Here is a 72,089-nt window from a genome sequence, read left to right as displayed (position 1 = left end):
AGGAAAAAACGCATACGCCCTTTTTGGCCAAGTGCATCATTGTGGACGTTCTGCCTCTTTTCCTATGCTTTTCATGCAATTCCAGTCTACCTCCTGAAATCGGTGTCCTGCAATTCTGCCCCGCTTTCAAGTGCTCTTGGCAGCCTTACTTCAATATATTTTTGGACGATAGCTGTCATTTATAACTCTGCAGGTTTGTGAATGACAGTGCCCCTGAGCTCCTTTCTTCAGCTCTCTTTATTGTGAGCTGGCCGCAACACTGCAGGATTGCTTCAGGCCCTAGTGTGGTTCCGGCACGGCAAGCTGAGCCTTTGGTTAATTCCTCTTCCTGGTGGGAAATGAGAGTTAAATTTGCCCGTCCAGACACCTCCAGCTAGTCTCTCATTGGTTCTCCCTATTCCTGTTCATTTCCCGCAGAAATTGCAATCTGGGCCAAACAGGAGGTTAAAGGCACTGACTCTCCAAGTGGGGAGAGTGTTAGTAAAGCGTCTGGAATGTTGCACCCGAGTACCAGGGGACGAAAACTGAGACACATTTGAACACGTTTCCCGATCACACGGTGGATCATACTCTGGGTTCCACATGCATGTTTTAGCTGAAGGAGGAATCCCTTAAACCTGCAGAGTTGTGACCCATGGAATGGGTACCATGCAATATGACTTCAAAGGGTCTGCATTTGCTCACCGAACCTCACCAATCCTATCACTGCTGCGTTTATGCTGCTGTACACATGCTTGATTCCCTTTCGGAGACATGTAAATCCATAGGTTTTAAGATTCTTACTAGTCAGGTATATTCTTAGGCGTTTAATATGGGGTGTTGAGTCCACTTCGTTGAGGAAGGAGTAGCTCTTGTCTATTACATATTTGGCTTATGGAACGGTATCTGTGCTAATTTCAATCTCTGGTTTTATGCAGCACCCCAACTCACCTTTCCCCTTAAGCAAGCATAAGTTGGTTTTCTACATTTGAGACCCTGTTCTGTTTTGTAATTCTGTTCCTGGGTAGCCAAGTTTACATTCCGTGTATTAGTGATACCTTATGATATTTCTTTTTCTGTGTGACTTATTTCTCTTAGAATCATCGTACCTGAGTCCACTCATTATGCTGCTATGGGCCTGATGACATAGATTTCATTGCTGAGTGATATTGCATTGTACGTAAGTACCACAAATTCTTTATTCATTTTTCGCTTTCTGTGATATTGAACTTGTACCATAAACGAGGTTCTTGTAAACAGAGCCGTCCCAAACTTTGGGGTGGCTGTGTCTTTTTGATTTTAATTTCCCTAAGCTATAGGAGCATAAGTGGAAGTGCCCTAGGCTCTGTTGCTTTGTTTTTTAGATGTTTCAGGAAACACCATACACTTCTCCAGAGTGGCTGTTGGCAATTTACATCCCGCCCATCAGCATAACAAGGCTCCCAGTTCTCCATGGCCTGTCCTGCCTTTCTGGATTTTACACTTTTTTCAGATGGCCCTTTTGCCCGGGGGGCAGTGAGACTTCATTGTAGTGCAGATTTCCTTTGCAAGCTTGCTTGGTTGGCCAAAAAGGGCGTATGCGTTTTTTCCTGAATATATTCAGGAAAAAACGCATACGCCCTTTTTGGCCAAGTGCATCATTGTGGACGTTCTGCCTCTTTTCCTATGCTTTTCATGCAATTCCAGTCTACCTCCTGAAATCGGTGTCCTGCAATTCTGCCCCGCTTTCAAGTGCTCTTGGCAGCCTTACTTCAATATATTTTTGGACGATAGCTGTCATTTATAACTCTGCAGGTTTGTGAATGACAGTGCCCCTGAGCTCCTTTCTTCAGCTCTCTTTATTGTGAGCTGGCCGCAACACTGCAGGATTGCTTCAGGCCCTAGTGTGGTTCCGGCACGGCAAGCTGAGCCTTTGGTTAATTCCTCTTCCTGGTGGGAAATGAGAGTTAAATTTGCCCGTCCAGACACCTCCAGCTAGTCTCTCATTGGTTCTCCCTATTCCTGTTCATTTCCCGCAGAAATTGCAATCTGGGCCAAACAGGAGGTTAAAGGCACTGACTCTCCAAGTGGGGAGAGTGTTAGTAAAGCGTCTGGAATGTTGCACCCGAGTACCAGGGGACGAAAACTGAGACACATTTGAACACGTTTCCCGATCACACGGTGGATCATACTCTGGGTTCCACATGCATGTTTTAGCTGAAGGAGGAATCCCTTAAACCTGCAGAGTTGTGACCCATGGAATGGGTACCATGCAATATGACTTCAAAGGGTCTGCATTTGCTCACCGAACCTCACCAATCCTATCACTGCTGCGTTTATGCTGCTGTACACATGCTTGATTCCCTTTCGGAGACATGTAAATCCATAGGTTTTAAGATTCTTACTAGTCAGGTATATTCTTAGGCGTTTAATATGGGGTGTTGAGTCCACTTCGTTGAGGAAGGAGTAGCTCTTGTCTATTACATATTTGGCTTATGGAACGGTATCTGTGCTAATTTCAATCTCTGGTTTTATGCAGCACCCCAACTCACCTTTCCCCTTAAGCAAGCATAAGTTGGTTTTCTACATTTGAGACCCTGTTCTGTTTTGTAATTCAGTTCCTGGGTAGCCAAGTTTACATTCCGTGTATTAGTGATACCTTATGATATTTCTTTTTCTGTGTGACTTATTTCTCTTAGAATCATCGTACCTGAGTCCACTCATTATGCTGCTATGGGCCTGATGACATAGATTTCATTGCTGAGTGATATTGCATTGTACGTAAGTACCACAAATTCTTTATTCATTTTTCGCTTTCTGTGATATTGAACTTGTACCATAAACGAGGTTCTTGTAAACAGAGCCGTCCCAAACTTTGGGGTGGCTGTGTCTTTTTGATTTGAATTTCCCTAAGCTATAGGAGCATAAGTGGAAGTGCCCTAGGCTCTGTTGCTTTGTTTTTTAGATGTTTCAGGAAACACCATACACTTCTCCAGAGTGGCTGTTGGCAATTTACATCCCGCCCATCAGCATAACAAGGCTCCCAGTTCTCCATGGCCTGTCCTGCCTTTCTGGATTTTACACTTTTTTCAGATGGCCCTTTTGCCCGGGGGGCAGTGAGACTTCATTGTAGTGCAGATTTCCTTTGCAAGCTTGCTTGGTTGGCCAAAAAGGGCGTATGCGTTTTTTCCTGAATATATTCAGGAAAAAACGCATACGCCCTTTTTGGCCAAGTGCATCATTGTGGACGTTCTGCCTCTTTTCCTATGCTTTTCATGCAATTCCAGTCTACCTCCTGAAATCGGTGTCCTGCAATTCTGCCCCGCTTTCAAGTGCTCTTGGCAGCCTTACTTCAATATATTTTTGGACGATAGCTGTCATTTATAACTCTGCAGGTTTGTGAATGACAGTTCCCCTGAGCTCCTTTGTTCAACTCGCTTTCTTGTGAGCTGGCCGCAACACCGCAGGATTGCTTCAGGCCCTAGTGTGGTTCCGGCACGGCAAGCTGAGCCTTTGGTTAATTCCTCTTCCTGGTGGGAAATGAGAGTTAAATTTGCCCGTCCAGACACCTCCAGCTAGTCTCTCATTGGTTCTCCCTATTCCTGTTCATTTCCCGCAGAAATTGCAAACTGGGCCAAACAGGAGGTTAAAGGCACTGACTCTCCAAGTGGGGAGAGTGTTAGTAAAGCGTCTGGAATGTTGCACCCGAGTACCAGGGGACGAAAACTGAGACACATTTGAACACGTTTCCCGATCACATGGTGGATCATACTCTGGGTTCCACATGCATGTTTTAGCTGAAGGAGGAATCCCTTAAACCTGCAGAGTTGTGACCCATGGAATGGGTACCATGCAATATGACTTCAAAGGGTCTGCATTTGCTCACCGAACCTCACCAATCCTATCACTGCTGCGTTTATGCTGCTGTACACATGCTTGATTCCCTTTCGGAGACATGTAAATCCATAGGTTTTAAGATTCTTACTAGTCAGGTATATTCTTAGGCGTTTAATATGGGGTGTTGAGTCCACTTCGTTGAGGAAGGAGTAGCTCTTGTCTATTACATATTTGGCTTATGGAACGGTATCTGTGCTAATTTCAATCTCTGGTTTTATGCAGCACCCCAACTCACCTTTCCCCTTAAGCAAGCATAAGTTGGTTTTCTACATTTGAGACCCTGTTCTGTTTTGTAATTCAGTTCCTGGGTAGCCAAGTTTACATTCCGTGTATTAGTGATACCTTATGATATTTCTTTTTCTGTGTGACTTATTTCTCTTAGAATCATCGTACCTGAGTCCACTCATTATGCTGCTATGGGCCTGATGACATAGATTTCATTGCTGAGTGATATTGCATTGTACGTAAGTACCACAAATTCTTTATTCATTTTTCGCTTTCTGTGATATTGAACTTGTACCATAAACGAGGTTCTTGTAAACAGAGCCGTCCCAAACTTTGGGGTGGCTGTGTCTTTTTGATTTTAATTTCCCTAAGCTATAGGAGCATAAGTGGAAGTGCCCTAGGCTCTGTTGCTTTGTTTTTTAGATGTTTCAGGAAACACCATACACTTCTCCAGAGTGGCTGTTGGCAATTTACATCCCGCCCATCAGCATAACAAGGCTCCCAGTTCTCCATGGCCTGTCCTGCCTTTCTGGATTTTACACTTTTTTCAGATGGCCCTTTTGCCCGGGGGGCAGTGAGACTTCATTGTAGTGCAGATTTCCTTTGCAAGCTTGCTTGGTTGGCCAAAAAGGGCGTATGCGTTTTTTCCTGAATATATTCAGGAAAAAACGCATACGCCCTTTTTGGCCAAGTGCATCATTGTGGACGTTCTGCCTCTTTTCCTATGCTTTTCATGCAATTCCAGTCTACCTCCTGAAATCGGTGTCCTGCAATTCTGCCCCGCTTTCAAGTGCTCTTGGCAGCCTTACTTCAATATATTTTTGGACGATAGCTGTCATTTATAACTCTGCAGGTTTGTGAATGACAGTGCCCCTGAGCTCCTTTCTTCAGCTCTCTTTATTGTGAGCTGGCCGCAACACTGCAGGATTGCTTCAGGCCCTAGTGTGGTTCCGGCACGGCAAGCTGAGCCTTTGGTTAATTCCTCTTCCTGGTGGGAAATGAGAGTTAAATTTGCCCGTCCAGACACCTCCAGCTAGTCTCTCATTGGTTCTCCCTATTCCTGTTCATTTCCCGCAGAAATTGCAAACTGGGCCAAACAGGAGGTTAAAGGCACTGACTCTCCAAGTGGGGAGAGTGTTAGTAAAGCGTCTGGAATGTTGCACCCGAGTACCAGGGGACGAAAACTGAGACACATTTGAACACGTTTCCCGATCACACGGTGGATCATACTCTGGGTTCCAAATGCATGTTTTAGCTGAAGGAAGAATCCCTTAAACCTGGAGATTTGTGACCCATGGAATGGGTACCATGCAATATGACTTCAAAGGGTCTGCATTTGCTCACCGAACCTCACCAATCCTATCACTGCTGCGTTTATGCTGCTGTACACATGCTTGATTCCCTTTCGGAGACATGTAAATCCATAGGTTTTAAGATTCTTACTAGTCAGGTATATTCTTAGGCGTTTAATATGGGGTGTTGAGTCCACTTCGTTGAGGAAGGAGTAGCTCTTGTCTATTACATATTTGGCTTATGGAACGGTATCTGTGCTAATTTCAATCTCTGGTTTTATGCAGCACCCCAACTCACCTTTCCCCTTAAGCAAGCATAAGTTGGTTTTCTACATTTGAGACCCTGTTCTGTTTTGTAATTCAGTTCCTGGGTAGCCAAGTTTACATTCCGTGTATTAGTGATACCTTATGATATTTCTTTTTCTGTGTGACTTATTTCTCTTAGAATCATCGTACCTGAGTCCACTCATTATGCTGCTATGGGCCTGATGACATAGATTTCATAGCTGAGTGATATTGCATTGTACGTAAGTACCACAAATTCTTTATTCATTTTTCGCTTTCTGTGATATTGAACTTGTACCATAAACGAGGTTCTTGTAAACAGAGCCGTCCCAAACTTTGGGGTGGCTGTGTCTTTTTGATTTGAATTTCCCTAAGCTATAGGAGCATAAGTGGAAGTGCCCTAGGCTCTGTTGCTTTGTTTTTTAGATGTTTCAGGAAACACCATACACTTCTCCAGAGTGGCTGTTGGCAATTTACATCCCGCCCATCAGCATAACAAGGCTCCCAGTTCTCCATGGCCTGTCCTGCCTTTCTGGATTTTACACTTTTTTCAGATGGCCCTTTTGCCCGGGGGGCAGTGAGACTTCATTGTAGTGCAGATTTCCTTTGCAAGCTTGCTTGGTTGGCCAAAAAGGGCGTATGCGTTTTTTCCTGAATATATTCAGGAAAAAACGCATACCCCCTTTTTGGCCAAGTGCATCATTGTGGACGTTCTGCCTCTTTTCCTATGCTTTTCATGCAATTCCAGTCTACCTCCTGAAATCGGTGTCCTGCAATTCTGCCCCGCTTTCAAGTGCTCTTGGCAGCCTTACTTCAATATATTTTTGGACGATAGCTGTCATTTATAACTCTGCAGGTTTGTGAATGACAGTGCCCCTGAGCTCCTTTCTTCAACTCTCTTTATTGTGAGCTGGCCGCAACACCGCAGGATTGCTTCAGGCCCTAGTGTGGTTCTGGCACGGCAAGCTGAGCCTTTGGTTAATTCCTCTTCCTGGTGGGAAATGAGAGTTAAATTTGCCGGTCCAGACACCTCCAGCTAGTCTCTCATTGGTTTTCCCTATTCCTGTTCATTTCCCGCAGAAATTGCAAACTGGGCCAAACAGGACGTTAAAGGCACTGACTCTCCAAGTGGGGAGAGTGTTAGTAAAGCGTCTGGAGTGTTGTACCCGAGTAGCAGGGGACGAAAACTGAGACACATTTGAATACTTTTCCCAATCACACGGTGGATCATACTCTGGGTTCCACATGCATGTTTTAGCTGAAGGAAGAATCCCTTCAACCTGGAGAGTTGTGACCCATGGAATGGGTACCATGCAATATGACTTCAAAGGGTCTGCATTTGCTCACCGAAACTCACCAATTCTATCACTGCTGCATTTATGCTGCTGTACATACGCTTGACTCTCTTTCAGAGACATGTAAATCCATAGGTTTTAAGATTCTTACTAGTCAGGTATATTCTTAGGCGTTTAATATGGGGTGTTGAGTCCACTTCGTTGAGCAAGGAGTAGCTCTTGTCTATTACATATTTGGCTTATGGAACGGTATCTGTGCTAATTTCAATCTCTGGTTTTATGCAGCACCCCAACTCACCTTTCCCTTAAGCAAGCATAAGTTGGTTTTCTACATTTGAGACCCTGTTCTGTTTTGTAATTCAGTTCCTGTGTAGCCAAGTTTACATTCCGTGTATTAGTGATACCTTATGATATTTCTTTTTCTGTGTGACATATTTCACTTAGAATCATCGTACCTGAATCCACTCATTATGCTGCTACGGGCCTGATGACATAGATTTCATTGCTGAGTGATATTGCATTGTACGTAAGTACCACAAATTCTTTATTCATTTTTCGCTTTCTGTGATAATGAACTTGTACCATAAACGAGGTTCTTGTAAACAGAGCCGTCCCAAACTTTGGGGTGGCTGTGTCTTTTTGATTTGAATTTCCCTAAGCTATAGGAGCATAAGTGGAAGTGCCCTAGGCTCTGTTGCTTTGTTTTTTAGATGTTTCAGGAAACACCATACACTTCTCCAGAGTGGCTGTAGGCAATTTACATCCCGCCCATCAGCATAACAAGGCTCCCAGTTCTCCATGGCCTGTCCTGCCTTTCTGGATTTTACACCTTTTTCAGATGGCCCTTTTGCCCGTGGGGCAGTGAGACTTCATTGTAGTGCAGATTTCCTTTGCAAGCTTGCTTGGTTGGCCAAAAAGGGCGTATGCGTTTTTTCCTGAATATATTCAGGAAAAAACGCATACGCCCTTTTTGGCCAAGTGCATCATTGTGGACGTTCTGCCTCTTTTCCTATGCTTTTCATGCAATTCCAGTCTACCTCCTGAAATCGGTTTCCTGCAATTCTGCCCCGCTTTCAAGTGCTCTTGGCAGCCTTACTTCAATATATTTTTGGACGATAGCTGTCATTTATAACTCTGCAGGTTTGTGAATGACAGTGCCCCTGAGCTCCTTTCTTCAACTCGCTTTCTTGTGAGCTGGCCGCAACACCCGAAGATTGCTTCAGGCCCTAGTGTGGTTCCGGCACGGCAAGCTGAGCCTTTGGTTAATTCCTCTTCCTGGTGGGAAATGAGAGTTAAATTTGCCCGTCCAGACACCTCCAGCTAGTCTCTCATTGGTTCTCCCTATTCCTGTTCATTTCCCGCAGAAATTGCAAACTGGGCCAAACAGGAGGTTAAAGGCACTGACTCTCCAAGTGGGGAGAGTGTTAGTAAAGCGTCTGGAATGTTGCACCCGAGTACCAGGGGACTTAAACTGAGACATATTTGAACACGTTTCCCGATCACACGGTGGATCATACTCTGGGTTCCACATGCATGTTTTAGCTGAAGGAAGAATCCCTTAAACCTGGAGAGATGAGACCCATGGAATGGGTACCATGCAATATGACTTCAAAGTGTCTGCATTTGCTCACCGAACCTCACCAATCCTATCACTGCTGCGTTTATGCTGCTGTACACACGCTTGATTCTCTTTTGGAGACATGAAAATCCATAGATTTTTAGATTCTTACTAGTCAGGTATATTCTTAGGCGTTTAATATGGGGTGTTGAGTCCACTTCGTTGAGGAAGGAGTAGCTCTTGTCTATTATATATTTGGCTTATGGAATGGTATCTGTGCTAATTTCAATCTCTGGTTTTATGCAGCACCCCAACTCACCTTTCCCCTTAAGCAAGCATAAGTTGGTTTTCTACATTTGAGACCCTGTTCTGTTTTGTAATTCTGTTCCTGGGTAGCCAAGTTTACATTCCGTGTATTAGTGATACCTTATGATATTTCTTTTTCTGTGTGACTTATTTCTCTTAGAATCATCGTACCTGAGTCCACTCATTATGCTGCTATGGGCCTGATGACATAGATTTCATTGCTGAGTGATATTGCATTGTACGTAAGTACCACAAATTCTTTATTCATTTTTCGCTTTCTGTGATATTGAACTTGTACCATAAACGAGGTTCTTGTAAACAGAGCCGTCCCAAACTTTGGGGTGGCTGTGTCTTTTTGATTTGAATTTCCCTAAGCTATAGGAGCATAAGTGGAAGTGCCCTAGGCTCTGTTGCTTTGTTTTTTAGATGTTTCAGGAAACACCATACACTTCTCCAGAGTGGCTGTTGGCAATTTACATCCCGCCCATCAGCATAACAAGGCTCCCAGTTCTCCATGGCCTGTCCTGCCTTTCTGGATTTTACACTTTTTTCAGATGGCCCTTTTGCCCGTGGGGCAGTGAGACTTCATTGTAGTGCAGATTTCCTTTGCAAGCTTGCTTGGTTGGCCAAAAAGGGCGTATGCGTTTTTTCCTGAATATATTCAGGAAAAAACGCATACGCCCTTTTTGGCCAAGTGCATCATTGTGGACGTTCTGCCTCTTTTCCTATGCTTTTCATGCAATTCCAGTCTACCTCCTGAAATCGGTTTCCTGCAATTCTGCCCCGCTTTCAAGTGCTCTTGGCAGCCTTACTTCAATATATTTTTGGACGATAGCTGTCATTTATAACTCTGCAGGTTTGTGAATGACAGTGCCCCTGAGCTCCTTTCTTCAACTCGCTTTCTTGTGAGCTGGCCGCAACACCGCAAGATTGCTTCAGGCCCTAGTGTGGTTCTGGCACGGCAAGCTGAGCCTTTGGTTAATTCCTCTTCCTGGTGGGAAATGAGAGTTAAATTTGCCCGTCCAGACACCTCCAGCTAGTCTCTCATTGGTTCTCCCTATTCCTGTTCATTTCCCGCAGAAATTGCAAACTGGGCCAAACAGGAGGTTAAAGGCACTGACTCTCCAAGTGGGGAGAGTGTTAGTAAAGCGTCTGGAATGTTGCACCCGAGTACCAGGGGACGAAAACTGAGACACATTTGAACACGTTTCCCGATCACATGGTGGATCATACTCTGGGTTCCACATGCATGTTTTAGCTGAAGGAGGAATCCCTTAAACCTGCAGAGTTGTGACCCATGGAATGGGTACCATGCAATATGACTTCAAAGGGTCTGCATTTGCTCACCGAACCTCACCAATACTATCACTGCTGCGTTTATGCTGCTGTACACATGCTTGATTCCCTTTCGGAGACATGTAAATCCATAGGTTTTAAGATTCTTACTAGTCAGGTATATTCTTAGGCGTTTAATATGGGGTGTTGAGTCCACTTCGGTGAGGAAGGAGTAGCTCTTGTCTATTACATATTTGGCTTATGGAACGGTATCTGTGCTAATTTCAATCTCTGGTTTTATGCAGCACCCCAACTCACCTTTCCCCTTAAGCAAGCATAAGTTGGTTTTCTACATTTGAGACCCTGTTCTGTTTTGTAATTCAGTTCCTGGGTAGCCAAGTTTACATTCCGTGTATTAGTGATACCTTATGATATTTCTTTTTCTGTGTGACATATTTCACTTAGAATCATCGTACCTGAATCCACTCATTATGCTGCTACGGGCCTGATGACATAGATTTCATTGCTGAGTGATATTGCATTGTACGTAAGTACCACAAATTCTTTATTCATTTTTCGCTTTCTGTGATAATGAACTTGTACCATAAACGAGGTTCTTGTAAACAGAGCCGTCCCAAACTTTGGGGTGGCTGTGTCTTTTTGATTTTAATTTCGCTAAGCTATAGGAGCATAAGTGGAAGTGCCCTAGGCTCTGTTGCTTTGTTTTTTAGATGTTTCAGGAAACACCATACACTTCTTCAGAGTGGCTGTTGGCAATTTACATCCCGCCCATCAGCATAACAAGGCTCCCAGTTCTCCATGGCCTGTCCTGCCTTTCTGGATTTTACACTTTTTTCAGATGGCCCTTTTGCCCGTGGGGCAGTGAGACTTCATTGTAGTGCAGATTTCCTTTGCAAGCTTGCTTGGTTGGCCAAAAAGGGCGTATGCGTTTTTTCCTGAATATATTCAGGAAAAAACGCATACGCCCTTTTTGGCCAAGTGCATCATTGTGGACGTTCTGCCTCTTTTCCTATGCTTTTCATGCAATTCCAGTCTACCTCCTGAAATCGGTTTCCTGCAATTCTGCCCCGCTTTCAAGTGCTCTTGGCAGCCTTACTTCAATATATTTTTGGACGATAGCTGTCATTTATAACTCTGCAGGTTTGTGAATGACAGTGCCCCTGAGCTCCTTTCTTCAACTCGCTTTCTTGTGAGCTGGCCGCAACACCGCAAGATTGCTTCAGGCCCTAGTGTGGTTCTGGCACGGCAAGCTGAGCCTTTGGTTAATTCCTCTTCCTGGTGGGAAATGAGAGTTAAATTTGCCCGTCCAGACACCTCCAGCTAATCTCTCATTGGTTCTCCCTATTCCTGTTCATTTCCCGCAGAAATTGCAAACTCGGCAAAACACGACGTTAAAGGCACTGACTCTCCAAGTGGGGAGAGTGTTAGTAAAGCGTCTGGAATGTTGCACCCGAGTACCAGGGGACTTAAACTGAGACATATTTGAACACGTTTCCCGATCACACGGTGGATCATACTCTGGGTTCCACATGCATGTTTTAGCTGAAGGAAGAATCCCTTAAACCTGGAGAGTTGAGACCCATGGAATGGGTACCATGCAATATGATTTCAAAGGGTCTGCATTTGCTCACCGAACCTCACCAATCCTATCACTGCTGCGTTTATGCTGCTGTACACACGCTTGATTCTCTTTCAGAAACATATAAATCCATAGGTTTTAAGATTCTTACTAGTCAGGTATATTCTTAGGCGTTTAATATGGGGTGTTGAGTCCACTTCGTTGAGGAAGGAGTAGCTCTTGTCTATTACATATTTGGCTTATGGAACGGTATCTGTGCTAATTTCAATCTCTGGTTTTATGCAGCACCCCAACTCACCTTTCCCCTTAAGCAAGCATAAGTTGGTTTTCTACATTTGATACCCTGTTCTGTTTTGTAATTCAGTTCCTGGGTAGCCAAGTTTACATTCCGTGTATTAGTGATACCTTATGATATTTCTTTTTCTGTGTGACATATTTCACTTAGAATCATCGTACCTGAATCCACTCATTATGCTGCTACAGGCCTGATGACATAGATTTCATTGCTGAGTGATATTGCATTGTACGTAAGTACCACAAATTCTTTATTCATTTTTCGCTTTCTGTGATAATGAACTTGTACCATAAACGAGGTTCTTGTAAACAGAGCCGTCCCAAACTTTGGGGTGGCTGTGTCTTTTTGATTTTAATTTCGCTAAGCTATAGGAGCATAAATGGAAGTGCCCTAGGCTCTGTTGCTTTGTGTTTTAGATGTTTCAGGAAACACCATACACTTCTTCAGAGTGGCTGTTGGCAATTTACATCCCGCCCATCAGCATAACAAGGCTCCCAGTTCTCCATGGCCTGTCCTGTCTTTCTGGATTTTACACTTTTTTCAGATGGCCCTTTTGCCCGTGGGGCAGTGAGACTTCATTGTAGTGCAGATTTCCTTTGCAAGCTTGCTTGGTTGGCCAAAAAGGGCGTATGCGTTTTTTCCTGAATATATTCAGGAAAAAACGCATACGCCCTTTTTGGCCAAGTGCATCATTGTGGACGTTCTGCCTCTTTTCCTATGCTTTTCATGCAATTCCAGTCTACCTCCTGAAATCGGTTTCCTGCAATTCTGCCCCGCTTTCAAGTGCTCTTGGCAGCCTTACTTCAATATATTTTTGGACGATAGCTGTCATTTATAACTCTGCAGGTTTGTGAATGACAGTGCCCCTGAGCTCCTTTCTTCAACTCGCTTTCTTGTGAGCTGGCCGCAACACCGCAAGATTGCTTCAGGCCCTAGTGTGGTTCTGGCACGGCAAGCTGAGCCTTTGGTTAATTCCTCTTCCTGGTGGGAAATGAGAGTTAAATTTGCCCGTCCAGACACCTCCAGCTAGTCTCTCATTGGTTCTCCCTATTCCTGTTCATTTCCCGCAGAAATTGCAAACTCGGCAAAACACGACGTTAAAGGCACTGACTCTCCAAGTGGGGAGAGTGTTAGTAAAGCGTCTGGAATGTTGCACCCGAGTACCAGGGGACGAAAACTGAGACATATTTGAACACGTTTCCCGATCACACGGTGGATCATACTCTGGGTTCCACATGCATGTTTTAGCTGAAGGAAGAATCCCTTAAACCTGGAGAGTTGAGACCCATGGAATGGGTACCATGCAATATGACTTCAAAGGGTCTGCATTTGCTCACCGAACCTCAACAATCCTATCACTGCTGCATTTATGCTGCTGTACACATGCTTGATTCTCTTTCAGAGACATGTAAATCCATAGGTTTTAAGATTCTTACTAGTCAGGTATATTCTTAGGCGTTTAATATGGGGTGTTGAGTCCACTTCGTTGAGGAAGGAGTAGCTCTTGTCTATTACATATTTGGCTTATGGAACGGTATCTGTGCTAATTTCAATCTCTGGTTTTATGCAGCACCCCAACTCACCTTTCCCCTTAAGCAAGCATAAGTTAGTTTTCTACATTGGAGACCCTGTTCTGTTTTGTAATTCAGTTCCTGGGTAGCCAAGTTTACATTCCGTGTATTAGTGATACCTTATGATATTTCTTTTTCTGTGTTACTTATTTCTCTTAGAATCATCGTACCTGAGTCCACTCATTATGCTGCTACGGGCCTGATGACATAGATTTCATTGCTGAGTGATATTGCATTGTACGTAAGTACCACAAATTCTTTATTCATTTTTCGCTTTCTGTGATATTGAACTTGTACCATAAACGAGGTTCTTGTAAACAGAGCCGTCCCAAATTTTGGGGTGGCTGTGTCTTTTTGATTTGAATTTCCCTAAGCTATAGGAGCATAAGTGGAAGTGCCCTAGGCTCTGTTGCTTTGTTTTTTAGATGTTTCAGGAAACACCATACACTTCTCCAGAGTGGCTGTTGGCAATTTACATCCCGCCCATCAGCATAACAAGGCTCCCAGTTCTCCATGGCCTGTCCTGCCTTTCTGGATTTTACACCTTTCTCAGATGGCCCTTTTGCCCGGGGGGCAGTGAGACTTCATTGTAGTGCAGATTTCCTTTGCAAGCTTGCTTGGTTGGCCAAAAAGGGCGTATGCGTTTTTTCCTGAATATATTCAGGAAAAAACGCATACGCCCTTTTTGGCCAAGTGCATCATTGTGGACGTTCTGCCTCTTTTCCTATGCTTTTCATGCAATTCCAGTCTACCTCCTGAAATCGGTTTCCTGCAATTCTGCCCCGCTTTCAAGTGCTCTTGGCAGCCTTACTTCAATATATTTTTGGACGATAGCTGTCATTTATAACTCTGCAGGTTTGTGAATGACAGTGCCCCTGAGCTCCTTCGTTCAACTCGCTTTCTTGTGAGCTGGCCGCAACACCGCAAGATTGCTTCAGGCCCTAGTGTGGTTCCGGCACGGCAAGCTGAGCCTTTGGTTAATTCCTCTTCCTGGTGGGAAATGAGAGTTAAATTTGCCCGTCCAGACACCTCCAGCTAGTCTCTCATTGGTTTTCCCTATTCCTGTTCATTTCCCGAAGAAATTGCAAACTGGGCCAAACAGGACGTTAAAGGCACTGACTCTCCAAGTGGGGAGAGTGTTAGTAAAGCGTCTGGAGTGTTGTACCCGAGTAGCAGGGGACGAAAACTGAGACACATTTGAACACGTTTCCCAATCACACGGTGGATCATACTCTGGGTTCCACATGCATGTTTTAGCTGAAGGAAGAATCCCTTAAACCTGGAGAGTTGTGACCCATGGAATGGGTACCATGCAATATGACTTCAAAGGGTCTGCATTTGCTCACCGAAACTCACCAATTCTATCACTGCTGCATTTATGCTGCTGTACACACGCTTGACTCTCTTTCAGAGACATGTAAATCCATAGGTTTTAAGATTCTTACTAGTCAGGTATATTCTTAGGCGTTTAATATGGGGTGTTGAGTCCACTTCGTTGAGGAAGGTGTAGCTCTTGTCTATTACATATTTGGCTTATGGAACGGTATCTGTGCTAATTTCAATCTCTTGTTTTATGCAGCACCCCAACTCACCTTTCCCCTTAAGCAAGCATAAGTTGGTTTTCTACATCTGAGACCCTGTTCTGTTTTGTAATTCAGTTCCTGGGTAGCCAAGTTTACATTCCGTGTATTAGTGATACCTTATGATATTTCTTTTTCTGTGTGACATATTTCACTTAGAATCATCGTATCTGAATCCACTCATTATGCTGCTATGGGCCTGATGACATAGATTTCATTGCTGAGTGGTATTGCATTGTACGTAAGTACCACAAATTCTTTATTCATTTTTCGCTTTCTGTGATATTGAACTTGTACCATAAACGAGGTTCTTGTAAACAGAGCCGTCCCAAACTTTGGGGTGGCTGTGTCTTTTTGATTTTAACTTCCCTAAGCTATAGGAGCATAAGTGGAAGTGCCCTAGGCTCTGTTGCTTTGTTTTTTAGATGTTTCAGGAAACACCATACACTTCTCCAGAGTGGCTGTTGGCAATTTACATCCCGCCCATCAGCATAACAAGGCTCCCAGTTCTCCATGGCCTGTCCTGTCTTTCTGGATTTTACACTTTTTTCAGATGGCCCTTTTGCCCGTGGGGCAGTGAGACTTCATTGTAGTGCAGATTTCCTTTGCAAGCTTGCTTGGTTGGCCAAAAAGGGCGTATGCGTTTTTTCCTGAATATATTCAGGAAAAAACGCATACGCCCTTTTTGGCCAAGTGCATCATTGTGGACGTTCTGCCTCTTTTCCTATGCTTTTCATGCAATTCCAGTCTACCTCCTGAAATCGGTTTCCTGCAATTCTGCCCCGCTTTCAAGTGCTCTTGGCAGCCTTACTTCAATATATTTTTGGACGATAGCTGTCATTTATAACTCTGCAGGTTTGTGAATGACAGTGCCCCTGAGCTCCTTCGTTCAACTCGCTTTCTTGTGAGCTGGCCGCAACACCGCAAGATTGCTTCAGGCCCTAGTGTGGTTCCGGCACGGCAAGCTGAGCCTTTGGTTAATTCCTCTTCCTGGTGGGAAATGAGAGTTAAATTTGCCCGTCCAGACACCTCCAGCTAGTCTCTCATTGGTTTTCCCTATTCCTGTTCATTTCCCGAAGAAATTGCAAACTGGGCCAAACAGGACGTTAAAGGCACTGACTCTCCAAGTGGGGAGAGTGTTAGTAAAGCGTCTGGAGTGTTGTACCCGAGTAGCAGGGGACGAAAACTGAGACACATTTGAACACGTTTCCCAATCACACGGTGGATCATACTCTGGGTTCCACATGCATGTTTTAGCTGAAGGAAGAATCCCTTAAACCTGGAGAGTTGTGACCCATGGAATGGGTACCATGCAATATGACTTCAAAGGGTCTGCATTTGCTTACCGAAACTCACCAATTCTATCACTGCTGCATTTATGCTGCTGTACACACGCTTGACTCTCTTTCAGAGACATGTAAATCCATAGGTTTTAAGATTCTTACTAGTCAGGTATATTCTTAGGCGTTTAATATGGGGTGTTGAGTCCACTTCGTTGAGGAAGGAGTAGCTCTTGTCTATTACATATTTGGCTTATGGAACGGTATCTGTGCTAATTTCAATCTCTGGTTTTATGCAGCACCCCAACTCACCTTTCCCCTTAAGCAAGCATAAGTTAGTTTTCTACATTGGAGACCCTGTTCTGTTTTGTAATTCAGTTCCTGGGTAGCCAAGTTTACATTCCGTGTATTAGTGATACCTTATGATATTTCTTTTTCTGTGTTACTTATTTCTCTTAGAATCATCGTACCTGAGTCCACTCATTATGCTGCTACGGGCCTGATGACATAGATTTCATTGCTGAGTGATATTGCATTGTACGTAAGTACCACAAATTCTTTATTCATTTTTCGCTTTCTGTGATATTGAACTTGTACCATAAACGAGGTTCTTGTAAACAGAGCCGTCCCAAATTTTGGGGTGGCTGTGTCTTTTTGATTTGAATTTCCCTAAGCTATAGGAGCATAAGTGGAAGTGCCCTAGGCTCTGTTGCTTTGTTTTTTAGATGTTTCAGGAAACACCATACACTTCTCCAGAGTGGCTGTTGGCAATTTACATCCCGCCCATCAGCATAACAAGGCTCCCAGTTCTCCATGGCCTGTCCTGCCTTTCTGGATTTTACACCTTTCTCAGATGGCCCTTTTGCCCGGGGGGCAGTGAGACTTCATTGTAGTGCAGATTTCCTTTGCAAGCTTGCTTGGTTGGCCAAAAAGGGCGTATGCGTTTTTTCCTGAATATATTCAGGAAAAAACGCATACGCCCTTTTTGGCCAAGTGCATCATTGTGGACGTTCTGCCTCTTTTCCTATGCTTTTCATGCAATTCCAGTCTACCTCCTGAAATCGGTTTCCTGCAATTCTGCCCCGCTTTCAAGTGCTCTTGGCAGCCTTACTTCAATATATTTTTGGACGATAGCTGTCATTTATAACTCTGCAGGTTTGTGAATGACAGTGCCCCTGAGCTCCTTCGTTCAACTCGCTTTCTTGTGAGCTGGCCGCAACACCGCAAGATTGCTTCAGGCCCTAGTGTGGTTCCGGCACGGCAAGCTGAGCCTTTGGTTAATTCCTCTTCCTGGTGGGAAATGAGAGTTAAATTTGCCCGTCCAGACACCTCCAGCTAGTCTCTCATTGGTTTTCCCTATTCCTGTTCATTTCCCGAAGAAATTGCAAACTGGGCCAAACAGGACGTTAAAGGCACTGACTCTCCAAGTGGGGAGAGTGTTAGTAAAGCGTCTGGAGTGTTGTACCCGAGTAGCAGGGGACGAAAACTGAGACACATTTGAACACGTTTCCCAATCACACGGTGGATCATACTCTGGGTTCCACATGCATGTTTTAGCTGAAGGAAGAATCCCTTAAACCTGGAGAGTTGTGACCCATGGAATGGGTACCATGCAATATGACTTCAAAGGGTCTGCATTTGCTCACCGAAACTCACCAATTCTATCACTGCTGCATTTATGCTGCTGTACACACGCTTGACTCTCTTTCAGAGACATGTAAATCCATAGGTTTTAAGATTCTTACTAGTCAGGTATATTCCTAGGCGTTTAATATGGGGTGTTGAGTCCACTTCGTTGAGGAAGGTGTAGCTCTTGTCTATTACATATTTGGCTTATGGAACGGTATCTGTGCTAATTTCAATCTCTTGTTTTATGCAGCACCCCAACTCACCTTTCCCCTTAAGCAAGCATAAGTTGGTTTTCTACATCTGAGACCCTGTTCTGTTTTGTAATTCAGTTCCTGGGTAGCCAAGTTTACATTCCGTGTATTAGTGATACCTTATGATATTTCTTTTTCTGTGTGACATATTTCACTTAGAATCATCGTATCTGAATCCACTCATTATGTTGCTATGGGCCTGATGACATAGATTTCATTGCTGAGTGGTATTGCATTGTACGTAAGTACCACAAATTCTTTATTCATTTTTCGCTTTCTGTGATATTGAACTTGTACCATAAACGAGGTTCTTGTAAACAGAGCCGTCCCAAACTTTGGGGTGGCTGTGTCTTTTTGATTTTAACTTCCCTAAGCTATAGGAGCATAAGTGGAAGTGCCCTAGGCTCTGTTGCTTTGTTTTTTAGATGTTTCAGGAAACACCATACACTTCTCCAGAGTGGCTGTTGGCAATTTACATCCCGCCCATCAGCATAACAAGGCTCCCAGTTCTCCATGGCCTGTCCTGTCTTTCTGGATTTTACACTTTTTTCAGATGGCCCTTTTGCCCGTGGGGCAGTGAGACTTCATTGTAGTGCAGATTTCCTTTGCAAGCTTGCTTGGTTGGCCAAAAAGGGCGTATGCGTTTTTTCCTGAATATATTCAGGAAAAAACGCATACGCCCTTTTTGGCCAAGTGCATCATTGTGGACGTTCTGCCTCTTTTCCTATGCTTTTCATGCAATTCCAGTCTACCTCCTGAAATCGGTTTCCTGCAATTCTGCCCCGCTTTCAAGTGCTCTTGGCAGCCTTACTTCAATATATTTTTGGACGATAGCTGTCATTTATAACTCTGCAGGTTTGTGAATGACAGTGCCCCTGAGCTCCTTCGTTCAACTCGCTTTCTTGTGAGCTGGCCGCAACACCGCAAGATTGCTTCAGGCCCTAGTGTGGTTCCGGCACGGCAAGCTGAGCCTTTGGTTAATTCCTCTTCCTGGTGGGAAATGAGAGTTAAATTTGCCCGTCCAGACACCTCCAGCTAGTCTCTCATTGGTTTTCCCTATTCCTGTTCATTTCCCGAAGAAATTGCAAACTGGGCCAAACAGGACGTTAAAGGCACTGACTCTCCAAGTGGGGAGAGTGTTAGTAAAGCGTCTGGAGTGTTGTACCCGAGTAGCAGGGGACGAAAACTGAGACACATTTGAACACGTTTCCCAATCACACGGTGGATCATACTCTGGGTTCCACATGCATGTTTTAGCTGAAGGAAGAATCCCTTAAACCTGGAGAGTTGTGACCCATGGAATGGGTACCATGCAATATGACTTCAAAGGGTCTGCATTTGCTTACCGAAACTCACCAATTCTATCACTGCTGCATTTATGCTGCTGTACACACGCTTGACTCTCTTTCAGAGACATGTAAATCCATAGGTTTTAAGATTCTTACTAGTCAGGTATATTCTTAGGCGTTTAATATGGGGTGTTGAGTCCACTTCGTTGAGGAAGGAGTAGCTCTTGTCTATTACATATTTGGCTTATGGAACGGTATCTGTGCTAATTTCAATCTCTGGTTTTATGCAGCACCCCAACTCACCTTTCCCCTTAAGCAAGCATAAGTTGGTTTTCTACATTGGAGACCCTGTTCTGTTTTGTAATTCAGTTCCTGGGTAGCCAAGTTTACATTCCGTGTATTAGTGATACCTTATGATATTTCTTTTTCTGTGTGACTTATTTCTCTTAGAATCATCGTACCTGAGTCCACTCATTATGCTGCTACGTGTCTGATGACATAGATTTCATTGCTGAGTGATATTGCATTGTACGTAAGTACCACAAATTCTTTATTCATTTTTCGCTTTCTGTGATATTGAACTTGTACCATAAACGAGGTTCTTGTAAACAGAGCCGTCCCAAACTTTGGGGTGGCTGTGTCTTTTTGATTTTAATTTCCCTAAGCTATAGGAGCATAAGTCGAAGTGCCCTAGGCTCTGTTGCTTTGTTTTTTAGATGTTTCAGGAAACACCATACACTTCTCCAGAGTGGCTGTTGGCAATTTACATCCCGCCCATCAGCATAACAAGGCTCCCAGTTCTCCATGGCCTGTCCTGCCTTTCTGGATTTTACACTTTTTTCAGATGGCCCTTTTGACCTGGGGGCAGTGAGACTTCATTGTAGTGCAGATTTCCTTTGCAAGCTTGCTTGGTTGGCCAAAAAGGGCGTATGCGTTTTCTCCTGAATATATTCAGGAAAAAACGCATACGCCCTTTTTGGCCAAGTGCATCATTGTGGACGTTCTGTCTCTTTTCCTATGCTCTTCATGCAATTCCAGTCTACCTCCTGAAATTCGTTTCCTGCAATTCTGCCCCGCTTTCAAGTGCTCTTGGCAGCCTTACTTCAATATATTTTTGGACGATAGCTGTCATTTATAACTCTGCAGGTTTGTGAATTACAGTGCCCCTGAGCTCCTTTCTTCAACTCGCTTTCTTGTGAGCTGACTGCAACACCGCAAGATTGATTCAGGCCCTAGTGTGGTTCCGGCATGGCAAGCTGAGCCTTTGGTTAATTCCTCTTCCTGGTGGGAAATGAGAGTTAAATTTGCCCGTCCAGACACCTCCAGCTAGTCTCTCATTGGTTCTCCCTATTCCTGTTCATCTTCCACAGAAATTTTAGCTCTGTTTTTTAGATGATTTAGGAACCATCATACACTTCTCCAGAGTGGCTCTCAGCAGTTCACACACTGTCCATCAGCATATAAAGTCTCCCTGTTCTCCATGGCCTGTCCTGCATTTCTGGTTTTTATAAATTTTTCGTATGGCCCTTTTGACCGGTGGGAAATGAGACTTCTTTGTTGTGCACATTTGCATTGCTTGGTTGCCCATAAAGTGCGTATGCGTTTTTTTCCTGGATATATTCAGGAAAAAACGCATACTCCCTTTTGGGCTAAGTGCATCATTGTCGAAATTCTGCCGCTTTTCATGTGCTTTAAAGACGAGTCCTATCTATCTCTTGAAATCTGTTTCTTGCAATTCTGTCTTGCATTCAGATCCTCTTCTTTGCCTTACCTCAACATATTTTTGGACGTTAGTTTTCATTTATAACTCTGCAGGTTTGTGAATTGCAGTGACCCTGAGCTCCATTTTTTAAGTTGCTCTTTTGTGAGCTGGCCTCAAAGCCGCAGGATTGCTTCAGGCCCTATTTTGGTTCCGGCGAGGTGGGCTGAGCCTTTTATTAATTCTTATTCTTAATGGGAAATTAGAGTGACATGTGCCCGTCCAAACCCCTACAACTATTCTCTCATTGGTTCCCCCTCTTCCCGTTCATCCTCCTCACAATTTGCAAAATGTGTGAAACAGAAGTTTAAATGTGCTGATTCTCTAAGTGGGGGAGATTCTAAGTAACGTAGCTAGAATGATGAACAGGAGCACCAGGAGAGGATAAATGAGGTGCATTTTAGACACATCTCCCGATCACATGGTGTACAGTCCTCTGGGTTTTCCATGCATGTTTTAGCTGTAGGAAGATTCCTTGAATCTGCAGATTTGGGACCCATTCAATGGGTACCAGGTAGTATTACTTTAAAGGGTGTGCATTTCCTCACCCAACCTCACATTTCTCTTAGCGCGAACAGTTTCCAGCCTTATGTCTCATCCTGCTGTGGGTCTAGATGTGTTCAATCCATGTTGCATCACCGTCCCTGAGGAAAAGTTGTAAGAGGTTTTCTCTGTCTCTCTGTCGTTTACTTTTTTCAATTTATTACTATATTGGTTACAGCTGATTTTCAAAGCACTGTTTCTTGCTGCTGTACATCCACTTGATTCACATACAGAGAGACATCAATAAATTCTTCTTCAGATTCTTACCAGTCATAGATATTCTTTTCCGGTCACTTGAGTGTGCTGAGTGCAGTTCTTTTAGCTACCGTGTAGGCCTTGTTGATTATCAGTTTGGTATTTGGAATGGTATCTTTGCTAATTTCAACCTCCTGGATGATGCCTCACCCCTCCCCACCTTTCCCGTTTAGCAGCCTTATGCGTGTTTTCTACATATTTGACTATGTTTTTGTTTTGTAATTTATTTCATGTGTAGCCATTTTGGATTCCACATTTAAGTGATATCTTATGATATGTGTCTTTTTCTTTTTGAATTATGTCACTTAGAATGATCATACATAACTCCTCCGGAGTTGTTACACCTGGCCATATTTCATTGATTTCTAGGCTGAGTAATATTCCACTCTACATAAGTACCACATCTCTATCCATTTTTTCCCTCCAGAGACATTTAAGTTATATCCTAGTCGAGGATCTTTTAAACAGAGAGGCAGTAAACATTGGGGTGCCTGTGTCCTCTCGATTTTTGTTTTTCCCAAGATATACGCCCATGAGTGCAAGTGCCCTATGCTCTGTAGCTCATTTGTTAGATGCTTTAGTAAACACAATACACTTCTCCAGAATGGCCGTTGGCAATATACATTTCCACTATAAGCCTCACAGGGCTCCCTCTTCTCCTTGCCCTGTCCTGCATTTCTGGTGTTTACACTTTATGACGATGGCTCTTCTGACTGATGCGAAGTGATATCTTTTGTAGTATTGATTTCCAGTGCCCACCTGTTTGGTTGGCTAAAAAAGTGTATGCCCTTTTCTTGAATATATACAGAAAAAAACGCATACAGCCTTTTTGGCCAACTGCAATGTTGGCAATGTTCAGCCCCTTTTTTGTGCTTAATGGCGAGTCCTTTCTACCTCCTCAAATCCCTTTCCTGCCATTCTCCCTTGCTTACCAATCCTTTTCTCTGACTTTCCTCAAGACATTTTTCAGTGATAGATATTTTCAACTCTGCAGTTTTGTGAATGTTACTGCCCCTGAGTTCCATTGTTCAACTTGTGTTTATGGGAACTGGCCACAAAGCAGTGGGATTTCCTCAAGCCCTATACTGTTTCCATGGGCAACCCTAGCCTTTGGTCAATTCGTCTTCCTGATTGGAAATTAGAGTGACATGTGCCTGTCTGAACACTTAGGACTTGTCTCTCATTGTTCTTCAAACTTCCGCTTCATCCACTGGACAAATTCCAAACTGTACGCAACAGGATGTTGACAGTGCTGACATCTCCAAGTGGGGAGACTGTTAGTAAAGACGCTGGAGGGGTGAACCCGAGCACCAGGAGATGAGGAGATGAGATGCCTTTTCCAAACTCTTCCTGATCAGATTGTATACCATCCTCTGGGTGTGACAGACATGTTTTAGCAGTAGGAAGAGTCCCATTCATGTAAGGAGAACACCAGGGCTTTTTCAAAATCAGTGTCTCCCCGAAACCCAAACTGGGGAATTTTTTAAGCTACGGCTACACATATGTTCATTAAGGGCCTTGGGAAGTAGGCAGAGTCCAAACTTTAGATGATTGAAGTCTTCAGGGTCAGAAGCACTCACCACCGGCTTCCCTTAGGTTACACTTTAACTGTCATTGATAGATGATGTCAATAAAAATATCTATTCTTTTTCCGATTATTTCCCCTTATAGGTTATTGCAAAATATTGAGTGTAGTTCCCTGTGCTATACAGTAGTTCCTTGTTGATGATCTATTTTATACATAGCAGTGTGTATGTGTTAATTCCAAACTGTTAATTTATCCCTCCTCCCACCTTTCCCCTTTGGTAATAATAAATTATAAGATTTTATACTTCCCAGAAATGGAGGAGCTGAAAGAGAGGTATCATTTTCAATGGAAAAGCATTTAAAACAAGATTGAAGCTTTAACCAAGATTATTAGATGTACATCCTTGGAAAGAAATCACTTCATTTCTCTAATATTGACCTGACAAATAAGACAAACCTTTTCACTGAACTTGCTTATAATAAAGTGATGGAAATATCAAACGGAAGTGTTAGAATCATCTTATTTTACCCGAGCCTTATAAACTGTTCTATGTTAACGACAGTTTGGCTCACACATCTGTTCATTGAAGTTACAATAGTCTCAATTTCTGTTACTGATCCTCCAGAGTGGACCCCAACAAGTGTCCCCCTGCCCAGTGTCATTGGGGCCAACAGATCGAGACTGAGTTTGGTTCACAAGCAAAGGAAGCTTTATATTTTGATCAGAGAATGGAGAGGTGAGAGCATGCACTACCCCGTGGGCTGTGGGCTGGGCTGCTGTGTAGAGATCCTGTCAGAGTCAGTGGGAGGGAGGGGGCGGAGCTCTCGAGGGCCAGGTTGGCTGCAGCTCAGGCTCTATATCTCGGAGTCTGCACTGGGCCCCAGGAGCTGAGGTGTCGACCCAGCCATTCTGCACTAGGAAATCTGGTCTGAAGTGCCGGGTGTGGAACCTCTGCATGCGGGACCCTAGGAGCACGTGAAATTAGACAAAGCACAAAGGATAAAAAAAGTCAGACTTGACTTTATTGCCCAGATTCTATTTTTATCTCCCAGGGATTTTTAATGGGCTTTGCTGGGGACAAACCCCTCCTCTGCCTTTTGTCCCGTTCCTCATTCTTGGAGTGCTGAGGGTGCAGACCCTTCTTCTGTAACTGCTGAGTGCTGAGTTGGGAGCCCTCATACCAGGGGACGAGGGTCAGAACTTCTCCCCAGCAGCCTCCAGGTGACGTTGATTGGCCCCAGGACCCCTGCCTCCCTGCTCGTCCGCCTGAGCACCAGCATTGGAAGTGTTATAGATTCTAATGACCTTTAAGGGTCCAGGAAAGAGATGTGCAGAGACGCTGTGGGGGCCGGTTTCACCCCGCCCCACATTTGTTCGGCCACCTTAGGCTGACCGTTTCTGCCAGCCTAGATGCTCTGACCAGTAGTCTGCTCTTTCTTCAATTAGGCCCCTGAATTAACGTAAAAACAGCACCAGGTGTCAGAGCCCTGCCCGCTCGACTCCCAGACAGTCCAGGGTCAGTGGTGATCAAGGACCATGATGGCCACTGAGTCAACAGCCTTTTGAAGTAAACAGGAGTCCAGCCGGTCTTATTGGCCACCATCATCACGGTGTCTGTAGGCTTTTCTATGGTGACAGTGTGATATACGGTTCCCCCGCCAAGTTTATTAGCTCCCCTCCGGGTGCAGTAAGTCCTGCAAGCAGTAGTCTACTCCTTCGGGACACACTATTGTTGATTTATGAGAGAAACTCCAGGTCAAGTGATGTTCACACGAGTCGTCATGGTGCCCTGTTGCCCCCGGTTATCTCTCTGGATGTTGGAGTTGGAGGGCCTCCTCACTCGAGGTCGGTGTGCCCACGGAGCGAACCCTGCAACTTCAGGGCATGGTTGGTGATTAGGATCACCACGTGGGGTCCTTTTCCCTTAGGAGGGAGGTGGCCTTTTGGGCTGCTGATTTCCAGGTTTTTAGATACCGCCAGTATCTTGGCCAGATGTGGCAGTGGGCCAAGCCCCTTGGTGGCAATGAGCCAAGCCCCTTGGTGACTGTAGTTTATCCTACTTGGATGGCATTCTTGCATTGTTCCATTTCAAGTGGTCCCAGTTTTTGCACTAATTCTGCAATGGCGATTCACCTTTCACCGGGAATGTAAAGGTCAAAGGGTTTAGCTCAATTAGGGAGTTCCAGGGCAAGGGTCTGAATTGACTGCTCTTTCCATTCTTGAAAGGCCACTTCTGGATTCTGTTCAAAAGGATCATCATCTTTTCCTTTCAGTGTTTCATATAGAGGCCCAGCTAGTAGACTGTAGTTAGGGATCCAGAAGCAGCAAACCCTGGCCTCCCCAGGAACACCTAAGCTGTCTTCTCGTTTTAGAAAGGGGTAAGGCTGCAAATGGTTTCTTCCCTTTCCTGGGATGGGCTTCTCTGACCTTGTGTGAGAATGAAGCCCAGGCAGGTCACCGCAGTCTGTGATATTTGAGCTTTTTCTTGGACAACTTCTATCCTTTATTGGCTTGGTAGTTCAGAGGCCTCCTTAGTAGGGCTGGCGATCAGAATGTCATCTGCATATTGAAGGAGGGTTTCCTTTTCCAGAGGTAGAACTTTTCGGTCTTTAGCTAAGCTTTCCCCAAAGATGGTGTGGGAATTTTTGAACCCTTGGGGCAAGACGGCCCGGAAGTATTGTTTTAGTTGTATGTTGAGTCCTGCCACTCACAAGCCAAAATTTCTTGTGACTCTGGGACTAATGGAATACAAAAGAAGGCATCATTGAAGACTAATACAGAATACCATGTCCTGGTGGTTGGTAGAATGACCAGCAGGGTGTAGGAATCAGGAGCAACTGGAGGTATATCCTCGGTGGCTTCACTGACTGTCCTGACATCGTTTACCAGGTCCCCAGCAGACCATGGGGCTCTCGTGGTCAGGTCAATCCCAGGATATGGAGCTCTCCTGGGCAGGTATCCCACCCCCAACCCAGCCCAAGGGGCTCTCAGGGTCAGGCCCCTCCCAGGATACAGAGCTACCCTTGCAGGTACCGTGGCAGGGCTGGGCACACAGGAACCGTGCACATAGCCCTCATTGAAGAGCACCCCCAGCTCACCTGTCGCTCAGAGCTGACACAGAGCACCTCAGAGCAGGACTTGAACTAACAGACAGCAGCTCTGACAGGTCTGTGACCCTGGGCATCACTCTGTGTGGCCTCCCTCCACCTGGTCTTCCAGAGACTTCCACTGCACCCAGGGCGCCAGGCCTCTGTCTCCAACCACCACCCACTCCTCCTCTCCCTGACTCCTGGGTTCCTCTCATTAGGAGAGGGTTTTCTTGAAGTTGTCTCCCACTCATGGGCCAGATAAAATGATTAGAAAACAAGCCAAAGCTGCAGCCCCTTGTCTATCCTGACTCTCAGGAGCCCACACCTGTTCCTTGGACCTGGCCGGTTCAGCAAGTTCCATTTTCTGCAACTGTGAGCCCCTGAGGGGTGATGATTGGCTGACCTGGCAGTGCCGGCCAGCCCTCCCCAGGTGTGCCTGGGTTGAGATCAATATAAATACCACTCCAGGCAGCAAAAGCCCGTGCAGCTGTGCCTGACGCCATTTTCTCTGCCCTTTCAGCAGTCTCGGGGCTGGGCTGGTGGGAGGGAGTGAGAGGCCATGGCTTTGTGGGTGGCCCAGTGTGAGTGTGGCTCTGCTGGACTTTCTGCAGCAGTTGCCAGGCTGCCACCTGCTAAAGAAGAGGATGTGTCACCCATGCCTGCTGCTGGAATTTCTCCCTGGGCAGAGGTGAGGAAGGAAAAAAGCAGTGGGGGCAGGGACAGGACGGGTATCTCAGGCAGGGAAATGGAAATCTTCCAGAAGAGCACCCAGGGCCAGGACCATCCTGGCTGGCCTGCAGGCACCAAGTCAGCTGGCATGCTGTCACTCGTGTGGCTCCATGGCCCTTCCTCTAGTCTTTCAAGTCCTTGTATATATTCAGGTGTTTTACCTGGGAAGGGTGGGAACAGTTCAGCAGCAACTGGCCTGGGGCTCAGCTCACGTTTACTCACAGATGCCTCGGCACGGTGCCCCAGCTTTGCAATGAGGAAGCTTGTTGTGTGGGGGCTTCTGGCTGAATGGGAGACGATTCCCCACCACTGACCAACTTCAGAATTGTTTACAACTGGAGCAAGTGCCCTGATACGGTTTTCCTCTGAGTAACTGGTGGGTTCTGTTTTTTTTTTCTCTTTTTCGTTTTTGGTTCAAGGTAGATTTTATTCCTCTTTTTTGTATTTACAGATATAAGCATGGAAATAATTTATTCATATAAATACATGTATGTGAAGGGAATAATTGTTTTTTCTGTTTTATTTTTTAAATTTTATTTCTTTTTAATTTTGAATTTTATTTTATATTTTTATACAGCAGGTTCTTATTGGTTATCTATTTTATACATATAAATGTTTACATGCCAATCCCAATCGCTCAACTCCTCCCACCACCACCCCTCCAAGAGCTTTCCCCCCTTGTTGTCCATACGATTGTTGTCTACATCTGTTGCTCTATTTATGCCTTGCAAAATGGTTAATCTGTACAGTTTTTCTTTCCACATAGATGCATGAATATACAAGATTTGTTTTTCTCTTTCTGACTTACTTCACTCTGTATGACAGTCTCTAGATCCATCGACGTCTCTACAAATGACCCAATTTCATTCCTTTCATGGCTTAGTAATATTCCATTTTATATATGTACCACATCTTTATGCATTCGTCTGTCTGTGGGCATTTAGGTTGCTTCCATTACCTCGATATTGTAAATAGTGATGCAATGAACATTGCGGTGAATGTCTCTTTTTGATTTATGGTTTTGTCTGGGTATATGTCCAGTACTGGGATTGCTGTATCATATGGTAATTCTATTATTAGTTTCTTAAGAAACTCCATATTGTTCTCCATAGTGACTGTATCAATTTATATTCCCAACAATAGTGGAAGAGGCTTCCTTTTCTCCACACCCTTTCCAGCATTTGTTGTTTGTAGATTTTCAGATGATGCCCATTCTAACAGGTGTGAGGTGATACCTCATTGTTGAGTCCATTTCGTTGAGCAAGGGGTAGGTCTTGTCTATTACATATTTGGCTTATGGAACGGTATCTGTGCTAATTTCAAACTCTGGTTTTATGCAGCACCCCAACTCACCTTTCCCCTTAAGCAAGCATAAGTTGGTTTTCTACACTTGAGACCCTGTTCTGTTTTGTAATTCAGTTCATGTGTAGCCAAGTTTACATTCCGTGCATTAGTGATACCTTATGATGTTTCTTTTTCTGTGTGACTTATTTCACTTAGAATCATCGTGCCTCAATCCACTCATTATGCTGGTACAGGCCTGGTGACACAGATTTCATTGCTGAGTGGTATTCTGTTGTACGTAAGTACCGCAACTTCTTTATCAATTATTTGTTCTCTGGGATATTTAACTTGTACCATAGAAGAGGTTCCTGTAAACAGAGCCGTCCCAAATTTTGGGGTGGCTGTGTCTTTTTGATTTTAATTTCCCTAAGCTATAGGACCATAAGTGGAAATGCCCTAGACTCTGTTGCTTTGTTTTTGAGATGTATCAGGAAACACCATACACTTCTCCAGAGTGGCTGTTGGCAATTTACATCCCGCCCATCAGCATAACAAGGCTCCTTTTTCCCCATGGCCTGTCTTGCCTTTCTGGATTTTACACTTTTCACAGATGGCCCTTTAGACCGGGGGGAAGTGACACTTCATAGTAGTTCGGATTTCCATTGCAAGCTTGCTTGGTTTGCCAAAAAGGGTGTATGTGTTTCTTCCTGAATATATTCAGGAAAAAACTCATATGCCGTTTTTTGCCAAGTGCATCATTGTCGATGTTCTGCCTCTTTTCCTATGCTTTAAATGCAAATCCAGTCTACCTCCTGAAATTGGTTTCCTGCAATTCTGCCCCGCTTTCAAGTCCTCTTCGCAGCCTTATTTCAATATATTTTTGGAAGTTATCTGACATTTATAACTCTGCAGGCTTGTGAATTACAGGGCCACTGAGCTCCTTTCTTCAACTCGCTTTCTTGTGAGCTGGCCGCAAACCGGCAAGACTGCTTCAGGCCCTAATCTGCTTCTGGCAGGGCACGCTGAGCCTTTGTTTAATTCCTCTTCCTGGTGGGAAATGAGTGTTAAATATGCCCGTCCAGACACCTACCTCACTCTCAACCCCTTGGTGATGTGGGTCCTCTGGTTTGTGGCCACCTTTGTTGGGTTCCTCACCTTTCGATGATGTGGCCCCACTAGTGTGAGGACACTCCTGCCTGGTTCTCATCCACGTGGTTATGTGGAACCCCTGGTGAGAGTCTGTTCCTGGCTGTGTTCCTCACCCTTCTGTGAGGAAGACCCTCTGCTGATAGGTCACTCCTGCATGGCTGGCACACATTGCCTTGGTGAAGTCAGCCTTGTGGTGGCAGTTGGAGCGTGCTGGGAATCACCTCCCCCCGGTGATGAGGGCCCTCTTGCGTCAGGCCCTAACTGCTGGGCTCACCAACTTTTCTTAGTGAGCCCAGTGATGCTTTGGCACTCCTCTTAGGATCCCATCTCCATGGGGATGTGGGCCTTCTGCTCTGAGGTCCCAACGGCTGGGTTGTTCACATTTTCATCATGTGGGCTCTCTGGTGTTAGTTCACAGAGGCCTGGATCCCATAGCCTCTGTGCTCTTGGCCGCCTGCTGGGAGGTTCCAACTGCTGGATTCCTCACTTTTTTAATTTTTTGGGCCCTCTGTTGTGAGGATCCTCCTGCCTGCCTCACTCCCAGCCCCTTCGTGATGTGTGTCGTCTGGTTTGAGGCCACATGTGCTGGGTTCCTCACCTTTCGATGATGTGGGACCAATGGTCTTAGGAGACTCCTGCCTGGTTCACATCCCCTTGGTGATGTGGGCCCTCTGTTGAGAGTCTGATCCTGGCTGGGTTCCTCACCCTTCTGTGAGGTGGGCCTTCTGCTGTGAGGTCACTCCTGCCTGGCTTGCTCACCTCGCCTTGTGGACATGAGCCCTCTGGTGGCACTTGGAGCCTGCTGGGAGCCTCCTCCCCTCAGTGATGAGGGCCCTCTGGCGTCAGGCCCTAACTGCTGGGCTCCCCACATTTTGTGATGTGCGCCCAGTGGTGCGAGGACACTCCAGCCAGGTTCACATCCCCATTGGGATGTGGGCCTTCTGCTCTGAGGTCCCAACGCCTGGGTTGCTCACAGTTTCATGATGTGGGCTCTCTGCTGTTAGTTCACTCCTGCCTGCATCCCATAGCTTCTGTGCTCTCGGCCGCCTGCTGGGAGGTTCCAACTGCTGGATTCCTCACCTTTTATTCTTTGGGCCCTCTGTTTTTAGGCTACTCCTGCCTGCCTCACTCCCATTCCCTTTGTGATATGTGTCCTCTGATTTGAGGCCACATGTGCTGGGTTCCGCACCTTTCGATGATGTGACCCCACTGGAGGGAAGACAGTCCTGACTGGTTCCCATCCCCTTGCTGATGTGGGCCCTCAGATGAGAGTCTGATCCTGGCTGGGTTCCTCACCCTTCTGTGAGGTGGGCCCTCTGCTGTGAGGTCAATCATGCCTGTCTGGCGCACGTCACCTTGGTGACGTGGGCCCTCTGGTGGCAGTTGGAGTGTGCTGGGATCTTCCTCCCCTCGGTGATGAGGGCCCTCTTGCCTTAGGCCATAACTGCTGGGCTCCCCACATTTTCTGATGTGCGCCAAGTGAGTGAGGACACTCTTGCCAGGTTCCCATCCCCATGGGGATATGGGCCTTCTGCTCTGAGGTCAAAACGGCTCGCTTGCTCACAGTACCATGATGTGGGCCCTCTACTATGAGTTCACTCTGGCAAGGATCCCTTATCATCGGTGCTCTGAGCCGCCTGCTGGGAGGTTCCAACTGCTGGATTCCTCAACTTTTTTATTCTATGTGCCCTCTGTTGTGAGGCTCCTCCTGCCTGCCTCACTGCCAGCCCCTTGGTGATGACTGTCCTATGGCTTGAGGCCACATGTGCTGCGTTCCTCACCTTTCGATGATGTGGCCCCACTCGTGTGAGGACACTCCTGCCTGGTTCCCATCCCCTTGGTGAGGTGGGCCCTCTGGCAAGAGTCTAATGCTGGCTGGGTTCCTCAACGTTCTGTGAGGTAGGCCCTCTGCTGTGAGGTCACTCCTGCCTGGCTGGCACACATCACCTTGGAGACGTGAGCCCTCTGGTGGCAGTTGGAGCATGCAGGGTGCCTCCTCCTCTCGGTGATGATGGCCCTCTGGCGTCAGGCCCTAAATGGTGGGCTCCCCACATTTTCTCATGTGCTCCCAGTGGTGCGAGGACACTCCAGCCAGGTTCCCATTCCCATGGGGATGTCGGCCTTCTGCGCTGAGGTCCCAACGCCTGGGTTGCTCACAGTTATATGATGTGGGCCCTCTGATGTGAGTTCACTGTGGCCTGAATCCCATAGCCTCGGTGTTCTGGCCCGCCTGCTGGAAGGTCTAAATGCTGGAATCCTCACGTTTTTTATATTATGTGCCCTGTGTTGTGAGGCTACTCCTGCCTGCCTCACTCCAAGGCCCTTGGTGATGTGGGTCCTCTGGTTTGAGGACACATGTGCTGGGTTCCTCACCTTAAGATGATGAGACCCCACTGGTGTGAGGATAATCCTGACTGGTTCCCATCCCCTTTGTGATGTGGGCCCTCTGGTGAGAGTCTGATCCTGGCTGGGTTCCTCACCCATCTGTGAGGTGGGCCCTCTACTATCAGGTAACTCTTGCCTGGCTTGCTCACCTCGCCTTGTTGACATGAGCCCTCTGGTGGCACTTGGACCCTGCTGGGAGCCTCCTCACCTCTGTGATGAGGGCCCTCTGACGTCAGGCCCTAACTGCTGGGCTCCCCAACATTTCTTAGTGAGCCCAGTGATGCTCAGGCACTCCTCTTAGGTTCCCATCTCCATGGGGATGTGGGCCTTCTGCTCTGAGGTTCCAACGGCTGGGTTGATCACAATTTCATGATGTGGGCTCTCTGGTGTTAGTTGACTGTGGCCTGGATCCCATAGCCTCTGTGCTCTGGGCCGCCTGCTGGGAGGTTCCAACTGCTCGATTCCTCAACTTTTGTATTCTATGGGTCCTGTGTTGTGATGCTCCTCCTGCCTGCCTCACTCGCAACCCCTTCGTGATGTGGGTCTTCTGGTTTGAGGCTACATGTGCTGGGTTCCGCAACTTTCAATGATGTGGCCCCACTGGTGTGAGGACACTCCTGCCTGGTTCCCATCCCCTTGGTGATGTGGGCCTTCTGGTGAAGTCTTATCATGGCTGGGCTCCTCACTCTTCTGTGAGGTAGGCCCTCTGCTGTGAGGTCAATCCTGCCTGACTTGCACACATCACCTTGGCGACGTGGGCCCTCTGTTGGCACATGGAACCTGCTGGGAGCCTCCTGTCCTCGGTGATGACGGCCCTCTAGCATCAGGCTCTAACTGCTGGGCTCCCCACGTTTTCTGATGTGAGCCCAGTGATGCCAGGACACTCCTGTCAGGTTCCCATCCCCATGGGGATGTGGGCTTTCTGCTCTGAGGTCCCAACGCCTGGGTTGCTCACAGTTTCATGATGTGGGCTCTCTGGTGTTAGTTCACTCCTGCCTGCATCCCATAGCTTCTGTGCTCTCGGCCGCCTGCTGGGAGGTTCCAAATGCTGGATTCCTCACCTTTTTTATTCTTTGGGCCCTCTGTTTTTAGGCTACTCCTACCTGCCTCACTCCCATCCCCTTTGTGATGTATGTCCTCTGATCTGAGGCCGCATGTGCTGGGTTCCTCACCTTTCGATGATGTGGCCCCACTGGTGGGAGGACAGTCCTGACTGGTTCCCATCCCCTTGTTGTTGTGGGCCCTCTGGTGAGAGTCTCATCCTGCCTCGGTTCCTCACCCTTCTGTGAGATAGGCCCTCTGCTGTGAGGTCACTACTGCCTGGCTGGCGCATGCCACCTTGTAGACGTGGGCCCTCTGTTGGCAGTTGGAACCTGCTGGGAGTCTCCTCCCCTCAGTTATGAGGGCCCCCTGGCGTCAGGCCCTAACTGCTGGGCTCCTAACATTTTCTGATATGTGCTAAGTGGTGCGAAGCCACACCTGCCAGGTTCCCATCCCAATGGGGATGTGGGCCTTCTGTTCTGAGGTCCCAACGGCTGGGCTGCTCACAGGTTCATGATGTGGGCCCTCTGCTGTGAGTTCACTGCGGCCTGGATCCCATAGCCTCGGTGCTCTGGGCCACTTGCTGGGAGGTTCCAACTGCTCGATTCCTCAACTTTTATATTCTATGGACCCTGTGTTGTGAGGCCGGTTCTGCCAGCCTCATTCCGACCCCTTGGTGATGTGGTTCCTCTATTTGAGGACACATGTGCTGGGATCCTCACCTTTCAATGATGTTGTCCCACTGGTGTGGGGACACTCCTGCCTGGTTCCCATCCCCTTGGTGATGTGGGCCCTCTGGTGAGAGTCTGATCCTGGCTGTGTTCCTCACCCTTCTGTGAGGTGGGCCCTCTGCTGTGAGGTCACTCCTGCCAGGCTGGCACACATCGCCTTGGCGACGTTGGCCCTCTGGTGGCAGCTGGAGCCTGCTGGGAGCCTCCTCCTCTTGGTGATGAGTGCCCTCTAGCGTCAGGCCCTAACTTCTGAGCACCCCACGTTTTCTGATGTGAGCCCAGTGATGCCAGGACACTTCTGTCATGTTCCCATCACCATGGGGATGTGGGCCTTCTGCTCTGAGGTCCCAATGTCTGGGTTCATGATGTGGGCTGTCTGGTGTTAGTTCACTCTGGCCTGGATCCCCTAGCCTCTGTGCTCTGGGCCGCCTGCTGGGAGGTTCCAACTGCTGGATTCCTCACCTTTCTTATTTTTGGGCCCTCTGTTATGAGGCTCCTCCTGCCTGCCTCACTCCCAGCCCCTTGGTGATGTGTGTCCTATGGTTTGAAGCCACATGTTCTGGGTTCCTCACCTTTAGATGATGTGGCCCTACTCATGTGAGGACACTCCTGCCTGGTTCAATTCAGTTTGGTGATGTGGGCCCTCTGGTGTGAGTCTGATCCTGACTGGGTTCGTCACACTTCTCTGAGGTGGGCCCTCTGCTGTGAGGTCATTCGTGCCTGGTTGGCACACAGCGCCTTGGCGACGTCAGCCCTCTGGTGGCAGTTGGAGCCTGCTGGGAGCCTCCTTCCCTTGGTGATGAGGGTCCTCTGGCATCAGGCCCTAACTGCTGGTCGCCCAAAATTTTCTGATACGTTCTCAGTGGTGCGAGGACACTCCTACCAGATTTCCATCCCCATGGGGATGTGGGCCTCCTGCTCTGAGGTCCCAATGGCTGGGTTGCTCAGTTTCATGACATGGGCCCTCTTCTGTGAGTTCACTGTGGCCTGGATCCCATAGCCTCAGCGCTCTGGGCCACCTGCTGGGAGGTTCCAAATGCTGGATTCCTCACTTTTTTATTCTATGGGCCCAGTGTTGTGAGGCTATTCCTGCCTGCCTCACTCCGAGGCCTTTGGTGATGTGGGTCCTCTGGTTGGAGGACACATGTGCTGAGTACCTCACCTTTCGATGATGTGGCCCCACTGGTGTGAAGACACTCCTGCCTGGTTCCCATCCCCTTGGTGATGTGGGCCCTCTGGTGAGAGTCTGAAGTTGGCTGGGTTTCTCACCCTTCTGTGAGGTGGGACCTCTGCTGTTGGGTAACTCCTGCCTGGCTTGCTCACGTTGCCTTGGCAATGTGAGCCCTCAGGTGGCAGTTGGAGCCTGCTGGGAATCTCCGCCCCTCAGTTATGAGAGCTCTGGATAAAACACATATGCCCTTTTTTGCCAAGTGCATTATTTTCCAAGTTCTGTCTCTTTTCCTATGCTTTAAGAGCGACTCCCGTGTACCTTCTGAAATCGGTTTCCAGCAATCTGCCGCGCATTCAAGTCCTCTTCGCAGCCTTACTTCAGTATAATTTTGGATGATAGCTGTCATTTATAACTCCGCAGGTTTGTGAATTACAGTGGCCCTGAGCTCCTTTCTTCAACTCGCTTTCTTGTGAGCTGGCCGCAAAACCGCAGGATCTCTTCAGGCCCTAATCTAGTTCCAGCACGGCACGTGGAGCCTTTGCTTCATTCGTCTTCCTGGTGGGAAATGAGAGTTAAATTTGCCCGTCCAGACACCTATAGATAGTCTCCCATTGCTTCTCCTTATTCCTGTTCATCTTCCAAAGAAATTGCAAACTTGGCCAAACAGGAGGTTAAAGGCACTGATTCTCCAAGTGGGGAGAGTGTTAGTAAAGCGTCTGGAATGTTGCACCTGAGTACCAGGGGACGAAAACTGAGACACATTTGAACACGTTTCCCGATCACACGGTGGATCATACTCTGGGTTCCACATGCATGTTTTAGGTGAAGGAAGAATCCCTTAAACCTGGAGAGTTGAGACCCATGGAATGGGTACCATGCAATATGACTTCAAAGGGTCTGCATTTGCTCACCGAACCTCACCAATCCTATCACTGCTGCGCTTATGTCATTGTACACACGCTTGATTCCCTTTCGGAGACATGTAAATCCATAGGTTTTAAGATTCTTACTAGTCAGGTATATTCTTAGGCGTTTAATATGGCGTCTTGAGTCCACTTCGTTGAGCAAGGGGTAGCTCTGCACTATTACATATTTGCCTTATGGAACGGTATCTGTGCCCATTTCAATCTCTGGTTTCATGCAGCACCCCAACTCAGCATTCCCCTTAAGCAAGCATAATTTGGTTTTCTACCTTTGAGACCCTGTTCTGTTTTGTAATTCAGTTCCTGTGTAGCCAAGTTTACATTCCGTGTAGTAGTGATATCTTATGATGTTTCTTTTTCTGTGTGACTTATTTCACTTAGAATCAGCGTATCTGAATCCACTCATTATGCTGCTACAGGCCTGATGACATATTTTTCATTGCTGAGTGATATTGCATTGTATGTAAGTACCACAACTTCTTTATACATTGTTCACTTTCTGCGATATTGAACTTGTACCGTAAACGAGGTTCTTGTAAACAGAGCTGTCCCAAAATTTGGGCTGGCTGTGTCTTTTTATTTTAATTTCCCTAAGCTATAGGACCATAAGTGGAAGTGCCCTAAGCTCTGTTGCTTTGTTTTTTGGATATTTCAGGAAACACCATACAGTTCTCCAGAATGGTGTTTGCAATTTACATCCCGCCCATCAGCATAACAAGGCTCCCAGTTCTTCATGGCCTGTCCTGCCTTTCTGGATTTTACACTTTTTTCAGATGGCCCTTTTGACTGGGGGGCAGTGAGACTTCATTGTAGTGCAGATTTCCTTTGCAAGCTTGCTTGGTTGGCCAAAAAGGGCGTATGCGTTTTTTCCTGAATATATTCAGGAAAAAACGCATACGCCCCTTTTGGCCAAGTGCATCATTGTTGACATTCTGAGTCTTTTCATATGTTTTCAATGCAGTTCCAGTCTACCTCCTGAAATCGGTTTCCTGCAATTCTTCCTTGCTGTCAGTGCCTCTTCATAGCCTTACCTCAATATACTTTTGGAAAATAGTTGGCCTTTATAACTCTGCAGGTTTTTGAATTGCAGTGGCCCTTAGCTCTATTTTTCAGCTCTTATTTTTGTGATCTTGCCTCATATCCACAGAATTTCTTCAGGCCCTATTCTTCTTCTGGGACGCCTTGCTCGGCCTTTGGTTAATTCTTCTTCCTGATGTGAAATTAGAGTGACATGTGCCCATTGAAACCGCTACATCTATTTTCTCACTGGTTCCCCCTATTTCTATTCATCCTCCACACTAACTGCAGACTGTGCAATACCAGAACTTAAAGGCATTGACTCTCCATGTGGAGATGTTGTTAGTAAAGTGGCTGGAATGTTGATCCGGAGCCCCAGGAGAGGAAAATGAGGTGCGTTTTAGAAACCTTTCCCAATCATATGGTATACCATCCGCTGGATTTCCCATGCATGGTTTAGCTGTAGGAAGATTCCCTTCAACCTGGAGTGTTGGGACCCTTGGAATGAGTAGCATGAAGTATTGCATTAAACTTTCGGCAGTTGCTCACCAAAGCTCACCAATCCTCTCAGCCCCAAGTGTCCAGCCTTATGTCTTATCCAGCTGTGGGTTTATATGTGGTCATTCCAGGTTGCATCACAGCCCCTGAGTGAATTTTGTAAGAATTTTTCTCTCTTTCATTGTTTCTGCGTTTTGGTTTTAAAATTTATTTCTATAATGGGGTTTAGCTCATTTTCACTGCTGTGTTTGTGCCACTCTGCGCACACTTGATTCCCTTATGGAGATATATCAATACATGGGTTTTAAGATTCTTATTACTCAGATATATTTCTCTGTGATGTATAGGGTGTGTTGAGGCCAGTTCATTGAGCAAGGTGTAGATCTTGTCTAATACCTATTTGGTTTATTGAACGGTATCTGTGCTAATTTCAAACTCTGGTTTTATGCATCACCCCACCTCTCCTTTCCCCTTAAGCTGACATAAGTGTGTTTTCTAAATGTGAGACACTGTTCTGTTTTGTAATTCATTTTTTGTGCAGCCATATTTATCCTCCCTCTATAAGTGATATCTTATGATATGTTTCTTTTTCTGTTTGACTTATTTCAAGTAGTATTATCGGAGCTAAATCCACTCTTTATCCTTCTACTAGCCTTATTACATTGATTTCATGGTGAAGAGATATTCCATTGTACATAAGTACCACATTTTCTTTATCCATTGTTCTCTTTCCTGGGATATTTAAGGTGTACTGAAGTTGAGGTTCTTGTAAACAGAGTAGCCCTAAACTGTGGTGTGCTTGTGTCTTGTTGATTTTTAGACTTCCCTAGATATACTTCCATGATTGGAAGTGCCCTATGCTCTGTAGCTCTGTTTTTTAGATGATTTAGGAACCACCATACACTTCTCCAGAGTGGCTCTCGGCAGTTCACACACTGTCCATCAGCGTATAAAGGCTCCCTGTTCTCCATGGCCTGTCCTGCATTTCTGGTTTTTACAATTTTTTCGGATGGCCCTTTTGACCGGTGGGAAATGAGACTTCTTTGTTGTGCACATTTGCATTGCTTGCTTGCTTGGTTGCCCATAAAGTGCGTATGCGTTTTTTCCTGGATATATTCAGGAAAAAACGCATACTCCCTTTTGGGCCAACTGCATCATTGTCGAAATTCTGCCGCTTTTCATGTGCTTTAAAGACGAGTCCAATCTATCTCTTGAAATCTGTTTCTTGCAATTCTGTCTTGCATTCAGATCCTCTTCTTTGCCTTACCTCAACATATTTTTGGACGTTAGTTTTCATTTATAACTCTGCAGGTTTGTGAATTGCAGTGACCCTGAGCTCCATTTTTTAAGTTGCTCTTTTGTGAGCTGGCCTCAAAGCCGCAGGATTGCTTCAGGCCCTATTTTGGCTCTGGCGAGGCAGGCTGAGCCTTCTTTTAATTCTTATTCTTAATGGGAAATTAGAGTGACATGTGCCCGTCCAAACCCCTACAACTATTCTCTCATTGGTTCCCCCTCTTCCCATTCATCCTCCTCACAATTTGCAAAATGTGTGAAACAGAAGTTTAAATGTGCTGATTCTCTAAGTGGGGAGATTCTAAGTAACGTGGCTGGAATGATGAACAGGAGCACCAGGAGAGGATAAATGAGGTGCATTTTAGACACATCTCCCGATCACATTGTGTACAGTCCTCTGGGTTTTCCATGCATGTTTTAGCTGTAGGAAGATTCCTTGAACCTGCAGATTTGGGACCCATTGAATGGGTACCAGGTAGTATTACTTTAAAGGGTGTGCATTTCCTCACCCAACCTCACATTTCTCTTAGCACGAACAGTTTCCAGCCTTATGTCTCATCCTGCTGTGGGTCTAGATGTGTTCAATGCATGTTGCATCACCGTCCCTGAGGAAAAGTTGTAAGAGGTTTTCTCTGTCTCTCTGTCGTTTATTTTTTTCAATTTATTACTATATTGGTTACAGCTGATTTTCAAAGCTCTGTTTCTTGCTGCTGTACATCCACTTGATTCACGTACAGAGAGACATCAATAAATTCTTTTTCAGATTCTTACCAGTCATAGATATTCTTATCGGTGACTTGAGTGTGCTGAGTGCAGTTCTTTTAGCTACCGTGTAGGCCTTGTTGATTATCAGTTTGGTATTTGGAATGGTATCTTTGCTAATTTCAACCTCCTGGATGATGCCTCACCCCTCCCCACCTTTCCCGTTTAGCAGCCTTACGCATGTTTTCTACATATTTGACTATGTTTTTGTTTTGTAATTTATTTCATGTGTAGCCATTTTGGATTCCACCTTTAAGTGATATCTTATGATATGTGTCTTTTTCTTTTTGAATTATGTCACTTAGAATGATCATACGTAACTCCTCCGGAGTTGTTACAACTGGCCCTATTTCATTGATTTCCAGGCTGAGTAATATTCCACTCTACATAAGTACCACATCTCTATCCATTTTTTCCCTCCAGAGACATTTAAGTTATATCCTATTCGAGGATCTTTTAAACAGAGAGGCAGTAAACATTGGGGTGCCTGTGTCCTCTCGATTTTTGTTTTTCCCAAGATATACGCCCATGAGTGCAAGTGCCCTATGCTCTGTAGCTCATTTGTTAGATGCTTTAGTAAACACAATACACTTCTCCAGAATGGCCGTTGGCAATATACATTTCCACTATAAGCCTCACAGGGCTCCCTCTTCTCCTTGCCCTGTCCTGCATTTCTGGTGTTTACACTTTATGACGATGGCTCTTCTGACTGATGTGAAGTGATATCTTTTGTAGTATTGATTTCCAGTGCCCACCTGTTTGGTTGGCTAAAAAAGTGTATGCCCTTTTCTTGAATATATACAGAAAAAAAACGCATACAGCCTTTTTGGCCAACTGCAATGTTGGCAATGTTCAGCCCTTTTTCTTGTGCTTAATGGCGAGTCCTTTCTACCTCCTCAAATCCCTTTCCTGCCATTCTCCCTTGCTTACCAATCCTTTTCTCTGACTTTCCTCAAGACATTTTTCAGTGATAGATATTTTCAACTCTGCAGTTTTGTGAATGTTACTGCCCCTGAGTTCCATTGTTCAACTTGTGTTTATGGGAACTGGCCACAAAGCAGTGGGATTTCCTCAAGCCCTATACTGTTTCCATGGGCAACCCTAGCCTTTGGTCAGTTCGTCTTCCTGATTGGAAATTAGAGTGACATGTGCCTGTCTGAACACCTAGGACTTGTCTCTCATTGTTCCTCATCCTTCCGCTTCATCCACTGGACAAATTCCAAACTGTACGCAACAGGATGTTGGCAGTGCTGACATCTCCAAGTGGGGAGACTGTTAGTAAAGACGCTGGAGGGGTGAACCCAAGCACCAGGAGATGAGGAGATGAGATGCCTTTTCCAAACTCTTCCCGATCAGACGGTATACCATCCTCTGGGTGTGACAGACATGTTTTAGCAGTAGGAAGAGTCCCATTCATTTAAGGAGAACACCAGGGCTTTTTCAAAATCAGTGTCTCCCCGAAACCCAAACTGGGGAATTTTTTAAGCTACGGCTACACATATGTTCATTAAGGACCTTGGGAAGTAGGCAGAGTCCAAACTTTAGATGATTGAAGTCTTCAGGGTCAGAAGCACTCACCACCGGCTTCCCTTAGGTTACACTTTAACTGTCATTGATAGATGATGTCAATAAAAATATCTATTCTTTTTCCGATTATTTCCCCTTATAGGTTATTGCAAAATATTGAGTGTAGTTCCCTGTGCTATACAGTAGTTCCTTGTTGATGATCTATTTTATACATAGCAGTGTGTATGTGTTAATTCCAAACTGTTAATTTATCCCTCCTCCCACCTTTCCCCTTTGGTAATAATAAATTATAAGATTTTATACTTCTCAGAAATGGGGGAGCTGAAAGAGAGGTATCATTTTCAATGGAAAAGCATTTAAAACAAGATTGAAGCTTTAACCAAGATTATTAGATGTACATCCTTGGAAAGAAATCACTTCATTTCTCTAATATTGACCTGACAAATAAGACAAACCTTTTCACTGAACTTGCTTATAATAAAGTGATGGAAATATCAAATGGAAGTGTTAGAAACATCTTATTTTACCTGAGCCTTATAAACTGTTCTATGTTAACGACAGTTTGGCTCACACATCTGTTCATTGAAGTTACAATAGTCTCAATTTCTGTTACTGATCCTCCAGAGTGGACCCCAACAAGTGTCCCCCTGCCCAGTGTCATTGGGGCCAACAGATCGAGACTGAGTTTGGTTCACAAGCAAAGGAAACTTTATATTTTGATCAGAGAATGGAGAGGTGAGAGCATGCACTACCCCGTGGGCTGTGGGCTGGGCTGCTGTGTAGAGATCCTGTCAGAGTCAGTGGGAGGGAGGGGGCGGAGCTCTCGAGGGCCGGGTTGGCTGCAGCTCAGGCTCTATATCTCGGAGTCTGCACTGGGCCCCAGGAGCTGAGGTGTCGACCCAGCCATTCTGCACTAGGAAATCTGGTCTGAAGTGCCGGGTGTGGAACCTCTGCATGCGGGACCCTAGAAGCACGTGAAATTAGACAAAGCACAAAGGATAAAAAAAGTCAGACTTGACTTTATTGCCCAGATTCTATTTTTATCTCCCAGGGATTTTTAATGGGCTTTGCTGGGGACAAACCCCTCCTCTGCCTTTTGTCCCGTTCCTCATTCTTGGAGTGCTGAGGGTGCAGACCCTTCTTCTGTAACTGCTGAGTGCTGAGTTGGGAGCCCTCATACCAGGGGACGAGGGTCAGAACTTCTCCCCAGCAGCCTCCAGGTGACGTTGATTGGCCCCAGGACCCCTGCCTCCCTGCTCGTCCGCCTGAGCACCAGCATTGGAAGTGTTATAGACTCTAATGACCTTTAAGGGTCCAGGAAAGAGATGTGCAGAGACGCTGTGGGGGCCGGTTTCACCCCGCCCCACATTTGTTCGGCCACCTTAGGCTGACCGTTTCTGCCAGCCTAGATGCTCTGACCAGTAGTCTGCTCTTTCTTCAATTAGGCCCCTGAATTAACGTAAAAACAGCACCAGGTGTCAGAGCCCTGCCCGCTCGACTCCCAGACAGTCCAGGGTCAGTGGTGATCAAGGACCATGATGGCCACTGAGTCAACAGCCTTTTGAAGTAAACAGGAGTCCAGCCGGTCTTATTGGCCACCATCATCACGGTGTCTGTAGGCTTTTCTATGGTGACAGTGTGATATACGGTTCCCCCATCAAGATTATTAGCTCCCCTCCGGGTGCAGTAAGTCCTGCAAGCAGTAGTCTACTCCTTCGGGACACACTATTGTTGATTTATGAGAGAAACTCCAGGTCAAGTGATGTTCACACGAGTCGTCATGGTGCCCTGTTGCCCCCGGTTATCTCTCTGGATGTTGGAGTTGGAGGGCCTCCTCACTCGAGGTCGGTGTGCCCACGGAGCGAACCCTGCAACTTCAGGGCATGGTTGGTGATTAGGATCACCACGTGGGGTCCTTTTCCCTTAGGAGGGAGGTGGCCTTTTGGGCTGCTGATTTCCAGGTTTTTAGATACCGCCAGTATCTTGGCCAGATGTGGCAGTGGGCCAAGCCCCTTGGTGACTGTAGTTTATCCTACTTGGATGGCATTCTTGCATTGTTCCATTTCAAGTGGTCCCAGTTTTTGCACTAATTCTGCAATGGCGATTCACCTTTCACCGGGAATGTAAAGGTCAAAGGGTTTAGCTCTATTAGGAAGTTCCAGGGCAAGGGTCTGAATTGACTGCTCTTTCCATTCTTGAAAGGCCACTTTTGGATTCTGTTCAAAAGGATCATCATCTTTTCCTTTCAGTGTTTCATATAGAGGCCCAGCTAGTAGACTGTAGTTAGGGATCCAGAAGCAGCAAACCCTGGCCTCCCCAGGAACCCCTAAGCTGTCTTCTAGTTTTAGAAAGGGGTAAGGCTGCAAATGGTTTCTTCCCTTTCCTGGGATGGGCTTCTCTGACCTTGTGTGAGAATGAAGCCCAGGCAGGTCACCGCAGTCTGTGATATTTGAGCTTTTTCTTGGACAACTTCTATCCTTTATTGGCTTGGTAGTTCAGAGGCCTCCTTAGTAGGGCTGGCGATCAGAATGTCGTCTGCATATTGAAGGAGGGTTTCCTTTTCCAGAGGTAGAACTTTTCGGTCTTTAGCTAAGCTTTCCCCAAAGATGGTGTGGGAATTTTTGAGCCCTTGGGGCAAGACGGCCCGGAAGTATTGTTTTAGTTGTATGTTGAGTCCTGCCACTCACAAGCCAAAATTTCTTGTGACTCTGGGACTAATGGAATACAAAAGAAGGCATCATTGAAGACTAATACAGAATACCATGTCCTGGTGTTTGGTAGAATGACCAGCAGGGTGTAGGAATCAGGAGCAACTGGAGGTATATCCTTGGTGGCTTCACTGACTGTCCTGACATCGTTTACCAGGTCCCCAGCAGCCCATGGGGCTCTCGTGGTCAGGCCAATCCCAGGATATGGAGCTCTCCTGGGCAGGTACCCCACCCCCAACCCAGCCCACAGGGCTCTCGTGGTCAGGCCCCTCCCAGGATACAGAGCTACCCTTGCAGGTACCGTGGCAGGGCTGGGCACACAGGAACCGTGCACATAGCCCTCATTGAAGAGCACCCCCAGCTCACCTGTCGCTCAGAGCTGACACAGAGCACCTCAGAGCAGGACTTGAACTAACAGACAGCAGCTCCGACAGGTCTGTGACCCTGGGCATCACTCTCTGTGGCCTCCCTCCACCTGGTCTTCCAGAGACTTCCACTGCACCCGGGGCGCCAGGCCTCTGTCTCCAACCACCACCCACCCCTCCTCTCCCTGACTCCTGGGTTCCTCTCATTAGGAGAGGGTTTTCTTGAAGTTGTCTCCCACTCATGGGCCAGATAAAATGATTAGAAAACAAGCCAAAGCTGCAGCCCCTTGTCTATCCTGACTCTCAGGAGCCCACACCTGTTCCTTGGACCTGGCCGGTTCAGCATGTTCCATTTTCTGCAACTGTGAGTCCCTGAGAGGTGATGATTGGCTGACCTGGGCAGCCTTACCGTGCCGGCCAGCCCTCCCCAGGTGTGCCTGGGTTGAGATCAATATAAATACCACTCCAGGCAGCAAAAGCCCCTGCAGCTGTGCCTGACGCCATTTTCTCTGCCCTGTCAGCAGTCTCGGGGCTGGGCTGGTGGGAGGGAGTGAGAGGCCACGGCTTTGTGGGTGGCCCAGTGTGAGTGGGGCTCTGCTGGACTTTCTGCAGCAGTTGCCAGGCTGCCACCTGCTAAAGAAGAGGATGTGTCACCCATGCCTGCTGCTGGAATTTCTCCCTGGGCAGAGGTGAGGAAGGAAAAAAGCAGTGGGGGCAGGGACAGGACGGGTATCTCAGGCAGGGAAATGGAAATCTTCCAGAAGAGCACCCAGGGCCAGGACCATCCTGGCTGGCCTGCAGGCACCAAGTCAGCTGGCATGCTGTCACTCGTGTGGCTCCATGGCCCTTCCTCTAGTCTTTCAAGTCCTTGTATATATTCAGGTGTTTTACCTGGGAAGGGTGGGAACAGTTCAGCAGCAACTGGCCTGGGGCTCAGCTCACGTTTACTCACAGATGCCACGGCACGGTGCCCCAGCTTTGCAATGAGGACGCTTGTTGTGTGGGGGCTGCTGGCTGAATGGGAGACGATTCCCCACCACTGACCAACTTCAGAATTGTTTACAACTGGAGCAAGTGCCCTGCTACGGTTTTCCTCTGAGTAACTGGTGGGTTCTGTTTTTTTTTTCTCTTTTTCATTTTTGGTTCAAGGTAGATTTTATTCCTCTTTTTCGTATTTACAGATATAAGCATGGAAATAATTTATTCATATAAATACATGTATGTGAAGGGAATAATTGTTTTTTTTGTTTTATTTTTTAAATTTTATTTCTTTTTAATTTTGAATTTTATTTTATATTTTTATACAGCAGGTTCTTATTGGTTATCTATTTTATACATATAAATGTTTACATGCCAATCCCAATCTCTCAACTCCTCCCACCACCACCACCCCAAGAGCTTTCCCCCCTTGTTGTCCATACGTTTGTTGTCTACATCTGTTGCTCTATTTATGCCTTGCAAAACGGTTAATCTGTACAGTTTTTCAAGGTTCCACATAGATGCATGAATATACAAGATTTGTTTTTCTCTTTCTGACTTACTTCACTCTGTATGACAGTCTCTAGATCCATCGACGTCTCTACAAATGACCCAATTTCATTCCTTTCATGGCTTAGTAATATTCCATTTTATATATGTACCACATCTTTATGCATTCGTCTGTCTGTGGGCATTTAGGTTGCTTCCATTACCTCGATATTGTAAATAGTGATGCAATGAACATTGCGGTGAATGTCTCTTTTTGATTTATGGTTTTGTCTGGGTATATGTCCAGTACTGGGATTGCTGTATCATATGGTAATTCTATTATTAGTTTCTTAAGAAACTCCATATTGTTCTCCATAGTGACTGTATCAATTTATATTCCCAACAATAGTGGAAGAGGCTTCCTTTTCTCCACACCCTTTCCAGCATTTGTTGTTTGTAGATTTTCAGATGATGCCCATTCTAACAGGTGTGAGGTGATACCTCATTGTTGAGTCCATTTCGTTGAGCAAGGGGTAGGTCTTGTCTATTACATATTTGGCCTATGGAATGCTATCTGTGCTAATTTCAAACTCTGGTTTTATGCAGCACCCCAACTCACCTTTCCCCTTAAGCAAGCATAAGTTGGTTTTCTAAACTTGAGACCCTGTTCTGTTTTGTAATTCAGTTCCTGGGTAGCCAAGTTTACATTCCGTGTATTAGTGATACCTTATGATGTTTCTTTTTCTGTGTGACTTATTTCACTTAGAATCATCGTATCTGAATCCACTCATTATGCTGGTACAGGCCTGGTGGCACAGATTTCATTGCTGAGTGGTATTCTGTTGTACGTAAGTACCGCAACTTCTTTATCAATTATTTGTTCTCTGGGATATTTAACTTGTACCGTAGAAGAGGTTGCTGTAAACAGAGCCGTCCCAAATTTTGGGGTGGCTGTGTCTTTTTGATTTTAATTTCCCTAAGCTATAGGACCATAAGTGGAAATGCCCTAGACTCTGTTGCTTTGTTTTTGAGATGTATCAGGAAACACCATACACTTCTCCAGAGTGGCTGTTGGCAATTTACATCCCGCCCATCAGCATAACAAGGCTCCTTTTTCCCCATGGCCTATCTTGCCTTTCTGGATTTTACACTTTTTTCAGATGGCCCTTTAGACCGGGGGGAAGTGACACTTCATAGTAGTTCGGATTTCCATTGCAAGCTTGCTTGGTTTGCCAAAAAGGGTGTATGTGTTTTTTCCTGAATATATTCAGGAACAAACTCATACGCCCTTTTTTGCCAAGTGCATCATTGTCGATGTTCTGCCTCTTTTCCTATGCTTTAAATGCAAATCCAGTCTACCTCCTGAAATCGGTTTCCTGCAATTCTGCCCCGCTTTCAAGTGCTCTTGGCAGCCTTACTTCAATATATTTTTGGACGTTATCTGTCATTTATAACTCTGCAGGTTTGTGAATTACAGGGCCCCTGAACTCCTTTCTTCAACTCAATTTCTTGTGAGCTGGCTGCAAACCTGCAAGACTGCTTCAGGTCCTAATCTGCTTCTGGCATGGCACGCTGAGCCTTTGGTTAATTCCTCTTCCTGGTGGGAAATGAGTGTTAAATATGCCCGTCCAGACACCTACCTCACTCTCAACCCCTTGGTGATGTGGGTCCTCTGGTTTGTGGCCACCTTTGTTGGGTTCCTCACCTTTCGATGATGTGGCCCCACTAGTGTGAGGACACTCCTGCCTGGTTCTCATCCACGTGGTTATGTGAACCCCCTGGTGAGAGTCTGTTCCTGGCTGTGTTCCTCACCCTTCTGTGAGGGAGACCCTCTGCTGATAGGTCACTCCTGCATGGCTGGCACACATTGCCTTGGTGAAGTCAGCCGTGTGGTGGCAGTTGGAGCATGCTGGGAATCTCCTTCCACCGGTGATGAGGGCCCTCTTGGGTCAGGCCTTAACTGCTGGGCTCACCAACTTTTCTTAGTGAGCCCAATGATGCTTGGGCACTCCTCTTAGGATCCCATCTCCATGGGGATGTGGGCCTTCTGCTCTGAGGTTCCAACGGCTGGGTTGTTCACATTTTCATGATGTGGGCTCTCTGGTGATAGTTCACAGAGGCCTGGATCCCATAGCCTCTGTGCTCTTGGCCGCTTGCTGGGAGGTTCCAACTGCTGGATTCCTCACTTTTTTAATTTTTTGGGCTCTCTATTGTGAGGATCCTCCTGCCTGCCTCACTCCCAGCCCCTTCGTGATGTGTGTCCTCTGGTTTGAGGTCACATGTGCTGGGTTCCTCACCTTTCGATGATGTGGGACCAATGGTCTTAGGAGAATCCTGCCTGGTTCACATCCCCTTGGTGATGTGGGCCCTCTGTTGAGAGTCTGATCCTGGCTGGGTTCCTCACCCATCTGTGAGGTGGGCCCTCTGCTGTGAGGTCACTCCTGCCTGTCTGGCACACGTCGCCTTGTGGACATGAGCCCTCTGGTGGCACTTGGAGCCTGCTGGGAGCCTCCTCCCCTCGATGATGAGGGCCCTCTGGCATCAGGCCCTAACTGCTGGGCTCCCCACATTATCTGATGTGTGCCAAGTGAGTGAGGACACTCTTGCCATGTTCCCATCCCCATGGGGATATGGGCCTTCTGCTCTGAGGTCAAAACGGCTGGCTTGCTCACAGTACCATGATGTGGGCTCTCTGCTGTTAGTTCACTCCTGCCTGCATCCCATAACTTCTGTGCTCTCGGTCGCCTGCTGGGAGGTTCCAACTGCTGGATTCCTCACCTTTCTTATTCTTTGGGCCCTCTGTTTTTAGGCTACTCCTGCCTGCCTCACTCCCATTCCCTTTGTGATACGTGTCCTCAGATTTGAGGCCACATGTGCTGGGTTCCGAACCTTTCGATGATGTGGCCCCACTGGAGGGAAGACAGTCCTGACTGGTTCCCATCCCCTTGCTGATGTGGGCCCTCAGGTGAGAGTCTGATCCTGGCTGGGTTCCTCAACGTTCTGTGAGGTAGGCCCTCTGCTGTGAGGTCACTCCTGCCTGGCTGGCACACGTCACCTTGGAGACGTGAGCCCTCTGGTGGCAGTTGGAGCATGCAGGGTGCCTCCTCCTCTCGGTGATGACGGCCCTCTGGCGTCAGGCCCTAAATGGTGGGCTCCCCACATTTTCTGATGTGCGCCCAGTGGTGCGAGGACTCTCCAGCCAGGTTCCCATTCCCATGGGGATGTGGGCCTTCTGCGCTGAGGTCCCAACGCCTGGGTTGCTCACAGTTTTATGATGTGGGCCCTCTGATGTGAGTTCACTGCGGCCTGGATCCCATAGCCTCGGTGTTCTGAGCCGCCTGCTGGAAGGTCTAAATGCTGGAATCCTCACGTTTTTTATATTATGTGCCCTGTGTTGTGAGGCTACTCCTGCCTGCCTCACTCCAAGGCCCTTGGTGATGTGGGTCCTCTGGTTTGAGGACACATGTGCTGGGTTCCTCACCTTAAGATGATGAGGCCCCACTGGTGTGAGGATAATCCTGACTGGTTCCCATCCCCTTTGTGATGTGGGCCCTCTGGTGAGAGTCTGATCCTGGCTGGGTTCCTCACCCATCTGTGAGGTGGGCCCTCTACTATCAGGTAACTCTTGCCTGGCTTGCTCACCTCGCCTTGTTGACATGAGCCCTCTGGTGGCACTTGGACCCTGCTGGGAGCCTCCTCACCTCTGTGATGAGGGCCCTCTGACGTCAGGCCCTAACTGCTGGGCTCCCCAACTTTTCTTAGTGAGCCCAGTGATGCTCAGGCACTCCTCTTAGGTTCCCATCTCCATGGGGATGTGGGCCTTCTGCTCTGAGGTTCCAACGGCTGGGTTGATCACAATTTCATGATGTGGGCTCTCTGGTGTTAGTTGACTGTGGCCTGGATCCCATAGCCTCTGTGCTCTTGGCCGCCTGCTGGGAGGTTCCAACTGCTGGATTCCTCACTTTTTTAATTTTTTAGGCCCTCTGTTGTGAGGATCCTCCTGCCTGCCTCACTCCCAGCCCCTTCGTGATGTGTGTCGTCTGGTTTGAGGCCACATGTGCTGGGTTCCTCACCTTTCGATGATGTGGGACCAATGGTCTTAGGAGACTCCTGCCTGGTTCCCATCCCCTTGGTGATGTGGGCCCTCTGTTGAGAGTCTGATCCTGGCTGGGTTCCTCACCCTTCTGTGAGGTGAGCCATCTGCTGTGAGGTCACTCCTGCCTGGCTTGCTCACCTCGCCTTGTGGACATGAGCCCTCTGGTGGCACTTGGAGCCTGCTGGGAGCCTCCTCTCCTCGATGATGAGGGCCCTCTGGTGTCAGGCCCTAACTGCTGGGCTCCCCACATTTTGTGATGTGCGCCCAGTGGTTCGAGGACACTCCATCCAGGTTCACATCCCCATTGGGATGTGGGCCTTCTGCTCTGAGGTCCCAACGGCTGGGTTGTTCACAGTTTCATGATGTGGGCTCTCTGCTCTTAGTTCACTCTGGCCTGGATGCCATAGCCTCTGTGCTCTGGGCTGCCTGCTGGGAGGTTCCAACTGCTCGATTCCTCAACTTTTGTATTCTATGGGTCCTGTGTTGTGATGCTCCTCCTGCCTGCCTCACTCGCAACCCCTTCGTGATGTGGGTCCTCTGGTTTGAGGTCACATGTGCTGGGTTCCGCAACTTTCAATGATGTGGCCCCACTGGTGTGAGGACACTCCTGCCTGGTTCCCATCCCCTTGGTGATGTGGGCCTTCTGGTGACAGTCTTATCCTGGCTGGGTTCCTTACTCTTCTGTGAGGTAGGCCCTCTGCTGTGAGGTCAATCCTGCCTGACTTGCACACATCACCTTGGTGACGTGGGCCCTCTGTTGGCACATGGAACCTGCTGGGAGCATCCTGCCCTCGGTGATGATGGCCCTCTAGCATCAGGCTCTAACTGCTGGGCTCCCCACGTTTTCTGATGTGAGCCCAGTGATGCCAGGACACTCCTGTCAGGTTCCCATCCCCATGGGGATGTGGGCTTTCTGCTCTGAGGTCCCAACGCCTGGGTTGCTCACAGTTTCATGATGTGGGCTCTCTGGTGTTAGTTCACTCCTGCCTGCATCCCATAGCTTCTGTGCTCTCGGCCGCCTGCTGGGAGGTTCCAAATGCTGGATTCCTCACCTTTTTTATTCTTTGGGCCCTCTGTTTTTAGGCTACTCCTACCTGCCTCACTCCCATCCCCTTTGTGATGTATGTCCTCTGATCTGAGGCCGCATGTGCTGGGTTCCTCACCTTTCGATGATGTGGCCCCACTGGTGGGAGGACAGTCCTGACTGGTTCCCATCCCCTTGGTGTTGTGGGCCCTCTGGCGAGAATCTCATCCTGCCTCGGTTCCTCACCCTTCTGTGAGATAGGCCCTCTGCGGTGAGGTCACTACTGCCTGGCTGGCGCATGCCACCTTGTAGACGTGGGCCCTCTGTTGGCAGTTGGAACCTGCTGGGAGTCTCCTCCCCTCAGTTATGAGGGCCCCCTGGCGTCAGGCCCTAACTGTTGGGCTCCTAACACTTTCTGATATGTGCTAAGTGGTGCGAGGCCACTCCTGCCAGGTTCCCATCCCAATGGGGATGTGGGCCTTCTGTTCTGAGGTCCCAATGGCTGGGCTGCTCACAGGTTCATGATGTGGGCCCTCTGCTGTGAGTTCACTGCGGCCTGGATCCCATAGCCTCGGTGCTCTGGGCCGCTTGCTGGGAGGTTCCAACTGCTGGATTCCTCAACTTTTATATTCTATGGACCCTGTGTTGTGAGGCCGGTCCTGCCAGCCTAATTCTGAACCCCTTGACGATGTGGTTCCTCTGGTTTGAGGCTACATGTGCTGGGATCCTCACCTTTCGATGATGTTGTCCCACTGGTGTGGGGACACTCCTGCCTGGTTCCCATCCCCTTGTTGATGTGGGCCCTCTGGTGCGAGTCTGATCCTGACTGGGTTCGTCACACTTCTCTGAGGTGGGCCCTCTGCTGTGAGGTCATTCGTGCCTGGTTGGCACACAGCGCCTTGGCGACGTCAGCCCTCTGGTGGCAGTTGGAGCCTGCTGGGAGCCTCCTTCCCTTGGTGATGAGGGTCCTCTGGTGTCAGGCCCTAACTGCTGGTCTCCCAAAATTTTCTGATACGTTCTCAGTGGTGCGAGGACACTCCTACCAGATTTCCATCCCCATGGGGATGTGGGCCTCCTGCTCTGAGGTCCCAATGGCTGGGTTGCTCAGTTTCATGACATGGGCCCTCTTCTGTGAGTTCACTGTGGCCTGGATCCCATAGCCTCGGTGCTCTGGGCAGCCTGCTGGGAGGTTCCAACTGCTGGATTCCTCACTTTTTTATTCTAAGGGCCCAGTGTTGTGAGGCTACTCCTGCCTGCCTCACTCCGAGGCCTTTGGTGATGTGGGTCCTCTGGTTTGAGGACACATGTGCTGAGTACCTCACCTTTCGATGATGTGGCCCCACTGGTGTGAAGGCACTCCTGCCTGGTTCCCATCCCCTTGGTGATGTGGGCCCTCTGGTGAGAGTCTGAAGTTGGCTGGGTTTCTCACCCTTCTGTGAGGTGGGACCTCTGCTGTGAGGTAACTCCTGCCTGGCTTGCTCACGTAGCCTTGGCAACGTGAGCCCTCAGGTGGCAGTTGGAGCCTGCCGTTAATCTCCTGCCCTCAGTTATGAGAGATCTGGATAAAACATATATGCCATTTTTTGCCAAGTGCATTATTTTCCAAGTTCTGTCTCTTTTCCTATGTTTTAAGAGCGACTCCCGTGTACCTTTTGAAATCGGTTTCCTGCAATTCTGCCCCACATTCAAGTCCTCTTGCCAGCCTTATTTCAATATATTTTTGGACCATAGCTGTCATTTATAACTCTGCAGGTTTGTGAATGACAGTGGCCCTGAGCTCCTTTCTTCAACTCTCTTTTTTGTGAGCTGGCCGCAACACCGCAGGATACCTTCAGGCCCTAGCGTGGTTCCGGGATGGCATGTTGAGCCTTTGGTTAATTCCTCTTCCTGGTGGGAAATGAGAGTTAAATTTGCCCGTCCAGACACTTCCAGCTAGTCTCTCATTGGTTCTCCCTATTCCTGTTCATTTCCCGCAGAAATTGCAAACTGGGCCAAACAGGAGGTTAAAGGCACTGACTCTCCAAGTGGGGAGAGTGTTAGTAAAGCATCTGGAATGTTGCACCCGAGTACCAGGGACGAAAATTGAGACACATTTGAACACGTTTCCCGATCACATGGTGGATCATACTCTGCATGTCTCATGCATGTTTTAGCTGAAGGAAGAATCCCTTAAACCTGGAGAGTTGAGACCCATGGAATGGGTACCATACAATATGACTTCAAAGGGTCTGCATTTGCTCACCGAACCTCACCAATCCTATCACTGCTGTGTTTATGCCGCTGTACACAAGATTCGTTCTCTTTCAGACACATATAAATCCATAGGTTTTAAGATTCTTACTAGTCAGGTATATTCTTAGGCGTTTAATATGGGGTGTTGAGTCCACTTCGTTGAGCAAGGAGTAGCTCTTGTCTATTACATATTTTGCTTATGGAATGGTATCTGTGCTAATTTCAATCTCTGGTTTTATGCAGCACCCCAACTCACCTTTCCCCTTAAGCAAGCATAAGTTGGTTTTCTACATTTGAGACCCTGTTCTGTTTTGTAATTCAGTTCCTGTGTAGCCAAGTTTACATTCCGTGTAGTAGTGATATCTTATGATGTTTCTTTTTCTGTGTGACTTATTTCACTTAGAATCATCGTATCTGAATCCACTCATTATGCTGCTATGGGCCTGATGACATAGATTTCATTGCTGAGTGATATTGCATTGTACGTAAGTACCACAACTTCTTTATCCATTTTTCACTTTCTGCGATATTGAACTGTACTGTAAACGAGGTTCTTGTAAACAGAGCCGGCCCAAACATTGGGGTGGCTATGTCTTTATGATTTAAATTTCCCTAAGCTCTTGGACCATAAGTGGAAGTGCCTTAGGCTCTCTTGCTTTGTTTTTTGGATGTTTCAGGAAACACCATACATTTCCCCAGAGTGGCTGTTGGCAATTTACATCCCGCCCATCAGTATAACAATGCTCCCAGTTCTCCATGGCCTGTCCTGCCTTTCTGGATTTTACACTTTTTTCAGATGGCCCTTTTGATCCCGGGGGCAGTGATACTTCATTGTAGTGCAGATTTCCTTTGCAAGCTTGCTTGCTTGGCCAAAAAGGGCGTATGGGTTTTTTCCTGAATATATTCAGGAAAGAACGCATACGCCCTTTTTGGCCAAGTGCATCATTGTGGACGTTCTGCCTCTTTTCCTATGCTTTTCATGCAATTCCAGTCTACCTCCTGAAATCAGTTTCCTGCAACTCTGCCCCACATTCAAGTCCTCATGGCAGCCTTACTTCAATATATTTTTGGACGATAGCTGTCATTTATAACTCTGGAGGTCTGTGAATGAGAGTGCCCCTAAGCTGCTTTCTTCAACTGTCCTTCTTGTGAGCTGGCCGCAACAGCGCAGGATTGCCTCAGGCCCTAGTGTGCTTCCGGCATGGCACGCTGAGCCTTTGGTTAATTCCTCTTCCTGGTGGGAAATGAGAGTTAAATTTGCCCGTCCAGACACCTCCAGCTAGTCTCTCATTGGTTCTCCCTATTCCTGTTCATTTCCCGCAGAAATTGCAAACTGGGCCAAACAGAAGTTTAAAGGCACTGACTTTGCAAGTGGGGAGAGTGTTAGTAAAGCATCTGGAATGTTTCACCCGAGTACCAGGTACAAAAACTGAGACACATATGAACAAGTTTCCCGATCACACGGTGGATCATACTCTGGGTTCCACATGCATGTTTTAGCTGAAGGAAGAATCCCTTAAACCTGGAGAGTTGAGACCCATGGAATGGGTTTCATGCAATATGACTTCAAAGGGTCTGCATTTGCTCACCGAAACTCACCAATCGTATCACTGCTGCGTTTATGCCACTGTACACACGCTTGATTCTCTTTCGGAGACATGTAAATCTATAGGTTTTAAGATTCTTACTAGTCAGGAATATTCTTAGGCGTTTAATATGGGGAGTTGAGTCCCCTTCGTTGAGCAAGGAGTAGCTCTTGTCTATTATATATTTGGCTTATGGAACGGTATCTGTGCTAATTTCAATCTCTTGTTTTATGCAGCAGCCCAACTCACCTTTCCCCTTAAGCAAGCATAAGTTGGTTTTCTACATTTGAGACCCTGTTCTGTTTTGTAATTCAGTTCCAGTGTAGCCAAGTTTACATTCCGTGTATTAGTGTTATCTTATGATGTTTCTTTTTCTGTGTGACTTATTTCACTTAGAATCATCGTACCTGAATCCACTCATTATGCTGCTATGGGCCTGATGACATAGATTTCATTGCTGAGTGATATTGCATTGTACGTAAGTACCACAAAATCTTTATCCATTTTTCGCTTTCTGTGATATTGAACTTGTACCATAAACGAGGATCTTGTAAACAGAGCCGTCCCAAACATTGGGGTGGCTGTGTATTTTTGATTTGAATATCCCTAAGCTATAGGACCATACATGGAAGTGCCCTAGGCTCTGTTGCTTTGTTTTTTAGATGTTTCAGGAAACACCATACACTTCTCCAGAGTGGCTGTTGGCAATTTACATCCCGCCAATCAGCATAACAAGGCTCCCAGTTCTCCATGGCCTGTCCTGCCTTTCTGGATTTTACACTTTTTTCAGATGGCCCTTTTGACTGGGGGGCTGTGAGACTTCATTGTAGTGCAGATTTCCTTTGCAAGCTTGCTTTGTTTGCCAAAAAGTGCGTATACGTTTTTTCCTGAATATATTCAGGAAAAAACGCATACGCCCTTTTTGGCCAAGTGCATCATTGTGGACGTTCTGCCTCTTTTCCTATGCTTTTCATGCAATTCCAGTCTACCTCCTGAAATCGGTGTCCTGCAATTCTGCCCCGCTTTCAAGTGCTCTTGGCAGCCTTACTTCAATATATTTTTGGACGATAGCTGTCATTTATAACTCTTCAGGTTTGTGAATGACAGTGCCCCTGAGCTCCTTTATTCAACTCTCTTTATTGTGAGCTGGCCGAAACACCGCAGGATTGCTTCAGGCCCTAGTGTGGTTCCGGCACGGCAACCTGAGCCTTTCGTTAATTCCTCTTCCTGGTGGGAAATGAGAGTTAAATTTGCCCGTCCAGACACCTCCAGCTAGTCTCTCATTGGTTCTCCCTATTCCTGTTCATTTCCCGCAGAAATTGCAAACTGCGCCAAACACGACGTTAAAGGCACTGACTCTCCAAGTGGGGAGAGTGTTAGTAAAGCGTCTGGAATGTTGCACCCGAGTACCAGGGGACGAAAACTGAGACGCATTTGAACATGTTTCCCGATCACACGGTGGATCATACTCTGGGTTCCACATGCATGTTTTAGCTGAAGGAAGAATCCCTTAAACCTGGAGAGTTGAGAACCATGGAATGGGTACCATGCTATATGATTTCAAAGGGTCTGCATTTGCTCACCGAAACTGACCAATCCTATCACTGCTGCATTTATGCTGCTGTACAGATGCTTGATTCTCTTTCAGAGACATGTAAATCCATAGGTTTTAAGATTCTTACTAGTCAGGTATATTCTTAGGCGTTTAATATGGGGTGTTGAGTCCACTTCGTTGAGCAACGAGTAGCTCTTGTCTATTACATATTTGGCTTATGGAACGGTATCTGTGCTAATTTCAATCTCTGGTTTTATGCAGCACCCCAACTCACCTTTCCCCTTAAGCAAGCATAAGTTGGTTTTCTACATTTGAGACCCTGTTCTGTTTTGTAATTCAGTTCCTGGGTAGCCAAGTTTACATTCCGTGTATTAGTGATACCTTATGATATTTCTTTTTCTGTGTGACTTATTTCTCTTAGAATCATCGTACCTGAGTCCACTCATTATGCTGCTATGGGCCTGATGACATAGATTTCATAGCTGAGTGATATTGCATTGTACGTAAGTACCACAAATTCTTTATTCATTTTTCGCTTTCTGTGATATTGAACTTGTACCATAAACGAGGATCTTGTAAACAGAGCCGTCCCAAACTTTGGGGTGGCTGTGTCTTTTTGATTTGAATTTCCCTAAGCTATAGGAGCATAAGTGGAAGTGCCCTAGGCTCTGTTGCTTTGTTTTTTAGATGTTTCAGGAAACACCATACACTTCTCCAGAGTGGCTGTTGGCAATTTACATCCCGCCCATCAGCATAACAAGGCTCCCAGTTCTCCATGGCCTGTCCTGCCTTTCTGGATTTTACACTTTTTTCAGATGGCCCTTTTGCCCGTGGGGCAGTGAGACTTCATTGTAGTGCAGATTTCCTTTGCAAGCTTGCTTGGTTGGCCAAAAAGGGCATATGCGTTTTTTCCTGAATATATTCAGGAAAAAACGCATACGCCCTTTTTGGCCAAGTGCATCATTATGGACGTTCTGCCTCTTTTCCTATGCTTTTCATGCAATTCCAGTCTACCTCCTGAAATCGGTTTCCTGCAATTCTGCCCCGCTTTCAAGTGCTCTTGGCAGCCTTACTTCAATATATTTTTGGACGATAGCTGTCATTTATAACTCTGCTGGTTTGTGAATGACAGTGCCCCTGAGCTCCTTTCTTCAACTCTCTTTCTTGTGAGCTGGCCGCAACACCGCAGGATTGCTTCAGGCCCTAGTGTGGTTCCGGCACGGCAAGCTGAGCCTTTGGTTAATTCCTCTTCCTGGTGGGAAATGAGAGTTAAATTTGCCCGTCCAGACACCTCCAGCTAGTCTCTCATTGGTTCTCCCTATTCCTGTTCATTTCCCGCAGAAATTGCAAACTGGGCCAAACAGGAGGTTAAAGGCACTGACTCTCCAAGTGGGGAGAGTGTTAGTAAAGCGTCTGGAATGTTGCACCCGAGTACCGGGGGACGAAAACTGAGACTCATTTGAACACGTTTCCCGATCACACGGTGGATCATACTCTGGGTTCCACATGCATGTTTTAGCTGAAGGAAGAATCCCTTAAACCTGGAGAGTTGAGACCCATGGAATGGGTACCATGCTATATGACTTCAAAGGGTCTGCAATTGCTCAGTGAACCTCACCAATCCTATCACTGCTGCATTTATGCTGCTGTACACATGCTTGATTCTCTTTCAGAGACATGTAAATCCATAGGTTTTAAGATTCTTACTAGTCAGGTATATTCTTAGGCGTTTAATATGGGGTGTTGTGTCCACTTCGTTGAGGAAGGAGTAGCTCTTGTCTATTACATATTTGGCTTATGGAACGGTATCTGTGCTAATTTCAATCTCTGGTTTCATGCAGCACCCCAACTCACCTTTCCCTTAAGCAAGCATAAGTTGGTTTTCTACATTTGAGACCCTGTTCTGTTTTGTAATTCAGTTCCTGTGTAGCCAAGTTTACATTCCGTGTATTAGTGATACCTTATGATATTTCTTTTTCTGTGTGACTTATTTCTCTTAGAATCATCGTACCTGAGTCCACTCATTATGCTGCTACAGGCCTGATGACATAGATTTCATTGCTGAGTGATATTGCATTGTACGTAAGTACCACAAATTCTTTATTCATTTTTCGCTTTCTGTGATATTGAACTTGTACCATAAACGAGGTTCTTGTAAACAGAGCCGTCCCAAATTTTGGGGTGGCTGTGTCTTTTTGATTTGAATTTCCCTAAGCTATAGGAGCATAAGTGGAAGTGCCCTAGGCTCTGTTGCTTTGTTTTTTAGATGTTTCAGGAACACCATACACTTCTCCAGAGTGGCTGTTGGCAATTTACATCCCACCCATCAGCATAACAAGGCTCCCAGTTCTCCATGGCCTGTCCTGCCTTTCTGGATTTTACACTTTTTTCAGATGGCCCTTTTGCCCGTGGGGCAGTGAGACTTCATTGTAGTGCAGATTTCCTTTGCAAGCTTGCTTGGTTGGCCAAAAAGGGCGTATGCGTTTTTTCCTGAATATATTCAGGATAAAACGCATACGCCCTTTTTGGCCAAGTGCATCATTGTGGACGTTCTGCCTCTTTTCCTATGCTTTTCATGCAATTCCAGTCTACCTCCTGAAATCGGTGTCCTGCAATTCTGCCTCGCTTTCAAGTCCTCTTGGCAGCCTTCCTTCCATATATTTTTGGACGATAGCTGTCATTTATAACTCTGCAGGTTTGTGAATTACAGTGCCCCTGAGCTCCTTTGTTCAACTCGTTTTCTTGTGAGCAGGCCGCAACACCGCAAGATTGTTTCATGCCCTAGGGTGGTTCCGGCACGGCAAGCTGAGCCTTTGGTTAATTCCTCTTCCTGGTGGGAAATGAGAGTTAAATTTGCCCGTCCAGACACCTCCAGCTAGTCTCTCATTGGTTCTCCCTATTCCTGTTCATTTCCGGCAGAAGTTGCAAACTGGGCCAAACAGGAGGTTAAAGGCACTGACTCTCCAAGTGGGGAGAGTGTTAGTAAAGCATCTGGAATGTTGCACCCGAGTAACAGGGGACGAAAACTGAGACACATTTGAACACGTTTCCCAATCACACGGTGGATCATACTCTGGGATCCACATGCATGTTTTAGCTGAAGGAGGAATCCCTTACACCTGGAGAGTTGTGAACCCTGGAATGTGTACCATGCAATATGACTTCAAAGGGTCTGCATTTGCTCACCGAAACTCACCAATCCTATCACTGCTGCGTTTATGCTGCTGTACACATGCTTGATTCCTTTTCGGAGATATATAAATCCATAGGTTTTAAGTTTCTTACTATTCAGGTATATTTTTAGGCATTTAATATGGGGTGTTGAGTCCACTTCGTTGAGCAAGGAGTAGCTCTTGTCTATTACATATTTGGCTTATGGAATGGTATCTGTGCTAATTTCAATCTCTTGTTTTATGCAGCACCCCAACTCACCTTTCCCCTTAAGGAAGCATAAGTTGGTTTTCTACATTTGAGACCCTGTTCTGTTTTGTAATTCAGTTCCTGGGTAGCCAAGTTTACATTCCGTGTATTAGTGATATCTTATGATGTTTCTTTTCCTGTGTGACTTATTTCTCTTAGAATCATCGTATCTGAATCCACTCATTATGGTGCTACGGTTCTCATGACATAGATTTCATTGCTGAGTGATATTGCATTGTACATAAATACCACAAATTCTTTATTCATTTTTCGCTTTCTGTGATATTGAACTTGTACCATAAACGAGGATCTTGTAAACAGAGCCGTCCCAAACTTTGGGGTGGCTGTGTCTTTTTGATTTGAATTTCCCTAAGCTATAGGAGCATAAGTGGAAGTGCCCTAGGCTCTGTTGCTTTGTTTTTTAGATGTTTCAGGAAACACCATACACTTCTCCAGAGTGGCTGTTGGCAATTTACATCCCGCCCATCAGCATAACAAGGCTCCCAGTTCTCCATGGCCTGTCCTGCCTTTCTGGATTTTACACTTTTTTCAGATGGCCCTTTTGCCCGGGGGGCAGTGAGACTTCATTGTAGTGCAGATTTCCTTTGCAAGCTTGCTTGGTTGGCCAAAAAGGGCGTATGCGTTTTTTCCTGAATATATTCAGGAAAAAACGCATACGCCCTTTTTGGCCAAGTGCATCATTGTGGACGTTCTGCCTCTTTTCCTATGCTTTTCATGCAATTCCAGTCTACCTCCTGAAATCGGATTCCTGCAATTCTGCCCCGCTTTCAAGTGCTCTTGGCAGCCTTACTTCAATATATTTTTGGACGATAGCTGTCATTTATAACTCTGCTGGTTTGTGAATGACAGTGCCCCTGAGCTCCTTTCTTCAACTCTCTTTATTGTGAGCTGGCCGCAACACCGCAGGATTGCTTCAGGCCCTAGTGTGGTTCCGGCACGGCAAGCTGAGCCTTTGGTTAATTCCTCTTCCTGGTGGGAAATGAGAGTTAAATTTGCCCGTCCAGACACCTCCAGCTAGTCTCTCATTGGTTCTCCCTATTCCTGTTCATTTCCCGCAGAAATTGCAAACTGGGCCAAACAGGAGGTTAAAGGCACTGACTCTCCAAGTGGGGAGAGTGTTAGTAAAGCGTCTGGAATGTTGCACCCGAGTACCAGGGGACGAAAACTGAGACTCATTTGAACACGTTTCCCGATCACACGGTGGATCATACTCTGGGTTCCACATGCATGTTTTAGCTGAAGGAAGAATCCCTTAAACCTGGAGAGTTGAGACCCATGGAATGGGTACCATGCTATATGACTTCAAAGGGTCTGCAATTGCTCAGTGAACCTCACCAATCCTATCACTGCTGCATTTATGCTGCTGTACACATGCTTGATTCTCTTTCAGAGACATGTAAATCCATAGGTTTTAAGATTCTTACTAGTCAGGTATATTCTTAGGCGTTTAATATGGGGTGTTGTGTCCACTTCGTTGAGGAAGGAGTAGCTCTTGTCTATTACATATTTGGCTTATGGAACGGTATCTGTTCTAATTTCAATCTCTGGTTTCATGCAGCACCCCAACTCACCTTTCCCTTAAGCAAGCATAAGTTGGTTTTCTACATTTGAGACCCTGTTCTGTTTTGTAATTCAGTTCCTGTGTAGCCAAGTTTACATTCCGTGTATTAGTGATACCTTATGATATTTCTATTTCTGTGTGACTTATTTCTCTTAGAATCATCGTACCTGAGTCCACTCATTATGCTGCTACGGGCCTGATGACATAGATTTCATTGCTGAGTGATATTGCATTGTACGTAAGTACCACAAATTCTTTATTCATTTTTCGCTTTCTGTGATATTGAACTTGTACCATAAACGAGGTTCTTGTAAACAGAGCCGTCCCAAACTTTGGGGTGGCTGTGTCTTTTTGATTTTAATTTCCCTAAGCTATAGGAGCATAAGTGGAAGTGCCCTAGGCTCTGTTGCTTTGTTTTTTAGATGTTTCAGGAAACACCATACACTTCTCCAGAGTGGCTGTTGGCAATTTACATCCCGCCCATCAGCATAACAAGGCTCCCAGTTCTCCATGGCCTGTCCTGCCTTTCTGAATTTTACACTTTTTTCAGATGGCCCTTTTGCCCGGGGGGCAGTGAGACTTCATTGTAGTGCAGATTTCCTTTGCAAGCTTGCTTGGTTGGCCAAAAAGGGCGTATGCATTTTTTCCTGAATATATTCAGGAAAAAACACATACGCCCTTTTTGGCCAAGTGCATCATTGTGGACGTTCTGCCTCTTTTCCTATGCTTTTCATGCAATTCCAGTCTACCTCCTGAAATCGGTTTCCTGCAATTCTGCCCCGCTTTCAAGTCCTCTTGGCAGCCTTACTTCAATATATTTTTGGACGATAGCTGTCATTTATAACTCTGCAGGTTTGTGAATGACAGTGCCCCTGAGCTCCTTTCTTCAACTCTCTTTATTGTGAGCTGGCCGCAACACCGCAGGATTGCTTCATGCCCTAGGGTGGTTCCGGCACGGCAAGCTGAGCCTTTGGTTAATTCCTCTTCCTGGTGGGAAATGAGAGTTAAATTTGCCCGTCCAGACACCTCCAGCTAGTCTCTCATTGGTTCTCCCTATTCCTGTTCATTTCCCGCAGAAATTGCAAACTGGGCCAAACACGACGTTAAAGGCACTGACTCTCCAAGTGGGGAGAGTGTTAGTAAAGCGTCTGGAATGTTGCACCCGAGTACCAGGGGACCAAAACTGAGACACATTTGAACACGTTTCCCGATGACACGGTGGATCATACTCTGGGTTCCACATGCATGTTTTAGCTGAAGGAAGAATCCCTTAAACCTGGAGAGTTGAGACCCATGGAATGGGTACCATGCAATATGACTTCAAAGGGTCTGCATTTGCTCACCGAACCTCAACAATCCTATCACTGCTGCATTTATGCTGCTGTACACATGGTTGATTCTCTTTCAGAGACATGTAAATCCATAGGTTTTAAGATTCTTACTAGTCAGGTATATTCTTAGGCGTTTAATATGGGGTGTTGAGTCCACTTCGTTGAGGAAGGAGTAGCTCTTGTCTATTACATATTTGGCTTATGGAACGGTATCTGTGCTAATTTCAATCTCTGGTTTTATGCAGCACCCCAACTCACCTTTCCCCTTAAGCAAGCATAAGTTGGTTTTCTACATTTGAGACCCTGTTCTGATTTGTAATTCAGTTCCTGGGTAGCCAAGTTTTCATTCCGTGTATTAGTGATACCTTATGATATTTCTTTTTCTGTGTGACTTATTTCTCTTAGAATCATCGTACCTGAGTCCACTCATTATGCTGCTACGGGCCTGATGACATAGATTTCATTGCTGAGTGATATTGCCTTGTACGTAAGTACCACAAATTCTTTATTCATTTTTCGCTTTCTGTGATATTGAACTTGTACCATAAACGAGGTTCTTGTAAACAGAGCCGTCCCAAACTTTGGGGTGGCTGTGTCTTTTTGATTTGAATTTCCCTAAGCTATAGGAGCATAAGTGGAAGTGCCCTAGGCTCTGTTGCTTTGTTTTTTAGATGTTTCAGGAAACACCATACACTTCTCCAGAGTGGCTGTTGGCAATTTACATCCCGCCCATCAGCATAACAAGGCTCCCAGTTCTCCATAGCCTGTCCTCCCTTTCTGGATTTTACACTTTTTTCAGATGGCCCTTTTGCCCGGGGGGCAGTGAGACTTCATTGTAGTGCAGATTTCCTTTGCAAGCTTGCTTGGTTGGCCAAAAAGGGCATATGCGTTTTTTCCTGAATATATTCAGGAAAAAACGCATATGCCCTTTTTGGCCAAGTGCATCATTGTGGACGTTCTGCCTCTTTTCCTATGCTTTTTATGCAATTCCAGTCTACCTCCTGAAATCGGTTTCCTGCAATTCTGCCCCGCTTTCAAGTCCTCTTGGCAGCCTTACTTCCATATATTTTTGGACGATAGCTGTCATTTATAACTCTGCATGTTTGTGAATGACATTGCCCCTGAGCTCCTTTGTTCAACTCTCTTTATTGTGAGCTGGCCGCAACACCGCAGGATTGCTTCAGGCCCTAGTGTGGTTCCGGCATGGCAAGCTGAGCCTTTGGTTAATTCCTCTTCCTGGTGGGAAATGAGAGTTAAATTTGCCCGTCCAGACACCTCCAGCTAGTCTCTCATTGGTTCTCCCTATTCCTGTTCATTTCCCGCAGAAATTGCAAACTGGGCCAAACAGGACGTTAAAGGCACTGACTCTCCAAGTGGGGAGAGTGTTAGTAAAGCGTCTGGAATGTTGCACCTGAGTACCAGGGGACGAAAACTGAGACACATTTGAACACGTTTCCCGATCACACGGTGGATCATACTCTGGGTTCCACATGCATGTTTTAGCTGAAGGAAGAATCCCTTAAACCTGGAGAGTTGAGACCCATGGAATGGGTACCATGCAATATGACTTCAAAGGGTCTGCATTTGCTCACCGAACCTCAACAATCATATCACTGCTGCATTTATGCTGCTGTAGACATGCTTGATTCTCTTTCGGAGACATGTAAATCCATAGGTTTTAAGATTCTTACTAGTCAGGTATATACTTAGGCGTTTAATATGGGGTGTTGAGTCCACTTCGTTGAGGAAGGAGTAGCTCTTGTCTATTACATATTTGGCTTATGGAACGGTATCTGTGCTAATTTCAATCTCTGGTTTTATGCAGCACCCCAACTCACCTTTCCCCTTAAGCAAGCATAAGTTGGTTTTCTTCATTTGAGACCCTGTTCTGTTTTGTAATTCAGTTCCTGGGTAGCCAAGTTTACATTCCGTGTATTAGTGATACGTTATGATATTTCTTTTTCTGTGTGACTTATTTCTCTTAGAATCATCGTACCTGAGTCCACTCATTATGCTGCTACGGGCCTGATGACATAGATTTCATTGCTGAGTGATATTGCATTGTACGTAAGTACCACAAATTCTTTATTCATTTTTCGCTTTCTGTGATATTGAACTTGTACCATAAACGAGGTTCTTGTAAACAGAGCCGTCCCAAACTTTGGGGTGGCTGTGTCTTTTTGATTTTAATTTCCCTAAGCTATAGGAGCATAAGTGGAAGTGCCCTAGGCTCTGTTGCTTTGTTTTTTAGATGTTTCAGGAAACACCATACACTTCTCCAGAGTGGCTGTTGGCAATTTACATCCCGCCCATCAGCATAACAAGGCTCCCAGTTCTCCATGGCCTGTCCTCCCTTTCTGGATTTTACACTTTTTTCAGATGGCCCTTTTGCCCGGGGGGCAGTGAGACTTCATTGTAGTGCAGATTTCATTTGCAAGCTTGCTTGGTTGGCCAAAAAGGGCGTATGCGTTTTTTCCTGAATATATTCAGGAAAAAACGCATACGCCCTTTTTGGCCAAGTGCATCATTGTGGACGTTCTGCCTCTTTTCCTATGCTTTTCATGCAATTCCAGTCTACCTCCTGAAATCGGTTTCCTGCAATTCTGCCCCGCTTTCAAGTGCTCTTGGTAGCCTTACTTCCATATATTTTTGGACGATAGCTGTCATTTATAACTCTGCATGTTTGTGAATGACAGTGCCCCTGAGCTCCTTTCTTCAGCTCTCTTTATTGTGAGCTGGCCGCAACACCGCAGGATTGCTTCAGGCCCTAGTGTGGTTCCGGCACGGCAAGCTGAGCCTTTGGTTAATTCCTCTTCCTGGTGGGAAATGAGAGTTAAATTTGCCCGTCCAGACACCTCCAGCTAGTCTCTCATTGGTTCTCCCTATTCCTGTTCATTTCCCGCAGAAATTGCAAACTGGGCCAAACAGGACGTTAAAGGCACTGACTCTCCAAGTGGGGAGAGTGTTAGTAAAGCGTCTGGAATGTTGCACCTGAGTACCAGGGGACGAAAACTGAGACACATTTGAACACGTTTCCCAATCACACAGTGGATCATAATCTGGGTTCCACATGCATGTTTTAGCTGAAGGAAGAATCCCTTAAACCTGGAGAGTTGAGACCCATGGAATGGGTACCATGCAATATGACTTCAAAGGGTCTGCATTTGCTCACCGAACCTCAACAATCCTATCACTGCTGCATTTATGCTGCTGTAGACATGCTTGATTCTCTTTCAGAGACATGTAAATCCATAGGTTTTAAGATTCTTACTAGTCAGGTATATTCTTAGGCGTTTAATATGGGGTGTTGTGTCCACTTCGTTGAGGAAGGAGTAGCTCTTGTCTATTACATATTTGGCTTATGGAACGGTATCTGTGCTAATTTCAATCTCTGGTTTTATGCAGCACCCCAACTCACCTTTCCCCTTAAGCAAGCATAAGTTGGTTTTCTACATTTGAGACCCTGTTCTGTTTTGTAATTCAGTTCCTGGGTAGCCAAGTTTTCATTCCGTGTATTAGTGATACCTTATGATATTTCTTTTTCTGTGTGATTTATTTCTCTTAGAATCATCGTACCTGAGTCCACTCATTATGCTGCTATGGGCCTGATGACATAGATTTCATTGCTGAGTGATATTGCATTGTACGTAAGTACCACAAATTCTTTATTCATTTTTCGCTTTCTGTGATATTGAACTTGTACCATAAACGAGGTTCTTGTAAACAGAGCCGTCCCAAACTTTGGGGTGGCTGTGTCTTTTTGATTTTAATTTCCCTAAGCTATAGGAGCATAAGTGGAAGTGCCCTAGGCTCTGTTGCTTTGTTTTTTAGTTGTTTCAGGAAACACCATACACTTCTCCAGAGTGGCTGTTGGCAATTTACATCCCGCCCATCAGCATAACAAGGCTGCCAGTTCTCCATGGCCTGTCCTGCCTTTCTGGATTTTACACTTTTTTCAGATGGCCCTTTTGCCCGTGGGGCAGTGAGACTTCATTGTAGTGCAGATTTCCTTTGCAAGCTTGCTTGGTTGGCCAAAAAGGGCGTATGCGTTTTTTCCTGAATATATTCAGGATAAAACGCATACGCCCTTTTTGGCCAAGTGCATCATTGTGGACGTTCTGCCTCTTTTCCTATGCTTTTCATGCAATTCCAGTCTACCTCCTGAAATCGGTTTCCTGCAATTCTGCCCCGCTTTCAAGTCCTCTTGGCAGCCTTACTTCCATATATTTTTGGACGATAGCTGTCATTTATAACTCTGCATGTTTGTGAATGACAGTGCCCCTGAGCTCCTTTGTTCAACTCTCTTTATTGTGAGCTGGCCGCAACACCGCAGGATTGCTTCAGGCCCTAGTGTGGTTCCGGCACGGCAAGCTGAGCCTTTGGTTAATTTCTCTTCCTGGTGGGAAATGAGAGTTAAATTTGCCCGTCCAGACACCTCCAGCTAGTCTCTCATTGGTTCTCCCTATTCCTGTTCATTTCCCGCAGAAATTGCAAACTGGGCCAAACAGGACGTTAAAGGCACTGACTCTCCAAGTCGGGAGGATGTTAGTAAAGCGTCTGGAATGTTGCACCCGAGTACCAGGGGACTTAAACTGAGACATATTTGAACACGTTTCCCGATCACACGGTGGATCATACTCTGTGTTCCACATGCATGTTTTAGCTGAAGGAAGAATCCCTTAAACCTGGAGAGTTGAGACCCATGGAATGGGTACCATGCAATATGACTTCAAAGGGTCTGCATTTGCTCACCGAACCTCAACAATCCTATCACTGCTGCGTTTATGCTGCTGTACACACGTTTGATTCTCTTTTGGAGACATGTAAATCCATAGGTTTTAAGATTCTTACTAGTCAGGTATATTCTTAGGCGTTTAATATGGGGTGTTGAGTCCACTTCGTTGAGGAAGGAGTAGCTCTTGTCTATTACATATTTGGCTTATGGAACGGTATCTGTGCTAATTTCAATCTCTGGTTTTATGCAGCACCCCAACTCACCTTTCCCCTTAAGCAAGCATAAGTTGGTTTTCTACATTTGAGACCCTGTTCTGATTTGTAATTCAGTTCCTGGGTAGCCAAGTTTTCATTCCGTGTATTAGTGATACCTTATGATATTTCTTTTTCTGTGTGACTTATTTCTCTTAGAATCATCGTACCTGAGTCCACTCATTATGCTGCTACGGGCCTGATGACATAGATTTCATTGCTGAGTGATATTGCCTTGTACGTAAGTACCACAAATTCTTTATTCATTTTTCGCTTTCTGTGATAATGAACTTGTACCATAAATGAGGATCTTGTAAACAGAGCCGTCCCAAACTTTGGGGTGGCTGTGTCTTTTTGATTTTAATTTCCCTAAGCTATAGGAGCATAAGTGGAAGTGCCCTAGGCTCTGTTGCTTTGTTTTTTAGATGTTTCAGGAAACACCATACACTTCTCCAGAGTGGCTGTTGGCAATTTACATCCCGCCCATCAGCATAACAAGGCTCCCAGTTCTCCATGGCCTGTCTTGCCTTTCTGGATTTTACACTTTTTTCAGATGGCCCTTTTGCCCAGGGGGCAGTGAGACTACATTGTAGTGCAGATTTCCTTTGCAAGCTTGCTTGGTTGGCCAAAAGGGGCGTATGCGTTTTTTCCTGAATATATTCAGGAAAAAACGCATACGCCCTTTTTGGCCAAGTGCATCATTGTGGACGTTCTGCCTCTTTTCCTATGCTTTTCATGCAATTCCAGTCTACCTCCTGAAATCAGTTTCCTGCAATTCTGCCCCGCATTCAAGTCCTCTTGGCAGCCTTACTTCAATATATTTTTGGACGGTAGCTGTCATTTATAACTCTGCAGGCTTGTGAATGACAGTGCCCCTGAGCTCCTTTGTTCAACTCGCTTTCTTGTGAGCTGGCCGCAACACCGCGAGATTGCTTCAGGCCCTAGTGTGGTTCCGTCACGGCAAGCTGAGTCTTTGGTTAACTCCTCTTCCTGGTGGGAAATGAGAGTTAAATTTGCCCGTCCAGACACCTCCAGCTAGTCTCTCATTGGTTCTCCCTATTCCTGTTCATTTCCCGCAGAAATTGCAAACTGGGCCAAACAGGACGTTAAAGGCACTGACTCTCCAAGTGGGGAGAGTGTTAGTAAAGCGTCTGGAATGTTGCACCCGAGTACCAGGGGACGAAAACTGAGACACATTTGAACACGTTTCCCGATCACATGGTGGATCATACTCTGGGTTCCATATGCATGTTTTAGCTGAAGGAAGAATCCCTTAAGCCTGGAGATTTGAGACCCATGGAATGGGTACCATGCAATATGACTTCAAAGGGTCTGCATTTGCTCACCGAACCTCACCAATCCTATCACTGCTGCGTTTATGCTGCTGTACACACGCTTTTTTCTCTTTCAGAGACATGTAAATCCATAGGTTTTAAGATTCTTACTAGTCAGGTATATTCTTAGGCGTTTAATATGGTGTGCTGCGTCCACTTCGTTGAGCAAGGAGTAGCTCTTGTCTATTACATATTTGGCTTATGGAACGGTATCTGTGCTAATTTCAATCTCTGTTTTCATGCAGCAACCCAACTCACATTTCCCCTTAAGCAAGCATAAGTTGGTTTTCTACATTTGAGACCCTGTTCTGTTTTGTAATTCAGTTCCTGGGTAGCCAAGTTTACATTCCGTGTATTAGTGATACCTTATGATATTTCTTTTTCTGTGTGACTTATTTCTCTTAGAATCATCGTACCTGAGTCCACTCATTATGCTGCTACGGATCTGATGACATAGATTTCATTGCTGACTGATATTGCATTGTACGTAAGTACCACAAATTCTTTATTCATTTTTCGCTTTCTGTGATATTGAACTTGTACCATAAACGAGGATCTTGTAAACAGAGCCGTCCCAAACTTTGGGGTGGCTGTGTCTTTTTGATTTTAATTTCCCTAAGCTATAGGAGCATAAGTGGAAGTGCCCTAGGCTCTGTTGCTTTGTTTTTTAGATGTTTCAGGAAACACCATACACTTCTCCAGAGTGGCTGTTGGCAATTTACATCCCGCCCATCAGCATAACAAGGCTCCCAGTTCTCCATGGCCTGTCCTGCCTTTCTGGATTTTACACTTTTTTCAGATGGCCCTTTTGCCCCGGGGGCAGTGAGACTTCATTGTAGTGCAGATTTCCTTTGCAAGCTTGCTTGGTTGGCCAAAAAGGGCGTATGCGTTTTTTCCTGAATATATTCAGGAAAAAACGCATACGCCCTTTTTGGCCAAGTGCATCATTGTGGACGTTCTGCCTCTTTTCCTATGCTTTTCATGCAATTCCAGTCTACCTCCTGAAATCGGTTTCCTGCAATTCTGCCCCGCTTTCAAGTCCTCTTGGCAGCCTTACTTCAATATATTTTTGGACGATAGCTGTCATTTATAACTCTGCAGGTTTGTGAATGACAGTGACCCTGAGCTCCTTTGTTCAACTCGCTTTCTTGTGAGCAGGCCGCAACACAGCAAGATTGCTTCAGGCCCTAGTGTGGTTCCGGCACGGCAAGCTGAGCCTTTGGTTAATTCCTCTTCCTGGTGGGAAATGAGAGTTAAATTTGCCCGTCCAGACACCTCCAGCTAGTCTCTCATTGGTTCTCCCTATTCCTGTTCATTTCCCGCAGAAATTGCAAACTGGGCCAAACAGGACGTTAAAGGCACTGACTCTCCAAGTGGGGAGAGTGTTAGTAAAGCGTCTGGAATGTTGCACCCGAGTACCAGGGGACAAAAACTGAGACACATTTGAACACGTTTCCTGATCACACGGTGGATCATACTCTGGGTTCCACATGCATGTTTTAGCTGAAGGAAGAATCCCTTAAACCTGGAGAGTTGAGACCCATGGAATGGGTACCATGCAATATGACTTCAAAGGGTCTGCATTTGCTCACCGAACCTCACCAATCCTATCACTGCTGCGTTTATGCTGCTGTACACACGCTTGATGCTCTTTCGGAGACATGTAAATCCATAGGTTTTAAGATTCTTACTAGTCAGTATATTCTTACGCGTTTAATATGGGGTGTTGACCACTTCGTTGAGGAAGGAGTAGCTCTTGTCTATTACATATTTGGCTTATGGAACGGTATCTGTGCTAATTTCAATCTCGGGTTTTATGCAGCACCCCAACTCACCTTTCCCCTTAAGCAAGCATAAGTTGGTTTTCTACATTTGAGACCCTGTTCTGTTTTGTAATTCAGTTCCTGGGTAGCCAAGTTTACATTCGGTGTATTAGTGATACCTTGTGATATTTCTTTTTCTGTGTGACTTATTTCTCTTAGAATCATCGTACCTGAGTCCACTCATTATGCTGCTACGGGCCTGATGACATAGATTTCATTGCTGAGTGATATTGCATTGTACGTAAGTACCACAAATTCTTTATTCATTTTTCGCTTTCTGTGATATTGAACTTGTACCATAAACGAGGTTCTTGTAAACAAAGCCGTCCCAAACTTTGGGGTGGCTGTGTCTTTTTGATTTGAATTTCCCTAAGCTATAGGAGCATAATTGGAAGTGCCCTAGGCTCTGTTGCTTTGTTTTTTAGATGTTTCAGGAAACACCATACACTTCTCCAGAGTGGCTGTTGGCAATTTACATCCCGCCCATCAGCATAACAAGGCTCCCAGTTCTCCATGGCCTGTCCTGCCTTTCTGGATTTTACACTTTTCTCAGATGGCCCTTTTGCCCGGGGGGCAGTGAGACTTCATTGTAGTGCAGATTTCCTTTGCAAGCTTGCTTGGTTGGCCAAAAAGGGCGTATGCGTTTTTTCCTGAATATATTCAGGAAAAAACGCATACGCCCTTTTTGGCCAAGTGCATCATTGTGGACTTTCTGCCTCTTTTCCTATGCTTTTCATGCAATTCCAGTCTACCTCCTGAAATCGGTTTCCTGCAATTCTGCCCCGCTTTCAAGTGCTCTTGGCAGCCTTACTTCAATATATTTTTGGACGATAGCTGTCATTTATAACTCTGCAGGTTTGTGAATGACAGTGCCCCTGAGCTCCTTTGTTCAACTCGCTTTCTTGTGAGCTGGCCGCAACACCGCCAGATTGCTTCAGGCCCTAGTGTGGTTCCGGCACGGCAAGCTGAGCCTTTGGTTAATTCCTCTTCCTGGTGGGAAATGAGAGTTAAATTTGCCCGTCCAGACACCTCCAGCTAGTCTCTCATTGGTTCTCCCTATTCCTGTTCATTTCCCGCAGAAATTGCCAACTGGGCCAAACAGGAGGTTAAAGGCACTGACTCTCCAAGTGGGGAGAGTGTTAGTAAAGCGTCTGGAATGTTGCACCCGAGTACCAGGGGACTTAAACTGAGACATATTTGAACACGTTTCCCGATCACACGGTGGATCATACTCTGGGTTCCACATGCATGTTTTAGCTGAAGGAAGAATCCCTTAAACCTGGAGAGTTGAGACCCATGGAATGGGTACC

This window comes from Lagenorhynchus albirostris, chromosome 1, assembly GCF_949774975.1.
Source record: "Lagenorhynchus albirostris chromosome 1, mLagAlb1.1, whole genome shotgun sequence".
NCBI classification, from domain to species: Eukaryota; Metazoa; Chordata; class Mammalia; order Artiodactyla; family Delphinidae; genus Lagenorhynchus; species Lagenorhynchus albirostris.
This window is presented reverse-complemented; position numbering follows the sequence as displayed.